Genomic DNA, 64,296 nt, shown 5'->3' on the forward strand with positions numbered 1-64,296 from the left:
AATAAATGATCATTTAAAGTATAATACATTTAAAAACAATTATTTTAAATTGTAATAATATATCACAATATTACATTTTTTTTCTGTATTTTTGATCAAATAAATGCAGGCTTGATGAGCAGAAGAAACTTCTTTCAAAAACATTAAAAATAGTAATGTTTCCAAACTATTGGTCTGTACTGTGTATATGTATATCATTTTGAATCCATTGCTAGTAAAGCTGCAGTCTGTAACTTTTTTTTGGGTAAAAAATGATCCGAAACCAATATTTGAGCAAGTATAATCAGCCAGTGTTCAAAACTATCGCCTTACTTTAGCCTGATTCACAGCGGTCAGTTTATAATAATTCATGTTTTCTAATTTGAGCGGTACTTGTAGCAATTCACAGGAAATTTGAACATGCAGCTGCGTTATTACGTCACATCTGTAAACAAAAAGAAGTTTTCCCGGCTAGTAGGGTATATGACTTGTGAGGATCCTGCAGGTGGCGGATAGTTTATAGCCTTTTCTCAAAGCAGCTGGAGTAATTAAATTCATCATTTTGATTTCAGATTCTAATCCAGAACGGCTTATGTGTTTATGAAACACGTGACTAAAAATACAATTATATTTGAGTTTTAAATGTGCATTTGATTACAGATAGCTAACATTATGCCTCATCATATCTGTATAAACATTATTAAACCTCATATTGATCGTCCTGTAGGTTACACGTGTCTCCCGAGCGAAAGTGACTTCAACACACTGGACATCACGAGCACCCCTCCACCAATGCCACCCAAAAAACACCCTCATGAGAGCGAGAGCATCTATAACTTCACCTCCGACGTAAGACACAGCAAACACAGTCTGCACTAAGAAAACAGTTCCAATAGTAGCAGTGCATTTACACTTTCCTTTGTACTTTCATCTGTATTTTGATCTAAACAAATATCTTTAGGAAGCTAAAATGTTTTTCCTCTTTTATTTAACTTGTAGTTTACGCCTCCTTTACCGATGAAAGTTGAAAACAAGCCTCCACCACCACCACCCAAAACACGCAAGTCCATGATTCCCACCTATGAGAACAATCCGCAATGAAGACTCTCCGGTTCCCCTGAATCCAGAAGCGGACGTCTGTGGTACCATGTATCAGATGTGAAATACACTTCTGAACGGTACTTGTTCCTCTTTTAAAAATTCAGAGTGGAGAGATTATTTGTCATGGTTATCTGGGATTTCTGATTGAACCTGTTTATAATTCATTTTTGGTAGCAAACAATATAATTTTTTTTTATTTGGAAATGGACCTCTAGTGTGTATTTATTCAGAACTGCTGGGCAGGAACGTGACCAAAGGTATGTTTGTTTGGTTTGTTGAATGTTAAAATCAGCCTCACATCCACTGGATTACAGCAGTTTATCTCAACCTGCATCTGTGCCTTATAAATAGCAATATTTAAAGCTAATGAAGTTCTGTGCACATATTCACTTTGCACAATTCTCATAATTGTCAAGTTGCACGTTCATGCAATTAAAACGTTTGTAGTTGAACTACACAGCACACTTTGCATTACTTTTCCCCTTAAGCAAGAAAAGACTCTTGATGCGGTTGTTTTGTTCCACTCTAGAGAGCTACATTCGTATAAAAAGTTCCAAACATTTAAAAAGCTTGTGAACCAAATTTAATTGGAGAGAGATGCAGTATAAAAATGCAAGCTTTATGAAATGATTTAAAATGCCTAGGATTATTTTTGTCATGATAGCAAAAAAACTGATCAGTTGTGCTTGAATTCTATAATGGTGCATATTGTGTCAACACTTAAAGGAATAGTTGGCTCCGTAATGAAAATTTGCTGAAAATATACTCTCATTCAGATTATCCACATTGTAGATGAGTTTGTTTCTTCATCAGAACAGATTTAGAGAAATGTAACCCTGCATCACTTGCTCACCAATGGATGCTCTGCAGTGAATGGGTGCCGTCAGAATGAGAGTCCAAACAGCTGATAAAAACATCACAGTATTCCATAAAAATAATCCACAGTACTCCAGTTCATCAATTAACTCATTACAAATAAAACAAATACATCAAGATATTTTTCCTCCAGTGAAAAAGTCCGTGCCCTGTTGACTTTTCACATCAAAATCCACCCACATATTTGTTTAAAACTATTATAGACTGTATCAACATCCTTGATCTGTGCATATTTCTCTCCTGACTTGGCTAGATTACTTTTTCACTGGAGAAAGCGATATTATGGACTATGGAGTTTTAGACGGAAGCTTTAAGTTAAAAATGTGTTTCTTACAAACACAAAGATTTTCACTTCACAGGATGTTAACTGATGGACTGAAGGGGTGTGGATTATTGTGATGTTTTTATCAGCTGTTTGGACTCTCATTCTGATGGCACCCATTCACTGCAGAGCATCCATTGGTGAGCAAGTGATGCAATGCTACATTTCTCCAAATCTGTTCCCATGAAGAAACAAACTCTTGGATTACCTGAAGGTTAGCACAGTTTTATCTTTTATTCCTTTAAATCTCACCTAGGTACAGTGTGGTACTTTATCGATTGGTAAATTTAGTTTAGTGAAAAATTCTAGGAAGGTTTTAGGGCTTGCTTGTTAATTTACCTCAAGTCAAAATATCACATTTTAGTAGTACATGCACTGTATTTGTATTTGTACACTGTATTTTTTTGCTCATGATGTTTTTTTTTTGTGATTCAAAATTCTTCTTCATTCATCATGATAGAATGCAACTGCAACTTTGGATGTTTTAATTTATTCATTGACATATTGTTGAATGACACTCCAGTTATTACACAAAGACATCAGAATAGTGGGATCAATCTTAAAAGTTCATTGGATGAAAACTACACTGGGTCTGTCATAAAGATTGCATAGTTTTGTACCTAAAAGATTTGTGTTTTGCAAATATGGTAATATTTAATTGATGTGCACGTGGGAAATTATTTTTCTGCATGAAATATTGTACGTTCTGTATTAAATCGCACAATTATCAGAACAAATGTGATAGAAATTTCACAGAAGTCCAGGGAAAACCAAAACAATGTTTTTTTTTTAAAGGGACTGTAAGTGTAAATATAAAATGTTTCTTTACATACATCAATATTTAAACTTGAAAATGTAATTTAAGATATGAATGAATTAAATCATTTTTTTCTGAACAAATTCTGAACAAAAACCAAGGGTATTCTGGCCCATGTGAATCATTTCAACATCCAAACACTTTTTTTATAGTAAATGCATGTTTTTAAAGTAATTATTTGTGTTTTTCAGTCAAAGTGGATTGTTTTTGCCACCTATAGGCAGAAACCCATGAAAACCAATAGAGAACAACGAATCCTAACTGTTATTTGAGATTTTTGCACTCCAGTTTGAATAAAAGTGCCAAAAGAAATCTTGCCGTTTCAGAGTTAAGTCAAATTACCTTTGTGTAGCCTAAATAAATCATTTCTTTTTAGACCTGACGTATTGAGATTGAGATTGAGATTTGATGCCACTTACTCTATTCAAATGTCATAAATTGCAGGTGGAATCAAATTAAATGAGAAGGACTTATTTCAAATAACCACACTGTATTTTTTCTTTCCCCCGCTATGAAAAAAAAAAGATTATTTCCTAGGGAAAACATATTTGTCTAAATCACTTGTACTTCTTGAGTTATACAAGAAAATCAGTTAATCAATGCAATAATCACCACTTCTGTGGCTAGTTTTGTTTGACCCTGTATTTGGATCAAGTTCATATCTAAAATCATTTAAAATTATCATTATTGCTTTATGCATGCACCTTTATGACCTCATATTGTTAATTTGTATATTCATTAGACACACCAATGAACTAGTAAAGGCTAAAAGATGATTAAATACGTGACAAACACGTCTTGGTCCGATGTGTTTGTGCTTAAATGAAGAGTAAGTTGTCACAGTGATCTCATTTAAATGATGTTCTTCTTGAGTCGTCTGGACCGCTGGTAATAACTGGTCATCTCTTGAGTTTACGAAGCCCTAGGATGACATTATGCTCTTGACATGTGTTCTCGGTCAGCGGGCAGAAATGGAGGAGGTGGGTGAGATCCACGCAGCAGCAGCAGCAGCAGCAGCAGATCAAAGCTCTTTGCCGTCCCTCAGGCTGGAGATTACAGACTGAATAATCTCGCCTCTGAAGGTGTTGCTTTTTTATTTAGTCATTTTTTTGAAATGGCACACTAAGTAAAGTATCCTCTAGCCCGGCATGCGTTGCTGGAAATGGTTTATGTGGCTTATAAATCCACATTTCCGTTTTCTTTACATTGGTTTTTTGGATGCTGACATAATATATACTGTTTGCGCTGTTCTCGTCTCCACAGATCTCCTTCTGGAAAGTGTTTAAACGTCACAGTCTCTGCACAGTAAAATTATTTCCTTTTTTAAATTTTTTTTATTGCCCTTCTCAACTATCAACAAAAAAATTGTAGTCAGTAAAACAGCATGTATTTGAATTATGATTAATATGACAATGTGTAAAAATGAAAAGCAAAAAAATAAAAAAAGACATCCAGAATGCATATATTTTACGTATCTGTCAAGCTGCCTTTACACTTTATATCTTCAACAAATGCCAAGTAAGATACCAGAATGTGTCTTTCTTTTCCTGTCAAAGAGGATTTTTATTGGGCATATATGGTTTGATTTCCAGGCTCTGTTTTCTGAGCTGCTTGAATTTCTTTTGATCTTTCGTCTCTGCATCAGGAAGTGTTTTGTCTGCTGGCTTCACATTGCTATATTTTTATATTTATTCCACACCGTTCAACATTCTGAGGTCAGTACGTTTCTTTTTTTAGATCTATCTATCTATCTATCTATCTATCTATCTATCTATCTATCTATCTATCTATCTATCTATCTATCTATCTATCTATCTATCTATCTATCTATCTATCTATAATAGAAATGTATTTATTTTGCATTAAACTGATAAATACTATTCTGTTGAGTATTTTAATCATAAACAAAAACCAGTAAAAAAAAATTAATCCCCAAAAAGAGAGAAGCACCATAACTGCTTTCAACAATGACAATAATAAGAAATGTTTCTTGAGCAGCAAGTCCGCAATGATTTCTGAAAGTTCATGTGACACATTGAAGACTGGAGCAATGATGCTGAAAATTCAGCTTAAATAAATTACGTCTTACAATATATTCAAATTGAAAACACTTATTTGTAAGTGGAATAATATTTATTAACATTCCTACTATATATTTTTGGTCAAACAAAGGAAAATTCTGATCAATAGAATGTATAAAGATTGGCTTTTGTTTGAAAGTGTTTAAACACTTGAGCCACACTTAAAATATCTGAATGCCAGTGCATTAGATGAAAAAAATAAATCAAAGTGACCTTTATATGAAAGAATAACACTTTTAAAGAAACAGAAATGTTTAGTTTAGTGTCTAGTTATTTTGTTAATGCAGTGACATTCAGACATTGAAATTGTTTAGTCTGTTTTATATATCTACTGTACATTTAACTGTGCAGTGAAGTTTTTGCATCCATTACTCATTAAAATGCTTGCTTTGGTTGTAATGAATGTAATAATTATGAACCCACTTAAAAAAATAATTTCTTTATGAATGAGGAAAGCGAAACTGACCTGAGCAGAAAACATTTAATGCTCAGTAGAAATGTGTAACTCTTTTACAACACAAAGCTCCCTCGGAGTACTAGTCTGGAGAAGAAAAGCTGATGAAAGTCTTTCATTAATGTTTCTATGCTTAATGAGCCTCATGATCGAGTCTGTCAAAATGCAGACATGTGCTAAAAGGTTTTGTACTGTATTACTTTAGAAAAAAATAAAAAAGTCATGTTTGATGAACTGCATGCATGTGCTTGCACAAAAGATGTTGCAGAAACTTTCAACACACAAAGGGGTTTCTTTACACAAAAGGCAAGGAACAAATGTTTTTATACTTTATTCATGTGAACCATTGAAAAGTTAGACTAACATGAACCTTTAAGGACTAGAAGAGCAGGATTGTGCAAACTTTCATAACACATTGTGCAATAACATCTCAAGCTTAGAGCAGAAAGAATATGAGTTATAAAATCGCATCTCGGATCAAAAGAAATGTAAAACTGGAATAAAAAGCAAGAAGCTATACTACTTTGTAATTTCTATGAAGTTGAATTATAAGTTGTACAATTTTTAATTATATAAATTAAATTGTTTAATGAATGCTTTTATATTTATGATCGATAGAATTTCTAAAGATTCTCTATGTCTAATGGCGTTATCCATGTAATCTAGCAGCCACTTGTTTAAGGATAATAAATGAGGGGGTTTCCATCTCCCTGCTATCAGCCTTTTAGCCGCAGTAATTTAGCAGGTAGGTTCAAACCCGAAGAGTCATTCAATAATAAGAGAGTAGGCGAGTAAGGAATCTCCTGAGACAATAATGTGGACAATACACTACAAACATTTTTTCAGAAAGCCAAACTCTTTTGCAAGCACAGAGTACAATTAGGAGAGGGCAAAGCCTTAAATCTGAACAAACTGCGGGGAATGTAATATGACCTGTATATAAAGTTGTAATGAATCATTCGGTGGTTTGGGTTTCTGGAAGAGAAAGACAGATTTTGCCAGATCAAGTGCCAGTCCAGATTATTATTATCAGATGGCAAATCCTGCTTCCAAACTCTATCCAGAGAGAATGGTTTGTCTGATGCCTGCAACAAGACAGCGTAAATAACAGAGACCAACCCCTTACCCCCGGTCAAAACCTTATGAAAAGGATGTAATCCTAGTGTGCCATTCCAAGGAACCCCATAAGTGTGCATTGCTGTACGTAAATGAAGATAAAAGAAAAAGGAGGAACCGGGGAAATTAAAGATTTTCTGAACGTCTAAGAATGAGAACGAGACCTTCAGCCCCAAATATGTCAGATAGTGTAAATACACCATTATTTGCCCAACTAGAAAAGTATATAGGGCGTCCTCCCAGCTGTAGACGAGAGCAGAAGACATCATTAACCTCATTTCGATCAGAACACAGTTTACCTGTGGAAGATTTCACAGACGTTATGTTGGCCAATTGTTCATTGGTTTTAAGTTTCAAAGCCAGTAAATGACTTGGTTGAGCACTGTACAAGTAATGAAGTTGCCTAGTCCTATGAATGGAAAAGTCAGATTTGTTCCTAAGTAGTTGATTAAGGTCTTTCATTTAAAAAAATAAAAATATTTATAAGTATTTCATTTTCACGTCTCAAGACTTCTCACTGGGTCCCTCTGGAAAAAATAGCAAGAACTATATAAATTAAATCAATCTGAGCTCTTTTTGATAATGAAATGAATGCATATATATGTAACTTTTATTTAAATAAATTTAAAACACTTATGCCACATTTAAAATGTCTGAATTTCATTGAATTCGATTAAAAAAATAAATAAAGCAAGTGGTCTTTGTTTTAAAGAAAACTAGCACATTAAAGTTTAATATTTCAGTAAAGTTTAGTTGCCACTTGCTTTTTTATTTTTATTTTTATTTTATGCAATTCAGACTCTTTCAGTTGTGTTGTGTCTGCCTTACATTTAAAATCTCTCTCTCTCTCTTTTTTTTTTTTTTTTTTTTGCATAATTTTAAGATCAAAGTTACGTTTTTAAAGACTCCTCATGGGTCTCCTGGGGAAAAATAGCAAAAAACTACAACTATATAATTTGTGTTAAACTAAACTCTATGTCTTTGATTAAATAAATGCAGATATTTATAAATACTTTATGACTGATAGAAAGTATTAAGATTACCCTTAAAAATAAAGGTTCTTTATTGACATCATTGGTTCCACAAAGAACCTTTACCATCCATGGAAACTTTTCATTCCACAAAAAGGTTCTTTACAATGGAAAAAGGTTCTTTATATTATTAAAATGTCCTTCACACTAAGAAAAAAATGGTTCTTTTAAGAACTGTTCAGTGAAAGGTTCTTTGAGGCACCAAAGCTGGTTCTTCTATGGCATCGCTGGGAAAACCCCCATCTGGAACCTTTATTTTTAAGAGTGTATGTAAATATCAATGCATTAGATGAAAAAATACCAAAGCAACGGACCTTTATTTTAAAGAAAAATTGTTGCCACTTGCTTTAATATTTACTTGTTTATTGCAATGCCATTCAGACATCACTTTTTCTGCAGACCATTTGAAGATCTGAATGTCCGGTGCTGTGCAGATTTGGAAGAGTTCTCACCAGGTCTCTCTCAGGAAAAATAGCAAGAAGCTCCACAACAATATCATTTCTATCAAGCTCAGTGCCCATGGCTGTGCTCATGTGGTTCTGTTTTGACCTCTTCCACCTTCATGCAGCTCAAACAAGGGTACTCATCTAAAAACAGGTTATAAGTTGCGATCAGTTCCTTCCAGTAGCTTTTTTTCCCGTAGACCAGAACGAACGCGCTGACCGTGGTGTAGATGCTGGCGAAGAGAACGGTCAGGGCCAGTGTGTTCTGCCTCATCAGCACCACCGTCATCTGGGTGAAGATGTCCACGATCAGGAAGATGACGAACACCACCACCATACTGAGAGTCATCTTGATGACCCGCATCTGCGTGCCGAGCTTGGGCCCGTGGGCGCCGTTGGCGCTGGCCTTCATGTCCAGCAGATGTTTGGCCAGGTGGTACGAGATGGAAATGCTGCATTTGACCATCACTATTCCCGGAACGATGTCGGAGATGATCACGTAGTAGAAGATGTAGGCGAGTCCGGTCGTGTCGGTGGGCATGATGGAGCCGCAGTCACTCAGCCCGCTGGTGGTGCCGTTATAGTAACTCAACACGCTCAGCAGTGGGACACAATTGGCAAAGCCACTCACCACGATCACCGCCAGGACTGTGTGGACGTGTTTGACGATGCCCTCCTGAATACGTGTGTAGCAGTGGACAGGCTCCACCACCAGTTTAGTGCCGTAGTAGAAGGTCAGGAACGCCGTGCTCCAGAAGATGATGAACTTGACACTGTAGATGAGCACCAGCAGGATGGCTCCCGCTAAGCTGATGTGGCACACAGTGTCGATCACATCCAGCGTCTGCCATAAGTATGTGAGAACCTGCAGGGAGATGCTGGCCAGGGAAATGGCCGTGATGATGAAGTCGGCCGGGTTCAGTCGGTGCTTTTTGCTCTTCCGGTAGTTCCTCTGGTTGATCAGAAGCAGGTACATGTTGAAAAAAATGGTGAGAATCGCCAAGAAGCCGGTCAGCACCCAGGCTGTGAGTTTGGTCACGGATGACAACATGATTGATCGCCGAGTGGACGAGTGCGGTGGTCTCAACCTACACATAGGAAATAAAAGAGATCTCTTTAATACAGTTCTGTATCTGCAGAGAAATTACATTTAGATCTTTAGATCCCCAGTGATCCAGAAACAGTGCTCATTTATAAAAATGTTTTAATAATGAAGTAAAATAAAAATATTTACCTTGTAAACTTTACAATAAAATAAAAGTTTAATAGAAATAAAAATAAATTTAAGCTAAAACATTTTTTTGAAAGAAAACAAAAACTGAAATGATAAATATAAAAGGTAAAAAAATATGTAAATGTATAAATCAATATGAACACATACATGCTATCTTTAAACCTGTGTTATTGTTAACTGACACTATTAAAACAAAGCTATGCTAAAAATAATAATGTCACATTTGAAAATCTGAAATGTTCTTGGCAACGAACTGAAAATAAGTTTATGGTGGTGAGGTACTAAAATTACTAAAACTGAAATAAAAATAAATTAAAGCTTTTATTTAAGAAAGGAAACAAAACTAAAATGACAAAAGCCGATAATATAAAATTATGTAAAAAAAAAAAAAAAAAAAAAAATATATATATATATATATAATTTAAAATAATGATGAAGTATTAAATCTGAAATAAAAATACAGCTGAAAAGAAATAAAAAAAAAACTAAAAACCATTTTTAAAAAGACAAAGGCACACTTACAACATTATTTAAAAATTAAAATGAATCAAAAAACATAAGCTATCTAAAAAAAAGGAATAAATAATAATACAATAATAATTTACCAAAATAAAACTGTAAATATGCGAAAGTCTGCAAAAGAGGTCAGAGAACTCAACTCGAACATTTGTCATCAAAAAAGACATTTCATTTCTTTTCCAGCTGTATGAAGACTAATGACTCAAATTTAATAGGAACATAACACATCATACACTAAATGAATATGAAAGCATACATTTTCCCTGTAAACATAGACACTAAAAAGATTTCTAATTCCTTCAAAAATATAATTTAAGTACCTTGTTTTGGAGGCCTTAAATATTTTCTCTCTTCTTCACTGTGCTCAAGCTCCTTGTGCATTTAGGAGATAAAAATACCAGAAAATGATGTTCTGTCATCATTGTGAAATGCATTTTTTTTTTTGAAATAGTAAATGATAGGGAGTAAATTGAAGCTGAATTGCTGTGTTTGGTGATGAAAGCTCTTGACAATAGCTGCCTGACTTTTATACGCCTGCTATGAAGCCAGATTTGAAGGATGATTTCATACACTGACCGTAACCATATTTAAAGCAGTGTGTTTTATGGCACAGAAGCATGACTAATCATTTTAACCACCATCCAGATATTGTGGTTCAACTCAAATGACAATCGAGGGTCGGTAGATATGTCCTTTTGTTTTGTTTTTTACACTCAGATGCACATCTAAACAGGTGCACATGCACAAAAACATGGTCAAATACGAGAAAAAGCGTGATCCAAACACTGGTGTGGTGATCATTCAGCCAGAGTCATTTACTTTCTGATAGTAAGCTTTATGTTGTCACAATTCCACATTCAATAACATGACAAAATCTGTTTACTTTGATGGTTAGAGCATTAATGCAAATTAATAAACTGGCTTTTACCCCTTTTTCCAATTATTTTTTTTATATTTTCTTAGACTGTGAAATAAATGGATAATATATTTTATATATGAAAGAATAGTAAAAAATAGTTTAGTATGGCTAAATTAAGAGGGAAATATAGGAAATCAGCCTTTTTCGCACCAAAAATAAACCATTGTGTGAAATATTTCAGGCGGAAAGGATGTAGATGAACATTTATTAAAGGTTGACCTTTTTAAACATATTTTAACAGGGCTATAGGCACATATCCAGTAAGGAAAGAAACTGAGATTATAATATGTATTAATCTTTGTTTCTATGCCATACGTTGAATGGCATCTGTTTAAACCCACTGTTCTCAATTATACTGTATAATTGTTCAGATGTGCCCAATGTAAATGGAAGCCAAATTTGGTGGCAGTCAGACTGCTTTGCCTGCACTCATCCTTCCTGTGCTAATGCACCCTGGATGTCCAGAGGTTTTATTTGACTAGCACACATTCCACCCAAACACATTACGAGGAGACGAGGGTCTGAGAAAGACTAGACAAATATAGCTCTCCTGACATTCACATGCACCATGCGTCTTAATTGGAACATGGCTATTTAACATGCAGCAGATAACGCAGCCAGCGTAAGCGTGCTGCTCTTGATGAACTTCGGTGCTCTCTGTTAATTTTACTGAAAATATTCGAACACCTCCAGCGGTCCTTGCCTTGAGCCAAATGTCTTCTCGTTTCCTTAGCAACCCAGCAGTCAGTTTCCTCTGATAGTGAGAATACTTACATGACCCTGACATTTTACCCACAGATCTGATAGATTAAAGCCTTGGTTAATCAGGAGAACCTACAGTATTCTCTTTGTGAATCCAAACATCTCATAAACCATGAGAGCTGTTATGGTTATTCAATAATAAATCACAATGCATTCATATACAGTAGATCAATACAAAAGTGATTTAATTGGACAAACACACAACTATAGTTCCTTTTGAAAGAAAATGATTGGTACATTTTTATGTCCTCATGCTAATATACTGGAGAAAATATTAAACTGACTATTTTTTAAAGATGGAGTCATGAGAATTAGTTTTCATCAACATTTCACTTTGAAGGGGTCATATGATGCAGCTAAAAAGAACATTATTTGGTGTAATGAATTGTGTTTATGCAGTTTAAGGTGAAAAAAACACATTATTTTCCACATACTGTACATTATTGTGTCTCCTCTATGCCCCGCCTTCTGAAATGCATCGATTTTAACAAAGCTCATCGGTCTGAAAAGCGATTTGTGCTCTGATTGGCCAGCTATCCAGTGCCTTGTGATTGACCGAATACCTCAAGTGTGTGATGGAAATTTTACGCCCCTTAACATACTGTGATGCCCTGTTTGGACAGAGCGACGAGACATATACATAAAACCCATTATAAATGTGATATAAACATGATTTCTAGTCGTGTGCTCTTTTAGAAGTTTAGCTTTCACAGTGAAACGCACAGCGTCATGGCGGTGGCGGCAACAACAATACTACAACGAGAATAAAAGGTACGCCTTCTTTCTTTGTGTTAACATCTCATCTGCGTTATGCAAATCTTCCCACATAGTGACGTAGAGATGTGGGGGCGTGTTAGAACGGGCCGTTTTAGGGGGGTGTGGACGAGTCTTAACTTTTATAAAGAATATCTTTTTAGATTTCAGACTTTAGTTTTTGCAACTTTATAGATCTTCTTTGTGCACCAAGAGCTTTTTACACTCCAAAGAGAAAGGAAAAATTGACATTGCATCGTTTGACCCCTTTGAACTAAGAACTGGTGGATTTTAAGTCATTTCATTTGTGTCGCTGTTCATTTATAACATGAAAAACATGCTATTCATTAGGAAATATTTCAGTTTGATCATTTTGTTTTTCTGCTCGAACATGTTTAATTCAGGGCTGTCCAAACTTGGTCCAGCAGAGTTTAGCTCCAGCTAGCCTCAACACACCTGCCTGGAAGTTTTTAGTCTGTCTGTTAAGAGCTAGATTAGCTGGTTCAGGATTGTTTGATTAGGGTTGGAGCTAAACTCTGCAGGACAACGACCATCCAGGACCAAGTTTGGACACCCCGGTTCAATTCTTTTATAGGTTTTCTTTGTAAAAATCCATTTCACTAAAAGGTGTCTTACTGACATCAACCTTCAGGTAGTTACATCATTTCAGAGGGACAAACTGCAACAGCACCAACCCACAAAATCAGTAGGTATTAATCAAATTCAACTATGAATTATGTGGATTTTGGATTTCAAAACAAATCAAGTAATAGAAAACATGATAATAGAATCAGAATAGCAATTTGATATCCTCTGTATCATTCTGTTAACTTTCCTGCCACTGTGTGAATAAGTCATAATAGCCTATTTCTTTAAAAACAACACAAGCATTTTTTTCCTTAAGCTATAGGGTTCAAATGCTACAGAAACAGGAATGAACCATAAAAGAATAGATGAACAGATAAAACCTGATCTCATAGTGTATAATAACAATATCATTTCTGTCAGGAAGCCATTAGTTTGGGCTTTTTGCACTTAGTGGATACAGTCACGGTTTACTGAATGCACTTAAGCGATTTTACTGGATTGAAATCAGATACAAACTCTAGAAATTGTCTCAGTGAATCATTGCACAGCCAAAACAAAGTTTAGTAACTCAACGTGCACCATTTATGAATAATGACCCAAACTGCCTGCTGTTATTTTTAAAGCAATCATGCACCATTTGTTTTTATTTATTTTTTACTGGTGGGAAAAATATAAGCAAAATCCATTAGATGTACACTGAAAAGACCTGAATATGAGGCTTGACGCTAGCAAGAACTTAGCAATGTGCCATTTAACTCAAAACTCCTTAGCAACTGCATAACAGTCTTGGCATCAACCAAGAATAGCCATGATTTTGCTCTGCCGTTTATTTCAGAAAATCAAACTGGTGTAAAAATTATGGTTTGCAAGGAAAATCATTGTGCTCTTCCCTGGTTTTCTTTGCATCGAAATATTGATTTTTCGTGTCTAATGAACCTTGGCAAAGAAACTCGTGTTCGCTTTTTGCAATTAAATGCGAATTAATCAGCAAAGACAAAAACACTGTGTACAGTATGTGTCCCTGAAACACGCCGTGAAAACGCGCTTAATTTCATTTCAAACGATTTCATGTCGTTCTCCCACATGCTTCTGATTATCCGTCTAGTCCAGACCTATTTACTCACAGGTTATTAGTCAAATAACTCTGTGAAAAAGTGGAAACGAAAGAAATTGATTGGAGTTGAACAGAGCAATAGGCGGGCTAGTGACACTACAGCCGGGGGGCGCTCGTGCACAACACTACTGCAGTGTATTGATTGACCTGCCTATTAGAGGAAGATGCAAATCAAACAGAGCAAACTATTTCCTTTCCATCATCTCCAAATCACACTGCTGATTGAACTGAATGCTTCTCAATGCAGGTGCTTCACAAGGGAAAAATGGTTAACCAAGAGAAAAAAAAAAAAACATTGGAAACGAAGGCCTTTTATATGAATGCAATCACAACCACGCAACACTAAAACCACAGTTATTTTGGTTATTTGAATCAAAATAAATGTTAGCTAAAATAAAATGTAAAGACAATTTTGATTTCAGCTGGCTGAAAGGCAGCACTTCTTAAAGTACTAAAATAACCAAAACTAAAACATTTAAGATAAATAAAAACAAATATAAATATCTAATTTTTTTAGACATACTTAAAAAAAAAAAAAAAAAAACTAATAAAAATAAAAGAACAAAAAATACTAAAAGTGACAAGAGAAAATAAAAAAATAAAGTATAGCCTAATTCAAAATGTAAAAAAAAAAAAGAAAAAAAAAAAGTTTCACCTGATTTCATTTTAGTCACTCATAAAACATTATGGCTGTCATTGCTTTTTTTTTTTTTTTTTTTTTTTTTTTTTAAATCTAATTCCATTTAGTTACATTTTTTTTTCTTTTTTAACAAATTCAAAACATTGCTGCAGCAGATTAAAGCAGAAAATATTGTATAAATATTATTTTATTTCAAATCATTCAACAGAAAATCCATCGCTGGCAAACAGTCCACAGAAACTCCTTTGGCAATCAAGTTTGATCTGTCTGAGGTAAACTTCAGTCTGGGACTTTAGGACAGATTTGCAGTCTGGACGAGTGGACACTAGTTGGCAAAAATCAGAGCCAGTTAGAGTTCGAGCAGTCAGGGTTGACAGATTTCACAAAAAAAATCACACTGTGTGTGTTGGGCACAAGCTCTGTACACACACAACTCATTTTGTTGTTTCAGTCTCTGATTTCATCCAGTCTGAGGACATGAAACACGTGTTGTTTTGTTTTGTCATGCGTCTCCTAGCAACATGAGTTTGGTTGGAGCCAGGGTTTTCACAACAAAACCGCCCAATAACTTCTCAAAACTATCTCAATCGCGTTTTGAGGGAGGTCCCCGATAAAAATTGTGTTCCGGGGGATAAAAAAAACTTTTTTTGGCAGGGTTCTCCTGGTAAAATTAGCATTTTAATATCACGTTATTGAGGTTGTTTCAGCCTGTGGACAGCGGGAAAACTGCAGACTTGGCAACACTGGTTGAAGCAACTTGAAAGTCTGTTAAATTGTGTATCAACTAAATATGGAAAACATTTTATGTGTTTTGGCTGTTTATTTACATGACAGTGACATTTGGGGGGCTTGAAAATGCAGACTTCTGTGTAGCCTAACCTGAAAAAAAAAAAAACGCAAATTTGTGTTAATACCAAATGTTGTGCAAATGCATATCGTGTTCAGCCATTACATGTTCAGTCTATATTCATCTGCGAGTATGTACTTACAGTAAACGTGTATGTGTGCAGGTGTGTAGCTAACATCGCCAACTAGTGGCCAGTGTTTTAAAGAGGTCATGATGCAATTAAAATTTTTCATTTCTCTTTGTAGTGTTACAAGCTCTTGGTGCATAAAGAAAATCTGTAAAGTTGCATAGACTAAAGTCTCAAATTCAAAGAGATATTCTTTATATTAGAATTAAGAGTCAACCATGCCTACCTAAAACAGCTCGTTCTAACACATCCCCGACTGTCTACATCACGATGTGGGAAGATTTGTATAGCCACCCAAATGTTCAAGCAAAGAAGTGGTAACGTTTATTCTCGCTGTTGCTGCCAGCGCCATGTTGTGCAGTTGCTGTGTGTTTCATTGTGAAAGGAAAACTACTTTGTTTGTTCTTCCAAATGAGGACACGACTAGAAATCAGTGGTTAAGTTGTATTTACAACACTGTTCCAGAACAATTCAACCCAAATATTCAGATGTGCGTAGTGCATTTTACGGAGGATGAGGACTGTTTCCTTTGAGAGTAGCCTACAACACTGGCGTCTGTTTCTATAAAGTAGAGCAGTTCCAACTTTGCAAGGACAGTCTGGCGCTTCTGACTCACAGTCTGTAAGTATGTTTACATACTGTACAGGGTATGTAAAGGATTTGCCACTGATTCAAACGTGAGTTTTGAGCAGTGTACAGTATAAGTCATTATAATCAGTAATTATGTTTTCACTGGATGTAACAAATGCCTCGTTTATAATGGGTTTTACTGGTTTTGTCTCATCGCGCCAGGACAGACGGCATCACATTATGGTGAGGGGCGTAACATTTGCATCACACGCTGCTTGAGGCATTCAGCCAATCACAACGCACTGGATAGCTGGCCAATCTGAGCACACCTCGCTTTTTCAGAAAGGTGGGGCATAGAGGAGCAACAATAATGTACATTATGTGGAAAATGTGTTTTTTTTTAACCTTAAATCGCATAAACATTTCATTACACCAAATAATGTTCTTTTTATCATATGACCCTTTTAATTTTTTTTTTTTTTTGGATCCGTGTGAACTGTTTTAGGATCAGTGTTGTCTGTATGCAATTTTCATTGTCATATAAACCTATCCAAAGTTGTTCCAGTTTCTCTGTAACCATTTACCAATTGAGACTGTGTCACGCAAAATCAATGCTTGCTCAAAAAAAGTTGATGGCTCCATATCCTCGAGCCCCAGGCAGCCAAACGAACATTACTTGACAGTTCAGCATGCTACTGCGAGAGCGGGAGCGAGCGAGTTTGAATGAGAGATGAAGTTTACATCTTTATTATTTCTGTTTTAACGTTTTTCCTACATTATTTATATTAAAATATGTTATGTAGGCAATAACTCAGTTTACTATTTGACTAATTTACTGAGGTGGCATCGTTTTTAACTTACAAAAATGATAATTTGGTGGATAATTTAAATTTTTCCGTTAATAACAGGTAGTGTATTCCGATGTAAAATTAACAGTCGCCTGTGGACGCTCAACAACCATCTTATCTGAGCTCAAAACGCTGCTTGAGCAAGTGTCAAGATACTAAAAGTAATAAATACATAATTATGAACGTTTATGTGTGTTTATTTTTGTTCTCAGTACGTTATTTTAATAGCAATTAATGATTTTGAACATAAAAGCATTACAATATATATATATATATATATATATATATATATATATATATATATATATATATATATATATATATATATATATTATTACCATATACTATCGATGAAACCACAAAGCTGACGCGGGAGGTATGTATAACTGCAATATAAAGTAATTTTGAGTAGTATTGCTATTAGTATTATTTTCTAAAATTAGGTAGATGTAATATAAAAGTACACATGGCAATGTTTTTGCAACAGCTCCAAGTCTCACGCGCAGTGTAGGTTATACGTCACTGTCCGAATCTGTTCACTTATTTATTTATTCACTCCTTCCTATAGTGAACTCAACTGCCATACACTATATAGGGATTAGTAAATGAGTGAATTCCCTTCCCTTGAGTTGTGATATCAGACTTTTTTTTTTTTTTACTTTTCCTGTGGTGTTGAGCAACTACAATTCATTTTAATCCTATAATTTTATATTATAATTTATTTAAAGTGAATAAATTGTAATGAAAAATTAATAAAATAGCTAAAGTAAATCGTAAGTGGAAGTGCATCTGTCAATTCTGTCATGAGCATACATCAGCAATTACACATGTTTAGGGGAATAGGGCATTATTAATATACCATGTAAGGTGGTATGTGCTAGAAATGGGTAAACCACTATCAGGGAGTCTGCCCATGGGGTGTCCCACATTGTCCCTCAGAAACGTACCCCTTGTCCCCCCTTGGGCTTATTAGCAGGTGGTCACCCTAAGACTGTGCTATTTTTATTTTGTTTAGTTACTTAAACTGATGTACAGACTTTGGCCTCTTGCAGCTTTTCAGTGTCTATACTATCCTATTTTAAGGATATATTTAAGGATGTTTTTAGGATGGTGGAAAACTTACAGGAAAGTTGAGGTTTCTCCCAGGGTTTTGCTTATTTTCCTCTTCTGACACCTTGTGAAGTTTTTCATTCCTTGCCTTTGGCTTACTTGCTTGGGTTTACAGAAGACATCATTTTCTTTTAATTAAACTTCCAAATGAGGACCTTCTGGAATTTGAGGCATTATTATTGTAATATTTTTCAGCAAAGATGCTTTGAAATGTTGTCCATTGTGAAGAGCGCTACATAAATAAATTTGACTTGAGGTGGGGAATAGCACCGGGACATGTCATATTGTTTCAAAATATTTATCTCTTTCTGAAAAGAATAGAAAAAACTTTTGCAATCAGGTCCTTTAAACAGCTCTGATGATAGAAACATCTCCTATTAAAAATTCACATATGGGTCAGTGGACATTAATAATTCATTTATTTATTTATTTAAATAATCAAATTTTGAACATTTGTAAAAAGAAATGTATTCAATTCATTATTTTTTTATAATGGTTTACATAATATAATCTGATGTTTACAAGGGTGATTATATAAAAACATAACCACTCCGATGACTCTTTAAATCTCTTACTTTCAATCTTAAAAGACTGAATTTATTGTTACAGTATATACAAGTTAAAAGGTTTGTTTGTTTAATATATTCAAATTATTACCATGACCAAATTTGACCTAAATGCTTATAAAACAATCATACAAAAATTCATCAACACAACTATACACATATATTAGAAGATATCTATTCTGAGCAATAGGAAAATGCACATGTGAGAATGTACTTGTGCGCAGTTTTAATGTCCTCCAATCTTGCCATGGTCTTGCACAGTATTGCATCTTTTGAGTGACTTTAATCTTTTCAGTGCTGTGTCCCCTGGCAGGACGTCAGTGGTTATACGGGGTATCCATATTTGCTGTCATAACTGAGCGGAGGCCTGTGATCAGATGCAAGCACGCTGGCATCTCTTTGGACTCTGCTGCGTTCTGTGTGGGTGCTGCTGCGGCCCGATCCGACCCGTGTGACATCTGCTTTGCCCACAGAGCTGTAATGGATCCCTGAATGGACACGATAATTTAGTATAGAACGGAAGCTGGAGTTACGGCTTCCTGGGCGACTCTCTGGAGCTGCAGCGTCCTCCCTAAAATATGGTAGTGGAAAGAAACATGTCAGTTGATGTTATCCAAATGTAATATTTACAGTACAGCCGAAGTAGAAAGAGGTCGCATACATGTATCTGTGACTCATCCAGTTGAGATAATCACTATTGGGTGTGGTTGTGATTGATGAATAACCAGTACTACTGATTAGTCAGAAGGCTTTTTACCCATGATTTGTTGTGAAACATTCTTCAACTATGATCTACTTTCACTGCTGAAGGGAAAGTTATGAGCATGTAGTCAGACAGAGCCCATTCAAACCACTCAGGTTTTTGAGACAAAAAGACTTTGAATGGAATTTACAACACCCCCCCACCACCTCTAATTATTCTAATTATTTGACAAATTAATTAAAAACATATTAATACAGTACCTTATTCTACTTGACCTTGTTCTATATCCCTAATCTTACCCAATACCCAAACCTAACAACTACCTTACTAACTATTAATAAACAGGAAATTAAGAATTTATTGAGAAATGTCGTAGTTAATAGTTAACAAGTGTTACCTATTCTAAAGTGTTACCAAAAATTAAAACTAGCGCCACAAAGTTGTTGCGCTTTATTGATTTTCAAAATTTTTAAGACAAAATTTGCATATTTAAAAATAAGATTTTAGAAACTTGTGATACAAAACAGTTGTCTTAATGCACTGCGATTAATCAATTGGTGAAGAATGGTGATATCTATTAGTTTACATTTGTCCCTATTCAACTGCGATGTCTTGCCTTGATATTCTGGACTTGAGACAGCAAATGCATTAATAATGCATGTTCACACTTTGCCTTATAATTAAGAACTATATATAACTAGAACTTCTTGTGGAAACGACATATGGGGACATAAGCCAGGCTTCTCCAATCACCCTCCCCTGCAAGCTCTCGTTCATCTGCCTCCATTTTTAAATGCAACGCCCACATTTCAACATTCAATCAACCACCAATGCATGCAGACAAAAAAAATATTCTGGACTACAATTCTTTTCCAAGAATTAAAAATTATTTTCATAATTTTATCAAGTATTTCCCTTGTTTTAGTTCAATCGTGCCCCCACAATATAAATTGCAGCCATAAACTGTAGCCATGATTTCACTGTTGGAATTCATTCTTAATTTGGGCCCATTACTTCAGTTTTATTGCAATTTAAAATAAACCAGCAATATCTCACCTGATCTCATTGGCAATCTCTTTTTCATAGCGTCGCTTGTTGCAACAGCAAATCAGGAGCCAGATTAGCAAAAGGAGGAGGAGCAGCAACAGGAGTGCACCAATCACAGCTCCAGCAATCACTCCCGCTTTATTAGTTGCTAGAGATAAAAGATTTAGATAAAAGACAGATTATGCAATGGCTCATGCTTAACCTGAGAAACAATTAATCTGAAGTATCACAAAATATTCAGTTTTACGAAATCATCTGGAGAATAAATAGGTTTATGAAAATAACATGTGGGCACAAAAAGCCTTCATATTTCATTCAAGGACACTGCATGATGGCCTCTATAAACAGATAAGCTACTGCAGTTACCCTGAATATGAAGTATTAACGCTGAACAGAAATCTGCTGAATACATAAGAGAATATCTGGATTTCTAGATTTAAGGTGATTGGCATCTGCTCCTGTCGCATCACATTTCTTTTTAGGTCTGTTTACAGTGTTGCACATTTCAACCAATCGCACGCGATTCTGTTGAGCTTATGAATGCAACAGCCAATCAAGGCATTCAGATGAGTCATCAGTGAAACACCTGAGTTTTGTACAGTGTGCACACTCGCTGACTGAATTCTACACTCTCGTGAATACTCATCAAACAAAATAAGCAAATGTAGGTACCATGTAAGTAAGAAATTAGTTTCAGAATGTATACAGCTTCATTGATTATAATGGGATTTTTAAACATTTTTTTTAAAGCAATAGACTGAAGTCAGTGATTGATAATGTAAATGTTCTTTGTTCGCTTTGTGTATAATTCATGCGCTGTTAGAATAACCATGCATGAAAGCTTTATAATAAGTAACTTACAATGCTTTGTATTAAATTGAGATCACATTAAATAAGGGTTGCAAAATGACTAGCTGGGATTAATCGCATTCAAAATAAAAGTTTGTTTACATACTATGTATATTTATTATGTACGTGTATATACACACACACACACACACACACGTACATATAAAGAAAAACATTTCGATTTCTATATAACATTTTTATATATAATTTATATTAATATAAATAATAATAATAATATATAAATTGTATTAAATACATAAACATACAAATATTTTTTACATACGAGTGTGTATTTGTATATACATAAAAATATACACAGTGCACACACATATAGCATGTAAACATTTACTTTGAATGTGATTAATTGTCATGCAGCCCTACATTAAACACAAATTCAATGACATGACACCAATATCTGAAACTTGAAGACTAAAAAGACAGGTTTATGGTGTAATTAACATTAGGCTACTTTAGCCCTACCCTGGAGTTGGTTCACAGGATTAATTCTTTCTTTTGTCTTTCTGTCAGAGACATGACACTTGATTTGACATGTTGTTGTTTGATGCACTCACTTTGACGTTAAGTGAAGCTTAGGTGTGATGATACATTCCGGACCCACCCATACTTACGGTTATATGCTTGAAGGGCGTATGTGCATCGTTCAGTGCCTACTTCATTGCTGACCTCACAAAGGTACCTCCCTGTGTAGCTTTCACTGTGGTTTCTGATCAGCAGCTCTCCGGTCTGGGGATCTTCAAACAAAAGAACCATTCACAATGTGCAGCCATTGCGAAAGGCCCTGCAGCGTCGTTTACAGCAGATTGCACACACAAAAACTTGTTTGGTTGCCATGAGGCTCAAAAATGTTTTAATCTACAGCAGCTGTATTTGGCTTGACAACGCACAGGCCTGAAGCTATTCAAGCAGTACCAAATATTAAACTTTCACTTGAAGTATTTACTGAGTAGTGTTGCACTAGACCTGCGTTCACCAGTGGGAACTCACTCTGTGTTGCGGTTGGTGGCAGGTTTCCGTTTTCTTTCGTCCATGCATATTTTAGAGGAGATGAACCCTGGGAAGATTTGCATCGGAGCGAAACGGTTCCATCCTTCTCCTCGCTACCTTCCACCCAGCATTTGGGGGGCGAAGGTCGTACTGAAAGAAACCATAAGAAAAACAATCAGACGTGATGGACCAAATAACATCACAGATGCATGGAGCAAACAGATTTGTTTTGAACCCATAACATGTACTGGGCCTGGACAGTATAAAACATATAATATTTTTTTTCATTTTAATTTGACATTTGACATATGTTTGAAACTCACAAAACACCTGACTGCATGCATTCTGATGCAACTCATCAGTTTAAAAAAATCTAAATTATTCCTCATAGATAAAATCCAGCCATACTCATTTGTTTCCCCCTCATATCAAGTTTCAAGTTTCACAAATGCGTCACATTTAAGGACGTACAGCAGGCTGCGAATGCACTTTCATGTTGACACTCATATTTGCGAGTCGCGAGACAAGGAAGGACTATGAATTTTGTGTCACGATGTATAGAAAACTGAATGGCCACATGGAAATATTATTATTATTTTTTTATTAAAAGCATTGCATGATTCACAATGCTACCTAATTTTGTTGCCAGCAAAACAGTCACAAATATACTGTGAAAATATTCAATATATTGTTTTTATAATTAACTAAAACTATAAAACCCATAAAAACTACAACTTAAATTATTATCTAGTTGAAAGATAAAGATTTCAAAGTTTATTTATATATTATATATTTTATTATGTTTGAGTTAGTTTATTTTATTTCAGTTAGCTGAGGGCAACAATTCTCATTTTAATTTAGTGTTCTTTGTGTTCTAAATGAACGGAAACTTAAGTAAAAATAAATGAAAACTAGACATAAAAAAAAGACAGATTAAAATCATTTTCATTTTGCTATTGTTATTATTATTAAAAACTAATATGGATCAAAAACGTAAAATATTTTACATGGCTGTACAACTATTCATTAACTGCTCATCAAGGCTGCATTTATTTGATCAAAAATACAGGAAAAATATAATATTGTGAAATATTATTATGATGTAAAATAATGTTTTTCTTTTTTAGTATACATTCAAATCTAATTAATTCCTGTGATCCAATTATATATGATATGTTATATGATATGATATATATAAAATGGAAACAAGCTAGTCTAAAAATGAAACTATACACTGGACTCTTAAAAGCTTCCAGCACTGAGCCGGTGGGTGGAAATCATTGAGTCTCTAGACAGAGGAGGTGGCAGGGTTGGGCCGAGATTAGCAGAGGAAAACAGACGTGAACAAAGAGCGTCCACCCCACCTACCATTTCAGTCATGTCATCATAAGCGACTGGATGAAAGGGGCAGGCTAGGGTGGAGAGAACCGGTAAAACAGAAACCTGGAGGCTTGACAAGAGTGTCAGAACCGGTCAGCAGAGTCACAGAATGAGCATTTCCTCACCCAGAACTACTAAAGTGACTTTCCTCGAATCGATGCCGGGTGTCTTCTTCACTTTGCACTGGTACGTGGCTGTGTCCAAGACCTTGACGCTGGAAAGGTTGACCGATGCATCGCTGCGGCTCGGGTCGCCAACAAACTTAAAACGACTCATCAGGTCTGGGCTTCCTAGCTGGAACTGTTTCCCTCCAGTGTAGGATAAGATCTGTGAGACAGAGAAACACAGCTCAGTGAGTCTTATCTAATAAAACAGGTCTAACCACCTGCCGGCATTAAGACACAGATTTCTCTGAATCTCCACACGCATCCCAGGAAAACCTGAGTTTAAGCGGTTCGGACAAGGTAGAAATGGGAGGAAATGACAAAAATCCATCAAGATGATACGACTGATGAGAAAACATTCCTACATTCTTATCTTATCAAAAACAACAGATGTTACGTAAAGAACAGCTTGCTTTCTTCACACCTTTCTTCCTTTATAGTTCATTGTCATGCAGTGTGACAAATATTCCAGTCTTTTTTTGTCCATTTTTGCTATTTCTCAAAGATGCTAGTAACAAGCTTGAGTATCAATACAGAATGTGCTTGAATGTGCTTAAATCTCTATTCTGTATTCTCAGCACTCGCTCACCAGCTCATCTTTCTGGGTCATGTCTTGACTGACGCGTGTCCACTCAATGTCCAGGTCTCCAGTATCCGCAGCATCCAAGGTGTATGTGCAGCCCAGAGTAACACTCTCCCCATGGGCTTTCTTGAGTGTCTGTGGTCCTGTCGATGTCACCTGTACGGCCAAAGCTAAAAGTTCACAGAGTGAGAGACATATAGAATAATGGATTAATGGTCATTCATTCTGAACTGAAATTTTCCCTCTACACAAGTCAGTGGTTCTCAAAGACATTGCTTAAAGCCAGTAAACATTTCTATAGTTCTGTCTTTACTACTCATGACTATATGCTCGGTTGCATTTTAGCATTTCCATTCAAAAACATTTTTCCTATCAGAACTGAACTGTTGTTGAGAACACCTGCTGTAAAGCATTTTTGGCACATTGATTTTAAAGAGCTCATATCCACTGCTTTGTTTGAAAGTCAAAGTTTCTTGAACCAAAAACAGATTCAATTTGTTTTTAAACAGGGTGCTTTTGCAACACGTTCTCACTTCCAACTCGTCACATATTAATGCTTGGTCAGGACCCCTTGGCGTCCCTTTTTCGACATGCAGGGTCCTCCATTGCTTTTAGTGCTGTCAAGCGATTAATCACACTCAAAATAAAAGTTTTTGTTTACACAATATATGTATGTGTACTGTGTTTATTTATCATCAGTGTTTGGAATAACGCCGTTTAAAAGAACGGCATTAGGTAACGATGTTATTTTTTCAGTAATGGGGGACGTTAAATGCTGTGCGTTACTATGCATTGATATAATAAACTATGTTATCCGAACTCACCCCTGGCTCACACAGTGAGTAAGGAGGTGGGTTAATAACGAGATAAGCGTCGTGTGTTTCATGGTAGCCAATCAGAGCCAGTGTTTTTACGCCAGCGGCACCAAACACACACACACACACACACACACGCACGCATGCACGCACGCAACAGCTAGCTGAACAGAGATTCGCAGGAGCAGCAGAGATGGCGAGTTAGGAGCAATCCGATGAAAAGTTGGCATTTTCAAGGTGGAAATATAAGCACTACTTCAAATTCATTGTGGTCAAAAGGCAAGAACGTGTATGTAATGTGTACATGTAATGTGTGACACACGCATCTACAAAGCTAGTGGCCAAAAACACTTTTCTTACAAAAATAACTCTTGCTGTCTGTTGACGTGCAATAAATATCGAAAGTTATGTACGAACACCTGTCTGTTCTACTCATTTTAACTGACTTGTGAAAACTGCTCTTTTCTTTGACATATAGCAACTTTTTTTTTTTTAACAGTAACGCAAATAGTTACTTTCCCTGGTAACGAGTTACTTTTATTATAGAGTAATTCAGTTACTAACTCAGTTACTTTTTGGAACAATTAGTGAGTAACTATAACTAATTACCTTTTTAAAGTAACGTTCCCAACAGTGTTTATCATGTATATATAAATTGGGAGTGAGAACGTGTTGGCTTTTGCAACTGGACATTTAATATCTTTTGTGACTGGCTAACCTCTTTGCACATCAATAGAACTTACAAGTTGTTTATTAGCCTTTTAATATATGAACGTTCTCATAGTTGTGATGCCATTTACTGTGATGTATTCTGAAGAAACCATTTTTTTGCATCTTAATTTCAATAATTGATGAATAAGTGGCATGACACCATTGCACTTTCAAAAACAGATCAAGAGGGGAATTTGGTATAATGAATCACGGCTGCTAATAGTGCCATTTATTTGCACATTCTGTTCTGTCTGTGATCTAAAAATCTGCTAAGTGCAATTTCCAATCTTGCGGGTTGGTTTTGAGTGCTAAATTGTGGAAGATGATGCTCACAGACCAAACTGTGACAGTATGGATGCATCACTCTACTGCCGCGATCCATACACCATCCATCGGCTCTTTAAATGCTGAAAGTGCACTTGATGACATGCTGAATCTGGATATATGGTGGCTTGTAACTCTCTTCTCCATTATTTGATCAATTATCTGAGCCATGATCACTAGATACTTTTTTCACAGACTAATAGCATAGCATTAGCCGCACCAAGCAGAATACTGTAAATACAAAACATTCTATATTAAGCCTAAGTTCCATAGCAAAGAGGCATGTTTTCTCTGAAAGCAAACTTGCTCATGTGTAATGCAAATTTTGTGTGTTGTTTGTGAAGACACATTTTTTTGCTTAACTGGTCTAATAAAAAATGTTCTAAGAAGAAGCATTTTTATGAATGTTTCCATTAGGTTATAAAATCATTATTTCTGAATGTTTTCTAAATGTTCTGAATATACTGTACTGTTGATGTGAATGAATGTCTAACTAAAACGTTTCTTAAACACACGCGCACACAAACTTACCATGAACAATGTATAAATAATGTTTTCGTGCTAACAGTTTGAGAATATTTAGAGCCAACAAAAATGTTTTACCCATGTTTTGCTAATGTTCCTGTTAAGTTATACACATTTAATTTTTTAATTCTATTTTTTCTCTGAACATTATGAAACAAGTAGCAACATAAAAAAAATGTCTATACCAAAACATTTCTGAAAAAAAAAAAAACATTTCATGAATGATTTGTTTTTTTTGCCCATATCTTGAGTACATTCCCAGTTTGTAAATGTTTGTAGAAAAAAAAAAAAAAAATCTCTCTCTCTCTCTCTCTCTCTCTCTCTCTCTCTCTCTCTCTCGTGGAATTATATATGGAATTATATACATAACAGAGAAGTGTGAAACAACTGAAAATATGTCATATTGTAGGTTCTTCAAAGTAGCCACCTTTTGCTTTGATCACTGCTTTGCACACTCTTGGCATTCTCTTGATGAGCTTCAAGAGGTAGTCACCTGAAATGGTCTTCCAACAGTCTTGAAGGAGTTCCCCGAGAGATGCTTAGCACTTGTTGGCCCTTTTGCCTTCTGTCTGCGGTCCAGCTCACCCCTAAACCATCTCGATTGGGTTCAGGTCCGGTGACTGTGGAGGCCAGGTCATCTGGCGCAGCACCCCATCACTCTCCTTCTTGGTCAAATAGCCCTTGATGCCTTCAGTGTGACTCTACAATTTTCATGGTCATGAAAATAAAGAACTCTTTGAATGAGAAGGTGTGTCCAAACTTTTGGTCTGTACTTTATATATTATACACACAAATTTTCTTGGTTATGTGATCGAGGGGAACATTCAATTTTATCATTTTTGGAACATCATAGGGAACTTTTGCATGTTCTCTGTACCTTCTGAAGTTAAATTAAAGTGTTAGGTGAATATCCAACTAAGACATTTCCAAAAAAAAAAAAAAAAACAATCCACAAAATATGCAAGTAAAAAAAAAATAAAAATATTATGAAAGTGAATATTAAGTTAACATTAGTGGAAGAACGTTCATCATTTTGAGAGAACCTTGCCAGTCTGTTGTCCAAAGTTCTGAGAATGTAAAATTTGACAAAAGGCCACTGCTGTCATGGTCACACAAATGTAATCAAACAACAACAGTTTACTGTCATCAGAAACTGACTGGATGAAGGAAAAGACATGATGATCTCTGCAACATGAACGGAAGAGCTCCACAGTCCTCAGATACTACTGTCAGTCTTTGTGTCTCAAAATCACCAAAAACTGCTTTGAGTACGGATGAGCAGTCTCTGCTAGGGGAGTCTGCTATTTTTTTTTTTTTTTGGGAGATATGCTACAGATTGTCACGTTCGTCTTGTTGTTAGGACTATCAAAACAACAGAACATGTCAGACGACTGTGTCATTTCTGTTAGTACTGCACATTCACACAAAACACAGGGAGTGTCTGTGTGATTTATGGATCGTCTCTCTCAGCTGGAATAAAGACAGTCCAAGCATGAATGTGTTGAGCAACATGCTGGGTTAAAACCCTGAGAGCATCAATGCAATGGAATACAATATAAAAAAATAAAAATCACACATTTTCATGCTCTTTCATTTCAGTACATTTAATACACTGCAAATCTCGCTCACAGATAATGAATGACCTTATTGTTTTATGCACACTACATCTGCTGCTTTTTAAAATCTGAAATGCATTATATATAAAAGATGGCGGTGCGTCCACAGGCAGCGGCTTCTCTCTCTCCCGTCAGAACAGTGTTTTTGTGTTTTTTGTCTTGTGTCGCAGTGATTTTATACGTCTTCATTGCGTACTGTTGTAAAAATACTGTGTATTTTTATGCTCTACTGTGTTATCTGTATGTACCAAGGGTCTGAGACTAATGCAATTTCAATTCTCTGTATGTATGTACTGTACATGTGGAAGAATTGACAATAAAGCAGACTTGACTTGACTGACTTGACATGTGAATTGAAGTGAATCTTAGATCAAGTAATATTCAGCGCTAGAAGCTTCATAAAGTAGAGTGGGAGGCCAGTGTAACTTCTTAATATGCAGGGTTAATTTATGCATACCATGGTCACACTTAGACTGCTGTAGAAACTCGATACAGCTCACACAAAGTGAAGAGAAAATTGACCTTTAACATAGAAAGCCCCCAAAGAGACTTTTAAATAAATTAATAAAAGTAATAATTTTACACACCTGCATGATTCAGACATACTGCAGTGATGTATAATGCAGCCAAAGGTAAGGGGGAGTTAAAGCAGAACTTGCTCATAGCCAAATGTCAGCTTCTCTCACAGAAAACCTGGGGGGAAATAAGCACAGACTGTCATTGTCCCTCGCTCACTGGACACCTCATTTGCAAGCGTGAATCATCTGACTCTGATAAGGTTCTCACATATGGCAAATTCAAATGTCATTTTAGCTGAAATGAGAAAGTCTTGAGTTTTGATTCAAAGGTGGAAAAAATAAATCATCTATCTATCTATCTATCTATCTATCTATCTATCTATCTATCTATCTATCTATCTATCTATCTATCTATCTATCTATCTATCTATCATATATTTTTCAATGGGAAATATATATATATATAATTTTATTGAAAAAAAGAAGAAGTTATAATTCACTACAAATACTTTGAAACAGGAAGTGTCCACTATCAATTGACAAGTGTGGTAGGATATTTTGACCAGATGGGCAAATCCAAACATCTCAAACACTGTCTGGCTGATGTTTCTGCCTAATACTATTTGCATGCAGTATAAAATGCAAATCACTCAAGAGAATGCCAGTTCATACAGTATACGGCTCAAACATTATAATGAGGTAGAGTTATCGGAAAGAAAGGACTCTCAAACCACAGAAACTGTGATTGTTATCTTTATGTTTATATAATTTTACATAAAGGAAGAAATCATGTGGCAATGTAGATGCCAATAAAACACACATTAATTAAACCTTGAGGAAGAGAGTCCCCTAAAAAACATGTACTGTACACACCCCCCCCCCCCCCCCACACACACACACACCTTTCACAATGAAATCAGACTGCTTTTAATTAAGTAAGCCTTATTTGAGCACTTGCTTGCTGACGGTCTACAGTAATCATTTCAGTCTCATAAGAAATTAAATAAGCCAGAAAAACGAATTAATGGAGGTCAGAGCAGGCAAGAATTTCATTTCTGTAAGCTTTTATAAAGGGCAAAGTCCAAGCTGCAGTCCTTCCTATCACAACAAGTTCTTTTGTTTACATACAGTTTACGTAACTTAAAAAAAGGATTTCTGAGAAACAAATAAAAATTACCTCTTAACGGAACAACCCAATGTAGCGTAATCCAACAAACTCAGCAGTGCTATGAGGTGTTTTCTTTGCTAGTTCCTCTATCCAACTCTCACTCTCACCTGAAGCAGGTAAACAGGTGTTTCCTCTAAGGCTCCGCCCCTCACAGCACTCCACCAATCACAGCTTGAGAGTCACAAACTCAGTGAAACTTGCTGCTGAACTGCCCATTTACACCTGACATGTTTGATTTGTGATTCATTGCTTCTGTGTAGGAATTTGAGCTTTCGTTTCAGTGAATGTTTCCTCTTGGATTATCTAATGTGAAATGTTTGCAAAGAATCACAGTAAGTAAATGGATCAAATCAGCCATTTTGGCTCAAACCATGTGATTGATTCAAACACAGTAAAGCAGTGCTTCTCATCTGGATTAAAAACAATGGTAATTTCAAATATACAACATAACTAGCTTTATAGTCATCCATAATTAGGATATCATAAACAAAGACATTTAAAAGAGTAGATTCACTTATTTTTCTTGCTGGTTTTGAAACTGAAGGCCCTGCATCCAATCATGCATGGTGTTTTGGTACAAATATACCTGCTATTTGATAAGATGACTAATACTGATTCAATATTAGTGCTTGTTCTGTGCGTTAGATCACGGTTTCTGGATTTACAAAACTGTGCTTATTCTTACTTGGTCTATGCCATGTGAGTCATTCTGAATTTGTTTGACCTATGCAATTCTGGGTAATTTTAATACAATTCATGTTATGTTTTTAAGGATAATTTTGCTTACTTCTGAGAAACAATTTAGGCATTTTTCTAATGAAAAACCCATCTTCACCATGTCACATGTGTTGCACATAGTTTTATCAAAATTTATTTTTATATTAGGCCCAGTAGGCCAATATGTGTCTGTTTATTTTGGAAATGAGCAGAAGCTGATGTAAAAATGTAAACACTGCAGTGTTATTTCAGGGGGGAATCAGATCTGCTCAGACACTAATTATCACTACAAAACATGTACAATACTTGATTCTCCTTGCAGACACTGTAGGCTATCGATGTGTGTACACAGACTCCGATGAAGTTTTCTGTCAGTCAAGAGCTCTTTTGATCATCGACGCCTCCTCAAACTCCCACAGCTACACACACACAGAGCCGTGGATATGCTGATATGATCACCCTGGCAACATCACGATTCACTGAGGACTAAATCAAAAGGTGAGTGTAAACGTGTGCAAAATTCAGAGTTTAGGAATCGGGTTTCATTCATGGGTGTGAATTTTTTATTTTTTTTCAAGGATTTGTCTGTGCACTACAAAAACAGCCCCCCTCCTTAGGGATCAGAATGAATTTAAATCTAATTTCAAATTCAAAGAACTACTATACAGAGAGAGTACCATTGTATATTGGGTACCATATGTCAAAATTTGATTGATTGACCCCTTATGAAAATATATCCATGTACAAATTCCACAGATTGCTAAAGATTTTGCAAACTGTGAGTCCATAAACAGTAAAACAAGTCAAGATGGGTACAAAGTATTTATGTATTGTTAATTTTAGAAGCCGTAAAATTTCTAAAACAGTGTATCAAACATCATACATTTTTATTTACAATTTTCAAGTTTTTGCTGGCACATGCATGTCTATGGTGCGGTTCAGGGATGCTGACTTGCCACAAATTGCCTCAATGGTGTAAATGACCAAAGTTCTGTTTTTGAAGTTCAGGCTGATTCTTTGCTAAAACCAAAGCAATGCTCTTCTCATCTTACTTTTGTGGCAAGCTAAGAGATTTTTTTTTTCTTTGCTTCAAGGCCGTCAGCTGCTACACAGCTAATCATTGAGATAGCGGCCGCTGATAATTGGTGCAGATTGGAAGATAAAGACCGTTCAATGTAGTCGTCCATGAAGACCTTGAGATATAAGCTTTAAGAATTCTTATCTCTCTTTTTCAAGTACATATAAAACATCTTGTTATGGTTTTCAATGAAGTGGTTCATCTGTGAACTCAGTCCATTACTAGTGAGAAAATATTGACAAGATAAAAGGACGTCAGGGGACATGATCATACTTTATGGTTTTGTGTATGGTGCAGTGCTTTGAAAACAATTCAAAATAATGTTTTGTTGTGTAGATGACAAATGAATTGTGGCGTATAATATCTGACCTTAAAGTACTACCACAGTTCAAGACAGTACAGCATTTTCAATAATCTGTGATTAAGTGTCATACAGACACAGCGGTAGCAGGAAATCTCAGAAACACTTCAGCTCATGAGTCAGCTGGAGATGTGTGACCCATTTTGACTCGTAAACATGATTTCATACACAACTTATGTAGTATTTCCAGAAACACTAACACTAAATATGTTTCTACTTAAGGCTTGAAATGCCATATATTAGCTTATAGATATTTTAAAACTATTAATAAATTAATGTTTACTTTATGGACCACTTTGTTTCCCAGAATGATCTAATTTATAAATTAGAGTATACTCTAATTATTTAATGTCAATATTTGTTTTTATTGAATTATCTGAAAACAGTTTGGTGGACCTTTTTAGTGCTGACTGGCAAAATTATAATTAAATAAGGAAGCTGCACTGAATAATTTGTTATTATTACACTAGTATTGGGATTTATAAAGGCTCCTAGTGTAATTTATTTTTAAGAAACCAGCCAATGGTGAGTGTATAGAGAACATATGCGGTGCAAAAATGTGACACTGGACCACAAAACCTGTCACAGTGGACATTTTTTTGAAATTAAGGTTTATGGATCATCTGAAAGCTGAATAAATGAGCCATTCCATTGATGTATGTTCTGTTAGGATAGGACAATATTTAGCTGAGATACAACTATTTGAAAATCTGGAATCTGAGGTTGCAAAAAAAAAAAATTATATATATATAATTCAAAATATTGAGAAAATCACCTTTAAAGTTGTCCAAATTAAGTTCTTAGCACTGCATATTACTAATCAATAATTAAATTGTGATATATTAACAGTAGGAAATGTACAAAATATCTTCATGGAACATGATCTTTACCTAATATCTTAATGATTTTTGGCATAAAAGATCAATTGACAATTTTGACACAAACAATGTATTGGCTATTTCTACAAATATAGGCTACCTGTGTAACTTATGACTGTTTTGTGTTCCAGGGTCACTAATAATTCTAACTGTCATGAGAAGAGTTTTTGTATCATTTCATATCATTATGTTTAGTAGAATATGTTTATCCTTATGACAATGGGATTCTTTTAGTTGTTTTTGCATGTGGCATAAAGCATAGGTTAATAGTTTTTGCTGCATGAGACAGTCTCTGTTTTTTGGTGAAACTGTGCCTTCCATGACTCATTGTGTTTTTGTTCTTCTTATTTCTGTTTAATGTGAGAAATACTCCACACATGTGCCTCCATATGGAGTTCTGGAGGAAAGAATTCATCCCAGAGTATATCCTAGATAATCTTATGATGGTGGAAAACACATGAGCCATGAGTTGTTTTCTCAAGTCCACTTTGATTTTGTCACGTTCAGTGAGGGTCAGGCAAGCATTTCAGTTTGATTTATAATGTAATATATTGCAGTTACCAGCTCAACCATTTTATTTACTCATCAAAGACAGGTGTTACTTACTAAGTGTTCAGTTTGGACCCTGCTGACACCTACTGGTGTGGATGCAGTGACATGCAAAAGTGTTTTTGGTTAACAATGCATTCACAGGCATATCTGACTCCTGAGATCTTAGTTGAACGTGTGTGTATTATGTATCCACTTTCCTGCAACACCTTGGCAAAAGCAGGGAATGTCCTCAGAACATTCTGGCAAGGTTCTCTGCAAGGTTTTCTCAATCTTCTTTTTTTTTCAGAATTCCGTTTTTTAAATGTTACTGCATTTTTAAGAACACTTAAAGAACATTCAAAAGCACCATTCCCATGATGTTTGCAAAATGACAAAAATATTATGTTCCCTAACTATGTTTGCATAAAAACGGTTTAAAATATTTTTAAATCTGGATGTTTTGAACATTCAGAGAACATAATGTAATGTTTTCCTAACTTAATGTGAACATCAGTGGAATGTTCTGGAACATACTTTATTTTTCTTAGCTGGGACACACAGGAAGCAAGTTCGTATTCTTTATATTGAGCCAAAAGGACAACTTGTGACATTTAGATTCCCCGGCTGGTCAAAGGTCCTTTTGCTATGTGTATTCGCAGGAACATAAAGTTTAATCGCACCTTAAAACGGCTGTTTCTAGGCAGCTGGTATGAGTCTTAATCATTTTAAACTGTGTTATCAGCAGCACCAAAACATGGATAAAATGACGTGGTACACCTTTAAATTGACCTCTGCCTCCCATCCGAGTGTGATTCAGTCTGCGTGAAAGTGTTTTAACTTGAGTTATTGGGGTCACATGAGGTAAAGCACACGGGGAAACGCTGCGCTTGTCGTCCCGCGACTGCTTTCACTCAAATGATAATGGGCTCTTTAGAAAGCGAGGCCGAGGTTATGTTCCTCATTGTGCTATTGAATGCAAATGCTGGATTGGACTGCTGCCACCTGTTGGCTCCCATGATTTATTTCACAGAGTGCTGCGCTTTTGTTTATTTGTACCTTTGGTACTGAAGCGGAGAAGGTTGCTCGTTGGTTTCCTTCTGAAATTCCCCAGCTGGTCAGAAAGCCACTCTTCTGAGTAATGAGATCTTGAATTGGACTTTTAAAATGAAAAATGTGAAACAAACTTTGGCAAAAGCGCAGTCACCTTAATAGACATGCATTGTCATTACAATCCACACGATTTGACGATTAGAATCGAAATTTATGGTTCATTTGATGTGCCTTTGCACACCAAGAGAAACCGTATTCAGTTGCAGCTGCTCTGTTTTGGTCTGTGGTGTGAATTTCTTAATGAGCAGAGTAATTTATCTTTGCCATCCGTAGATGGATGTAGTGACAGCTCGGCAGGATGCCTATTAGTAGGTTTGCTGTAAGGCTGCAGCACCAGCAGTGGACCTGATCAAACCTTGATGTTCTGCTGCAGAACAATGTGTGATGAGAGAGAGGCAGTCAGGAAGAGGGGACATCAGCCGACAGGGCTAATTCTGCAGAATGGGAGATGACACGTAATTATGCGGCATCGATCGGCAGGGAATATGCTTGATCATGCTGTGACTGTACATTGGTAATTTGGCCCGTGGGGTCTCTGAAATTCTGAGTCAGAATAGTCAAAAAACCTTAGGCATTCATTAAAACGAAAAAAGAAGTGATGCCTCACAAATCGCACCTGGATTTGTGTGAATGCAGCAGTGTGGAGAGATGCACAAGCGCTGTGATTATATGTGCTTTCTGGATGTAGAGATGCTCTTAACCCCATGATAATGCATGTGCATGGACGTGCATGCATCGTTTCCCCTCTACTATTCAAATCACTGAAGTAGTTGAAATGTGGTTCCAATTAACTGAAGCTCATTAATTGAATCTGGCTCAATTCACAAGACCTTGAATGTAAGCTGGAACTCCAATTAAGAGCTTAAAATCTTATCTTAATTTGGATTCATGGCTATTCTAGGCATTACTGTCCAGTTGTTCATTAGGGAGTCTCCTGCTGGCATATGTTGCGGATCTTGCAGTCTCGAACTAGTTAACTAATTAACTAGGGGTATTATCTAAGGTGTTTATACATGCTGAAGTTTGCTGATTAGTCAGTTTGAATGTCTCTTGTCAAACTTTCAAGGAAAGGATGAAAGAAGATTGTAAGCAAAGCTGTGGTTTCTTTTTTGCATTTCGTTGAAATGTGGCTTCAGTTAGCTTAAGCTAATTAATTGAATCTGGCTCAATTCACAAGACCTTGAATGTAAGCTGGGATTCCTGTTAAACACTAAACATTGTTTAAGATCTTATCTTCATTTCCATTAGGTATTACTTTCCAGCTGTTCGTCTCCTGCTTGTAGATGTCTGTTAACTATCTAGTATTTCATTTTCTGAGGTGTTTATGCATGCAGTAGTTTGCTGATCGATTGGTCAGTTTAAATGTCTTTGGTTTTAGTCAAATGGTCAAGGAAAGGATGAAAGAAGATTGTAACCAAAGCTGTAGTCTCCTTTCTCTCAGGGAATGTTTACAACAATAAAGTTTTTGCAAGCACGTACAACCAAAGCAAGTTTTTGAAAACAATAACATAGTTTTATCCATGTCATGCATATGTGTATAGAAATGTGCGCAGGTTAGTTACTTACAAAATGACATTGCCAACTACTGGCCTGGCATGAATAATAGTCATTTCCTTTGATCTGTGTGAACGGGGATTGTTTTGACAGTGTCTGTATGCCAAACTTTTCATAAGCAAGAGAAGGAAAAATTATTAAATTTTTAGCACAATCGATGTCCTGTAAACATATCCTGAGATGTTTTTCCCGGGTAACTGTGTTTAAGATTCAAACCCGTCTTTCCTGAGCCATGAGCTCTTTGTTCCTTAACCTATGCTTTCTCTCTTTATTCTCTATACTGCTCCAGTTTTATAATTATGATGTTAATGTTTCTGACATTATTTTGGCATTCAGCCTGAAACATGTAATACCTCCCTATAAACATGCAAAAAGCAAATATGCTTGGCAACGTACTAAAACAATATGCAAAATAATATGAAAACCAAAATATGCATTTTTGTGTGTGTGCATGAGCTCCTAACTGAACATACTGTACACTATCATTCCAAGGTAAGGGGTCGGTAAGGTTTTTCAAAATGCTTTTGACAAGTCTCTTATGCTCACCACAACTGCATTTATTTGATTAAAAAATACAGTAAAAACATTAATATTGTGAAATATTTTGTATAATTTAAAATAACAGTTTTCTTTTTGAATGTATTTTAAAATGTATTTTTTTTCCCTGTGATCAAAGCTAAATTTTCAGCATCATTACTCCAGTCTTCAGTTTCATATGATCCTTCAGAAATTATTGTAATATGCTGATATTGAGCTAATATGCTCAACAAACATTTCTTGTGGTCAATGATGAAAACAGTTCTGCTTAACACTTTTTTCCACCAGGGTTCATTGATGAATAGAAAATAAAAAACAACTTTTATGTGGAGTAAGAACCTTTGGTAACATGATTAATGTCTCTACTGCCACTTTCGATCAATTTAACGCATCCTTGTTGTGTGTCCATTTTAATATTTATATTTCAAAAGAAGTGATGACTGTTACATTCATAAAGTGAAAAATGTTTGTTTTTAACATTTTATTTGACTTCTGGTAATGAGAGGACACAAACCAGGTGCAGAAATCAATAATATAATGACTATGACTTTTGACCAGTGTTCTGTTCCTAAACCTATGAGCTTCCTCCACAGACAGCATTTAAAGACACCACAGACGCTCCTGCTGCGGAGCCTGTTCCAAAAGATAGCCAACTTAATTTTGCCCACCCCCCCTCCTCCTAAGATGCCTAATTTTTGACAAACTCTAACGGAGCCTTTTTTTTTATCGCTCCCTGAGTGTGCATTCCCAGAATGCATTGCAACAAGCACAACAAGATTGCTTGTATTAAAATCGCCAGACCAGTGTACTTCACCTAAAGAGAAAAAAAATGATTCACAGATTTGATGCCTGTGCACAGTATTCAAATTAGCCACAAGTTCCATTTCAGTTAGGATGCTGTCATGGCCGCAGCCAGGCTTTGAAAATTAGTGAGGTCCAGGGGGTTTCTACAATAACCCCCTTATTATAGAATTTCTCCCTTTTCAAATTTCAAATCACATCAGAAAAGCATTTATTTTCAATGAAAATTAAGAAAATAATCAAAAAGTTAAGGGTAGGGGTAATGAAGGCTTTATTGTCCCAATAAGGTGGCATCCATTAAATTAGACTCAATAAGTTATTATTGCATACTGTTTTATAATACAATACTTAGGTGCAGATAATTATTTGCAGTAAGTAGTATTAATAGCAGAAACTCCTGCTATTTTAACAGTATAAATAGAATCTATAGATATTTGCACTTAGTGTAAATAGCATATCACTAAAAAATGCTGCTATTTGCACTTAATTTAAATAGCCGCTGCCTTTTTTGATAACTGCCAGACTAATGCCGGCGATGCAATGTATCCAGATGTTGCTATTAAAATAAACAAAAACCTATAAATAAACCAAAATTATTTTAAATATTTTGGAAATTAGATAAGAAAAAGTTATCGGTGACCCTCTAAACCGCAACTTCCTACTTTATTTACTTTCTAAAGTGTTAAATTTAGTGGAAAAACAAGTAAAAAATGCTTATAATAGCTGGATCTGGCAACACGGAGGCTGCGTCTCACCTTTTTGCCCATTTTCAGTTGTCCGGGAGAGTCGCGCGGTGACGCGCTTCCAAGATGAAGACGGCCCCCTCTGCACACTTTGAGGTTCAAAAACGCTCTTCAGGAGTCTACGGGTGACGTCACAGACACTACGTCCATGTTTTTATGCAGTCTATGGCTCTCACTCACAACTCTATGAGGACTCGTTCACTTTGGAAGCATCTCGTAGCGATCATTTTCATACCACAGACGCTAAACATTCTGAACTATACATGCAGACATTCATACGAGTTGTCTATCAGCAAATTAGTCAATCAGAGAACAAATTTTATTTTCGACATGAAAAATGTACCATGGTCCGGACCTCGGTGACCTCATAGCTGGCTACGGCCATGGATGCTGTCTACTTAGGCAGCTCAGTATTTGAATCCTACAGTCGACCTGTAGTCTAAAACTTTAAAATGGGAGCTGTGTAGCACCTGAACAATTTTCAGTGTAACTGAACACTGATTAGAATCTGATGACATTTTTGTAGACTCTGATAAATGCAACTAAAATAGTTTTGATGATCGCGTTGAAATTTCATCATTTCAGCCTGAGGTGCTTGCCTTCATTTCAAAACTGAACTATCTAAGATGAATCAAAGATTTTAGGAAAATATTGTGCTTTGAACTGTCTTTTATCTCTTTGCACAGACACAAGAGACTTCTTTATGACTTCAATTAAACCTCCTCTGTTTACTCTACTGCTAGATCTGCTTGAAGAGGCTGGTCTCTGTGAAAGTCAGTGCTGGCGCCCTTCGTCATATGGTAATCGCCCTTGCTTGCAAAAAGGAGGGATGGCGGCCAAACAGGACTAGATTTGATCTGCGTCCAGGGCTCTATTGATAACCCCATCTATCTTACTTGATTTGGCAAAAAGGGCCTCACTAATGACACCAACGGGGTGGCAAACTCACTACCTTGACAGATGTCCAAATCACTGGTAAACAACAGAAAGCGGGTGAAAAGAAATAAATGACCGTTTCGAATCAGCAGGGAGGTTGGATATGTCTGAAGACACGCCAGGAAAGGAAGTTGAGCTTTGATTGGAGCTGGAAACGGGGAATACAGGTGCAAATTTTTCTTTTAAGAAAAGATGTCACCTCAATGAGCCAATGAAGATTAGCCGAACGCCCGAGGAGCGTTCAGTCTTTAAATGACTTTTATGTCACTGTGCACCTGTCAGATACTATTATACTATATATGTTCACCCATTGTACAGTACAATGAAAATTCAGATTGTGCCCACAATCTCTTAACTCTTATAATAATATAATATAATATAATATAATATAATATAATATAATATAATATAATATAATATAATATAATATAATATAATAATCTTAATATCAGCAGCTTGGACTTTTAGACTAGTTAAAAATGGAGAGAATAACTTGCACAATTTGAATGCTTTAAAGATGTTGACATTTTGCATAAGTGCAATTCAAAATAATTAGATTACACAATGTGCAAGTCATCTGGAATGGTGATGACATTATAATTTGTAGCTGCAAATGCCATTTTAATAGCACTAGAACATAAGCAGACATATTTTTAAAAGACTCTCTAGAAGTAATTCATTAGTCTTCTCCTGCATTTGAAGAGGGTTCATTGTCAAAACGGCCACTTGTGTTTGTCTCCTCTGTTTCTCCTGTGAACTGTTTCAATCCCCACAGTGCCGTTCGGTCAGCGTACACTTATCATATTTGTCCAGCACAGGTGCCAGTTTCAGAAAGCTGATTTACTGGCTCTGGACCGGCTCTAACTGTCTACAGCTGCTTTGGCCTCTGCTGGCCTTTTGATATTGATGATTATAATTGTGGATACATTCTTTGAAGGTAAACTGTTATAGTGCAGGGTGTCCAAATTCTTTGTGCGTGTGGTATTCATATAAGGTAGCCGAAGTGATTAAAGCATATGTGCACAGATCAGTTAAATGACAAAGTTTACCCTCTTTAACTTTATGCTGTTTTGTGTTCATCTGCTTCTTGTACATTGACTGTCACTCTATATAAATTAGTACAATCAAATGCAACAATTTCTCAAATGTTTATTACAATATATAGGCTACTGACAATTATATTCACTTCAATGGTATGAGATAACTGGATACTTTCAACTGATTTTCTAGATCGGAACTTTGGAGCACAGATTGTGAATCCTTTGATTCAGATCGGAACTTCTGTGTGGGTTCACAAATCATTTGATTCCGATCAGGACTTTGGAGTGCTTATCGCAAAATCTTTTTTTCTGATTTTATTATTATTTTTTTCATATGAAACACTACAAAACATCAAATCATTAAGGCAGTAAAGAGAAAAAAAGAATACACAAATGCAAATCCTTTGGGGTTGTCACGCTGTACATCCCAATAAGTTTTGTGATCAAAGCTCTACAGTTTCAAAACATTTAATGCAATGCAATACAATGATGACTGAGAGATGAACAAATAAACTTCAAAATCCTGATGACCATATTTGAAACTTGAAAAAAAAAAAAGAATGATGTATGGGTAATCACTAAACCTACTTATCCCGGTAAGTGTTCATCTTAAAATATTACTAAAAACTAAATTTATTCTTATATGTATTTGATGATAAAAATCTGTACATTTTTTCATAGCCAAAAGACACAAGAACCACAAGCCAAATCCATAATTACAATTTTCACACTAAAAGTCTAGGCATATATGCTAAAAAAAATAATTTGGTAAATCACTATGATGCAGTAAGCATTATAGGGTTATTCTTACAGCTTTATTGCAATGCAAAACTTGACATCTAGATATGAAAAATGCTCTTAAATTTATGCCAAAGGCTGTACGAAAGCTTCTCATGTAAACATTTTGCATTCTTTAGTGTTGCTTGCATCTATTAGACAAAGTCCAGAAAGCGCTGTTCTAATTTCTTCACAGATCAAAATTCATGAGCATCACTAATTTTTTTTTTCCCATCTCCCCTGTCTCTCCTTTTACAAATATCCCATTTCCTTTACAACAAGCGAACCCCCTACACCCTTCCTCTGTGACAAGCGTTTTCGTCTGTTGTGCTTTGCTGTCTAGATTGATGAGAATAGCTTTACTGTTTGACAGTCTGTTAGAAAACATTTCAAGGGAACGCTCTACTGACGGCCCAATATGGAAGCGCTGACAGCTCACTGGTGACCCGCCGCTGAGGTTTCTGAATACTGAGACGATACCTGCTTCTCATCTGCATGATCAGACCAACTGTGTTGACCGCACTTTTTGTCTTGGTGTTTTGATTCACAGTGACTATAATTCAGACAAATCGACTATTGGCATTCACATGCTGATGATCATGCTCTCTTGCTTTGTTTTGGGTCATGTTATGGCTGTAACCTGCCCCAGGTACTCATGAGAATCTACTGAATAGCATATGTACAGTAACTATGTTAAAGCAAAGGAATAAATTCATTTACTCATTTTGGTGGGATTGGGATCACTGTAGTTATTAGTTTTGTTTGTAGTGTGTAGATTTGTATACTGAAACCCATGCTGAATTCGTACATTTATAATAAATGGCGAATGGATTGAATCAATATGTAGCAAACTTTGATGTGAATCCAATACTAAAGCAAGAAGTTAATTATGTTGAAAATTGATATGACACTGTATATACGAGATGAGGAATTGATCACTCAGAACTCAATCATGCATATTTATTGAAAGGTAAAGAGAAACTGGTTTGTGATTTATGTAAGAATTTCTTGTGTAAAATATATTTGAATAGAATGTCCATTTTAAACCATTTTAGACAATGTTTTATTCAGAAATATATGGCTAATGGATATTTTATCATACAATAAATAAAAAATCTATATAACTGTTATTACTAATAAATATATATGTATTTTTATTTTTTTGGGTGTCTTTAAGATGAAATTATGTACTTGTTATTGTAAACAATATATTGACATGACATTGTAGTTATAGTACTGCATTTTTAAAATGTAAACATATATTATAAATGTTTGTATATTGTTTAAATGTTCTGTTCAAATCCCTCTGCTCACCAAGGATGCATTTATTTGATTAGAAATACAGTAAAACTGTAAAAATGTTAAATTAAAATTACTAAATAAAACAACAAAATTAAAAAGAACAGTTTGAAAATAAATAAATAAACAAACCTTAAAACATCTACTACTATCTCTTTTAATGAAATTGGTCCTTGCCGAATAAAAGTATTTCATTTCTTTCTTTAAAAAGTGACTGCAAATATTTAAAACATAGTTTTGCTGAATTTAGTCCTTGCTGAATAAAAGTATTTAATTTATTTCTTTTTGAAAAACAAAACAAATAAAATATAATTAAAAAACTGATCTCAAATGTTTCAAACTATCATAATATATAAAACCAACTTTGGATTTAATCCTTAATTGCTGAATAAAAGTATTTAATTACTTTTTTTTAAATAATAAAAAAGACTGCAAATGTTTAAAACATTCATAACATATAAAACACTTATATTATATATATATATATATATATATATATATATATATATATATATATATATATTTATATGCACATCATAAATGATTACACCCCTTCTGTAACATAAACTTCAGCAAATACTCTTTACTTTAAAAACATGTTAGGATTCTTCAAAGATATAACATTCCAGCAAGTCTGCTTAATAAGTAAACAAAGAATAATGTTAAAATTATTCAGGAAGATATCATTTTCTTATCAAAGTGATAAAATGCTGTGTTGCAGGATAAAACTAAATAAAAGTTTCTGGTGTAAGGTTAAGGCAATGTTTGATGCAGGAGAAACCGAGATAGTGTCTCAAAAATATGAAAAGAGAGACACTTTATCTCACAGAGTAAAATGCAAGCATGCTTCACTCTTAAGAATAAAGGTGCTTCTCGATGCCATAGAATAACCTTTTTTTTTGTCTAAATGGTTCCATAAAGAACTTTTAACATGTGAAGAACTTTCCTATCTGAGCAAGATTACGTTTCTGAAAGGTTTTGGCCAAGTTTGCAGGTAAAAAACATTCTTTTCCAGAGTCATGTAAGGATAAATACAGTTTTGTTTGATTCGGATGGTATTACAATCACAAAGTTTGTCTGTGAAACACACGTTTACCCAGCATTCCCGGTCTGAATAGGGCTATTGATTTAATTTAAAAGCTTCTGTTGGTGGCCAGACTGAATCATCTATTGATGAAGGCTGAACAGACTTGTGGTTTCACATCATTTAATACAGTGGCTGAAAGCACTACAGCTACAATTTTCTTTTCCTCATGACTGGTTTCCTTCTGAAAGCGATTATTTTAAGATTAGGTTTGCTTATCTAAGATGAGGTAGTGTCTCAGAAATGCAGTACAGCTGTTGTTTTGGGAAATCTTTTGGGCAATTCTTTGGTTTGAAAAACTGATTCGTGCTCCAAGTTGCTTGAACAGGCAAATAATCAAAGGCTCTTTCTCTAGAATGATTACTTCTTTCCAAAATATAATTCCAAGTTGCACAGCTATTGTTTCCTGGAGAACGTTTAAGGCAGATTGCTTTTCGACATACAGGAAAGAGTCGAGTGCACTTTCATGGAAACTCATGACGAGATTAACTCCTCAGATAACAAGCCAAATCACGTGGCTCATAGCAAATATTGAATATTGCTTTTGTGTTGTTTGAAGGCTACTAGTGAAAAGCCTCCTTAAGATGCTGTCTTGAGATTTCTACATTCTGTCTGAATGCATTTACAAATATAGCTTTTGCTAAGGTTGTGATTAGAGATTGGTATGACTTGACAAAAGGAGAACACTAATGCAAAGCTCTGTTGAGTCACATCTCTCAGCGACGACACTTTCTATTGACATTGTTCATCATAATGCCCGATTACCATTGCAGGCTTGTTGTAATAGTGTGTTTGTACTGATATTGACCCACTGGAAGTGTCAAACAATGCGACACAGTTGAGAAAAGTTGGACTGCAGATCATCAGTTGCTCGATGTGAATTGCTGTCATTGATGCTCATTTGATCTGCCTCCTTTGAGTTGAAAAAAAAAATATAAACCTGCATATGCTGGTTAGGTATGTTTGGATGCTGGTTTGAGCTGGTCCTTTGCTGCGGCAAGGCAAGTTTATTTATATAGCACATTTCGTACACAATGGTAATTCAAAGTGCTTTACATAAAAGAAAGTAAAATAATAATGGAGAAAAATAATAACAAGAATAAAACAAGCAATTTTAAATTTTTTTAAAATTATTAAAAAATTTACTTATTTAAAAAAATGAATTTAAAACAGTTAGAAAATGATTTTACATAAAATAAAATAAAAAAAACTGTGAAAATATAGTGCAATCAGTTCGGACATTGCACAGTGCTCATTCAATAAATGCACAGCTAAACAGATGAGTTTTAAGTCTAGATTTAAATATGACTAGTGTTTTACCACATCTGATCTCTTCTGGAAGCTGATTCCAACTGCGGGCGGCATAGTAACTAAAGGAGGACTCCCCTTGTTTTGTGTGAACCCTTGGTATTTCTAACTGACTCGATCCTAATGATCTGAGTGGTCTGTTAGGCTTATATTCAGTGAGCATATCTGAAATATATTTCGGTCCTAGGTCATTTAGTAGGGGTGTAACGATTCACCCGTTTTCTCGATGCATCGATTACAAACCCTGTCGATTCATATGCATCGATCTTGAAACATGATTTTTTAATCGTGAATCGCCCGTCTTGGACAGCAATCGATTCAAAATGCTAAGAATCGAATGAATCGCGATTTCTATAGCGATTCAATGCTTTCAAAATGTATACACATTAAATTACTACACGCACTAATTAATGGAGACCTTGAAGAGTGTTCGTGAATCGTGCCTCTTATCTGTCCTTCAAGCGCTCCACTGTTTACCGCCTGAGACTGTCACAGGATTGCGCTCGCGCTTCGTTCGTCTCTGACGCAGCTGACGTGTGATCTATAGGACTCGTGGCCGGTAATGCTAACGTGAAGTAGTTTTACTTTTCTGTAGTTTGTCAATGGCTCTCTGCATCTTACCGACGGAGTTACCGGAGCCGTCGACAGCTGTATTTATTCCAGAGACGGAGCAGAAATGTAAGTGTCTAAATCATACGCACAGATCCATTGAATGATAAATGTTTTTAAACAATGCGGATGAACCGAATATACGAAGGAAACTTTTAAAATTAACCACAGCATTAACAACGACCTTGAAATAAGAGCGCGAGATTTATCTGATAATATGCATGAAAGTAGCGTTTGTTTCATTAGCAAACAGACATCTGGCGCGTTTTCTCTCAGAATCATTCGCTGATGGAGAGGAAAAGTTAAATAGAGATGAAGACGTTTTCACACTGAAAGAGAAGCGATCTCGCTCTCATAGACGTGCCAGGCTATATCTGCAGCTAAACTGAATAAAAGCAGAATGAACTGATGAAACTAAAAAAAACCCACAAACAATTTATGAATGATGCAGTGCTAATTGACATTTATTACAGTACAGAAACTATAAAGTATATTTTCTACCTTATTCTGTACAGAAAATTTAAATAATTGCTAATTAAATGTAGCCTAGTATATAAAACAATCATAAAATTGCCATTAGGAAAGAAATATATATTACAAATGATTGATTATTGTCCAGCAGTGTATTTGATTTATTACAGCTAATTAAAAGTAATTAAAAAAGAAGCTAATTCCTTGTAAAAAAAATAAATAATAATTATTATAATTATTATTATTATTATATAGGCTACATACATAAAATGATTGTATTTGACATTTCTGTCACTTCTGAAATTATTGCTACGCCCCTGGTGTGACAAAATGTTAGCTTATACATAATACTCTTTAAGCTCTTTTTTTTTTTTTTTTTAACTTGGCTTACATACATTTTTACGTATGCCATGTCGCATCATTAAACTAGCATTTAACAATGGACAAAAGTTTTTATTTTTTTTTCTGACCTATGGTTCTCTAACCATAAATGCTACTGTAATTTGCCCCCTGACTAAGCATTTAAATAATTTAGTAGAAGCATTTAAATAATCCCGTGAATGCACTTAAAGAATGCAGAATCGAATCGTTATAATCGAATCGAATCGAATTTAATTGTGAATCGAATCGAATTGAATCATTCTAAATTTGCAAAAATCGTTATTGAATCGAATCGAAAACCTATGAATCGTAATCTAATCGAATCGCTGCCTTGCCAAAGATTCACAGCCTTATCATTTAGTGACTTATATACGAGTAAAAGTACTTTAAAATCAATCCTAAATGTAACTGGAAGCCAGTGTAAGGACCTGAGCACTGGTATGATATGCTCAGATTTTCTGGTTCTAGTCAGAATCCTGGCAGCAGCGTTCTGGATGAGCTGCAGATGTCTAATGGTCTTTTTGGGAAGGCCGGTGAGGAGCCCATTACAGTAGTCCAGCCTGCTGGTGACAAAGGCATGAACAACTTTCTCCAAGTCTTGGCTGGAAACAAAACATCTAATTCTTGCAATATTTTTTAAATGGTAGTAAGCTGATTTAGTTAATGCTTTGACATGACTACTGAAACTAAGGTCTGTCCCCAGAATCACACCAAGATTCCTGACTTGATTTTTAGTTGTTTGACCCCTAGAGTCAAGGTATGCATTCACCTTGAACACTTCATCTTTGTTTCCAAATGCAATAACTTCAGTTTTTTCCTTGTTTAACTGAAGAAAGTTCTGGCACATCCAACTATTAATTTCATCAATGCATTGGCAGAGGGAGTCAATTGGGCTGTAGTCATTTGGATATAAGGCTAGGTAAATCTGGGTATCATCAGCATAGCTGTGATAGGCAATTTGGTTCTTTCTCATTATTTGACTTAGTGGGAACATATACAGGCTAAACAAGAGCGGTGCAAGAATTGACCCTTGTGGAACTCCGCATGTCATGGACGTCCACTTAGACTTATGCTCTCCTATACTCGCATAATAGCCTCTCCCTTCTAAGTATGATCTGAACCATTTGAGTACCATCCTAGAAAGCCCGACCCAGTTTTCCAGTCTCTCTAGTAGTATGTTATGATCGACAGTGTCAAACGCAGCACTACGATCTAGCAATACAAGGACCGATATTTTGCCAGATTCACAATTTAAGCGAATATCATTTATTATCTTAATGATGAGTGCTGTCTCTGTGCTGTGATGTGGTCGAAAAACCAGAGTGAAAATTGTCCAGGTATCCATTTGAGTTTAAGTATTTGTTCAGCTGATTAAAAACGACCTTTTCTATAATTTTGTCTATAAAAGGAAGATTAGATATTGGTATAAAATTGCTCAAAATGGTGTTATCAAGATTGCTCTTTTTCAGGAGGGGCTTAACAACTGCAGTTTTTAAGGAGTTTGGAAATTTCTCAGAAAGAAGTGAGGCGTTCACCACTTCTAAAAGATCTGCTTCTAAGCAGTTAAGCAAACTTTTGAAAAAAAGATGTGGTAAGTGTGTCAAGATAGCAGGTTGACGGTTTTAGGTGCTGCACTATGTCTTCCAGAATTTTCTATCAATTGCTTCAAAAATAGACATAGTATCTTTTTGATATTGTGGCCTAATCTGTCTGACCTCTGCATTACTTGAGGATGTGCTAATCGCCTTCCTGATATTGATGATCTTCTCAGAAAAGAAGGATGCAAACTCATTGCATTTGCTGTCTGAGAGCATTTCACTGGGAATCTGACTTGGGGTGTTTGTCAGTCTCTTAACAGTGGCAAAAAGAGTATGAGTGTTTTTTAAGTTACTGTTTATAAGGTTTGAGAAGAAATTCTGTCTAGCTGTGGCTAGATTCACATTAAAAGCATGAAGGCTGTCTTTATAGATGCTATAGTGAATTTCAAGTTTTGTCTTCCGCCACATCTGCTCTGCTTTTCTGCATTATCTTTTCATAGTCTGAACTGCTGTTGATCTTCTCCAAACTGATTTCTGTCTGTTTGTTTTCTTACTGACTATTATTGGAGCAATATCATCAATAACTTATGTTCTCGTTAATGCATCTCCTTCTGACAGAGACCGATCTAGATTCAGTTGTAGCAGAGATCAAAATATCAAAGAAAAAATACAGAAATACAGACCCCTACTGATGATTAAGTCTAGAGTGTGTCCACCTTTGTGTGTGGGTCCATGCACATGCTGAGTCAAGTCAAAAGTGTTTAGAACCGTTATCATTTCTTTTGTAGTTTTGTTTTCTGCATTATCTATGTGAATATTAAAATCCCCTGCAATAGCAAAACAGTCAAACTCTGAGGAAATCATTGATAACATTTCTGTGGCCTCTTCAACAAAGGCTGGATAGTATTTTGGAGGCCTGTAAATAATAATAAACAGAATGCGTGGAGCACCTTTCAGCACAATCCCTAGATATTCAAAAGACAAGTACTGACCAAATGACACTTGCTTGCATTGAAAGACATCTTTAAATAGAGCAGCTACACCCCCACCTCTCCTAACAGTCCTGCAGACACTCATGTAAGTGAAGTTAGGAGGGGCTGCTTCATTGAGGATTGTTGCATTGCAGCTGTCTTCAAGCCACGTTTCGTTTAGAAACATAAAATCCAGATTGTTTGTGGTTGTAAAGTCATTGATTAGAAATGATTTATTTTTTATTTTTAGCGAATGTTTAAAGATGCTAACTTGATGGCTGTGCTTTGTGTCTTTACATCAATTTTAGTTTGATGCATAATAGGCCTTCGGCTTGAGATGGCCTTAGACTTTCTATCACGTGATAAAACTGAAATAGAGAAAGCTACAGGCACACTGGGTTCCCGCTTGTTCTGTAGGCATTTGTGAATTTTGCTGTTATTATAGCGGGGACCCGACACATATCACTGAGAGCTGCTATCAGTTGTTTTTGGTTCGCCTTCAGCAGATAGAGGGTTTGGGCCCTGGCGTTGTGGCAGTGGTCTAAGAGCTCTCACAGGAGCAGGGACCACAGGCTTTGGTGGTTTTGGGGCCTGCCGTTTTTTTGTTGATATCTGCGGGCTTGCAGCAAATGAGTGAGAGAGTTTAGTCCCAGCATATACCAATTCCTCCATTTTCTGTGAAAAGCACAGAAGTGGAGATGCTGGAGAAAGGGATAATGTGTCTGGTGAGATGGGCTGTGTCTCTGGTGTTTCCGGTGGCTGTGATATGTTGTACTGGCTTCCCTGGCTGTTTTCCAGAAAGTCGTCCTTGAGTGCTGAATCTTGTAGCTGTTTTGATACATCACAGTCAGTCTATGAGGAGCTCTGTGGGCAGGGCTCAACCGGGATAGTGTCTATCAGCAGTGATTGTTTTGTCTGCATGGTGTTATCAGTGTCCTTGTGGGATATGTCAACCACATGATGACTCGGACCCGGTGTGTGTGTGTGTGCTGAATGGATTGACACACTCTGCTAAAGGATGACAGAGGGAAAAGTAGATATTGTCCTTAAACACTCTTGCACCAAGTTTGTTTGGGTGGAGGCCATCCGGTTTAAACAATTGTCTATGGCCCCAGAAAAGATTGAAGTTGTCAATGAAATTCACTCCTTTTATATTACAAGATCTTTGTAGCCATGTGTTCAGCCCAAGCATCCGTGAAAACATATTTGTTCCCCTTGCTGGGAGTGGTCCACTGATGAATGACTGAACTTTGAATCTTCGAAGTGTTTCAAAGAGTTCACAGAAGTCCTTCTTAAGGAGTTCTGACTGCTCTTTCCGAATATCATTCTTCCCCACATGGATGATGATTCGATTTGCAGTCTTGTGCTTCATCAGAATGTTCTAAAGTTCCAGAGACCATTGCTTGAGGAAGGCAGCATGTTGTTGTAGTCCTGCTACGGATGTTTCTGATAACAGAGTCACCCACTATCAGAGTCCTTGGCTCGGCTGTGCTCTGAGTTGAATTCCGCTGTCTGCTCGTCCTTGAGCGCCTGTTAGTAGCGATGTTAGCTGCTGGCTGATCAGATCCATGTTTAAATACATTTGGGGATTCCTCACCCACATTCATTAATGCTTCAAATCTGTTCTCAAGATGTATAGGGGGTGGTTGAATGCCAGTACTCACAAGCCTTGTCATAGTCGAATCTGGGGTAGAGGAAGCTACGGCAGCAATACGAGAAACTCTTGACAATCTGATATCTCGTGTTCCTTTGGGTCTCGCTCCCTGTTTGTGCCATCGATTAGTGTGGCGATCAGTTTCGGCTTGTTCCTCTACACTTGGTATAAACTGTTGATATTCAGAAGATTCATGGGACTCACCGGCTGTATGCTGAGAGGGTCCATGACGACGGTCTGCTAAGTGTTCCGTCTGTTTTGGAAGTCCAGCAAGTAACATTGTTTCAAGAATCACAATCCTTTGTAGAAGTTTGCAGCAGTTCATGCAACAAGTAGATTCTATTTGAATGTAGGCAGTTGTTTTCCCGTCTCTGGAATGTAAGCTGCTGGCAGTGGGAGGCAAAGCTTTCTTTTTGTAGTATTATTCCAGTCCCAAAGAGTTTTTAGTTTTAGCGTTTGTGCCAAAAATCTTTTTTTTGAGCACTGTGCTGATCTGCTGATGTAGAAATCTTAGAAAAATCAGAGAAAAGTACAGAAATAAGAAGCAAAGCGCAGAGCAGTAAGCTAGAATGTCCGAACGGTAGCAAAGCCGGAAGCCGGAAGATGCAAAACACCAGCAAAGTTTATTTTACTGTTTGTATTTAACTGTTCAATATTAGCCTATTTGTCTCAACATACAGTATGCAGTGATAAAACATTAGGGCATCCAGTAATTACTATCAGTAAACAGTGATTGAAGTCAGTGTTAGTGTGAATACAGCTTTAGACTTGTGCACCTTGATAAATTAGTTCAAAAATATTATAAGTGGATATAATACCTACGAATTAATAAATTGAACTGAATTATTTTTTTTATATTCATTTTTTAAATAAAAATTTCTGTTCAATAACGTGTTTGTTTTTTGTAACTTGCTAATCATGTTAACTATATGCTAGTAACTTGCTAATCATGCTAATGAGATGCTAATCATGCTAGAAAAATGCTAATCTTGCTAAAAACATGCTAAAACATGCTAGTGACATGCTAGTAACTTGCCAATCATGTTAACGACATGCTAGTAACATCTTAATCATGCCAATCACATGGTAGTAACTTAGCTAGTCATGCTAATAACATGCTTGCCACTTGCTATTTATGCTAACAAAAATGCTAGTTCCTTGTTAATCAGGCTAGTAACATGCTAATCATGCCAGCAAAATGCATGTAACTCTATCTGTCAGTGGATCACCAGCTTTCTGACAGATAGGCAACAGTTAGTGAGACTGGGGAAATTCATGTCAAACAGCTGCTCCACCAACACTGGTGCCCCTCAGGGATGTGTTCTCTCCCCTCTGCTCTTCTCCCTGTACACCAACGACTGCACCTCTAAAGACCCCTCTGTCAAGCTCCTGAAGTTTGCAGACGACACTACAGTCATCGGCCTCATCCAGGACGGTGACGAGTCTGCTTACAGACAGGAGGTTGAGCAGCTGGCTGTCTGGTGCAGTCTTAACAACCTGGAGCTGAACACGCTCAAAACAGTGGAGATGACTGTGGACTTTAGGAGAAACCCCCCTGCACTTTCCCCACTCACCATCATGAACAGCACTGTGGCTGCAGTGGAGTCATTCAGATTCCTGGGAACCACCATCTCTCAGGACCTGAAGTGGGACAATCACATTGGCTCCATTGTGAAAAAAGCCCAACAAAAGTTGTACTTCCTTCGCCAGCTGAGGAAGTTTAACCTGCCACAGGAGCTGCTGAAACAGTTCTACTCAGCCGTCATTGAGTCAGTCCTGTGTACTTCAATTACTGTCTGGTTTGGTTCAGCTACAAAATCAGATATCAGAAGACTACAGAGAACTGTTCGGACTGCTGAAAGGATTATTGGTGCTCCCCTGCCCACCCTCCAAGAACTGTACACATCCAGAGTGAGGAAAAGGACTCAGAAAATCACTCTGGATCCCTCACATCCAAGTCACCCCATCTTTGAACTTTTGCCATCTGGCCGGCGCCTCAGAGCCGCAAATACAAGAACAGCAAGGCACAAGAATAGTTTCTTCCCCCAGGCAATCTACCTCATGAACAGTTAAATGTTTCCCACTTAAACTTATGCTTATGCAAAAATGTGCAATATCCTTATATTTATTTGTTACCCCTCCATCCTAGAACATTCCTGCATCTCACTCGATCCTATTCCATTATCATTTATAGCACAATTGTTTATACACTTATTTATTTGCCAATTTGTAATTCTCCCGTAATTTTTTTTTTTTTTTTTTTTTTTCTTCTGTGTGTTGTTGTGTGTCTGTTTACTGGAAGCTTATGTCACTAAAACAAATTCCTTGTATGCGCAAGCATACTTGGCAATAAAGCTCTTTCTGATTCTGATTCTGATTCTAACAGGTTTATCATGTTAAAAACATGCTAACCATGCTAGTAACATAGTAATCATACCAGTGACATGCTAGTCATGCTAATAACATGCTTGTCACTTGTTACTCATGCTAACAACATGCTAGTTCCTTGTTAATCATACTAGGAACATGCTAATCATGCCAGCAGTATGCTAGTAACAGGTTAATCATGCTAAAATGCTAACCATGGTAAAAGCATGTTATCGCATTTATCTCATCTATCCAAATATTCAAACTTCAGGCTTTTACAACTGCTTTACACTTTCAGGCTAGGCTTTCTCAATCCAATCAAAGTTTTTTCTTGACAAACTTTTTTTTGTCTAGTTTATTATTACCGTTCATTTTTATCCTGTATTTATGTCAGTTTGCCTTTGTGCCACATCCTTCTGTTATTAAAGAAGACATTCAGAGTAACTGCTGAGCCTGTATTGGGTAAGTTGAAGCGTACGGTGGATGAAATGGGCTGTGTAATAAGTCTAATTCAAGCTGTGCAGTGGCACGAGCAGAACGCCAGTGAAATGGTTTTCCTCGCGAGATCTTCAGAACGTTTGGACATGGCAGTCTTTTCTATCTAATCAGCAGAGATTACAGAAAGCTTAGCCCAGAAGAATGTGTGTCAGTCTTAATCCTATTTTTAAGTAAGCCTAATGAAAACGTAATTTATAAGGTCGACAAGGGCAACTCCCTTAGATGTGCTGGTTTGGACAATTTGTTGGTAAGGCAATTTAAAGAGTTGTGCCACAACACAAGCTTTTCCTCCAAATGGATTACTTTTCACTTCAATGGCCTGGTTTAGTTTCAGGCCAAAAGACAAGTAATATTAAAATCTGACAAGCCTCAGTGTAGGGGATTTATGATGATTATTTTCCTGCATATTTATGGCCCTTGCCGCTCTGCTGATTTGGTCCAAGTGTTTGTGTGAATCACTTACTAAGATAGATGTGATGAAAAGTACTGGTGAGTGTTAGAAAAAGATACGTTTGCACCAAGCTAAAGAAGTGTTCAACACTGACAGCGAGTTCACTGGAGGTCTTCGGGTCTCTGTACAGCTGGTCGTAGTGGGCGTCCTGATGCTGGAGGCCTGAAGTTAATGGTGGGCTGTATGATTGGCCAGATGCGATTTTATTGCAGTAAAATAATATATCTAAAAATTGGACAAGGAATCAACATCTTTCTGCTTACAGTGAACATTCTGGAGAATAAAGTGTTTCATATATACAAATAAATTATATATATATATATATATATATATATATATATATATATATATATATATATATATATATATATATATATATATGAATTATAAAATTATATATTTTATATTTATGTTAAAGGCAGGGTAGGTAAAAAAATGTATAAAAAACTTTTTTTCCAAATTTGTTTAAACTTTCTCTTTCTAAAACCTCTCACGACTGTTTTACAGACAGCTCATTATTTCCATTCACTCCACCCCCTCCCTTCTGGGCTCCTTCCAAAGCCTCTACTACGGCTCGCTAAGTAATGTTATGTTAGCTATATTACGCAGCTACGTGTGCTAATGACACATGCTTCATGAAAAAAATATGTATGATCAAAATACAAAAAGAAAGATTTACCTGTCCAGCAGAAATAAAGCCATCAAGGAGTCACTTTTCAGCCCCTTGAGTTCCCTCAGTTCTCGCCATCGCGCCATCGCTGGAAAGCCATGCCGATATTAACTCGCGTTTTATTTCTTTGTTTATCCAAAGACTTTTTGTTCATTGCCTTTTCTTGTACTGTTACTGTCTTCCTTTTTTTGCCTGGTTTGCCTTCACTAACTGCATAGGCTGGTACTGTGAATTTTGCTTGCTGTTTCTCTGCCATTGTTTTGGTATTCCTAGGATCCGTGCCTGTTGAATCAAACGTGCTGTTTCCTCAAATCAAACGTGCACGCGCAAGTGGGCAGGTCATGTGTGGCAAAAGGGTGGTTGCCATGGTTGCGAGAGAGTGACAGTCGCCTAAGCCAATCCTATGTTTCGTCCCGAAATGGAAATAATGAGCTGTGTTTAATACAGATTAAACGGTCTAGAGTCACTCGATTTTTATACTCTTTTTATCGAGTACTTACATTTTAATTATGCATTGATATATATAGAAAGTTTAAACAAATTTGGAAGAAAGTTGTTTATACATGTATTACCTACCCTGCCTTTAGTAAACACACACAGTAAATATCATTTAAATGTTATTTAATTTGAATAATGCAGTGGTGCATAATGCATACATCTACAAGATGAATATTATAAATATAAATGATTTTTTTTCTTTTTAAATATATAATATTGCTTTTTACGTATTTCAATGCTTTATTATAATGTTAATCTGAATTATAATTCTAATTATGTTATTTTTATATTTATATTTCTGATATTTTAATTATTGGCATTTTAATTGTTTTACATCTTATTTAATATATTTATATATTTTAGAAAATATAACCACATTAAATCTCTCTCTCTTTATAAATACACAGTATATATCTTTAAGTTATATTTAATTAAAAAAATGCAGTAGTGCATAATGTATTATATTATGAACCTGATATATATATAATATATGTGTTTGTATATATATATGTATATGTATATATATATATATATATATATATATATATATATATATATATATATATATATATATATATATATATATACGTATATATATGTGTGTGTGTGTGTGTGTGTGTATATATATATATATATATATAATTAGTGTTTTCAAATGATTAATTGCACTTAAATCCAAAATAAAAGTTTTTGTTTACATGTGTAATGTGTATATTTATTATGCATATATAAAGTATATATTGGAAATATTTACATGCTTGTACATTTATCGATATAGATTCTTAGATTTGATATATATTTAATACATAATCATAACATTATTTTTTACATATGTGTATTTAATTAATTTGTATATGAATTTGTATTTTGTATATAACCTATAATATAAATGTAAAAATGGATACTTATCATTACTTAGATTGTAACATCATTTTTTTTCTCTTACAGTAAGATGCATTTGTCCTGCATGTTTTCACAGAAGATAGATCATGTCACGTTAGTGTTTCATATTTGTGTTCAGTTTCTCTGTACACAGCTACATCACACAGCAACGCTTGCCATCACTCATATTACTCACTGAACACCACTGACATACAGTTGCTTTGTTGCTGTAAACATGGCTTTTTATATCTTTGTGAAAGACAGTTATTTTAAATTTTTTTGTCCTTGAAGAGTGCATCATTTACAGCCGTGTTTTCCAGTGTAAATCAGAAGTACTGTATGTGTGGTTGAATGTGATTTCTAACAAGGTCTCACACTGTTCAGATAACAATTCTCTCTGTGTGCGGACCTTGTTAAGACTGCCATCTGTAAAATAAATAAATAAACTGCAGCTTCGATTAGTCCGAAACCCAGAAAACAGTTTATGAGCTCCTAGTTTAGACTAAAACAGGGTTTCATTCTGACAAACATCTTCAAAGGTGTGCGGTTACTCTCAGCTGTGACCCACGAAGAACACAGCCCGCCTGTGAAATGAGCCTGTCAGTAAACAGTGTGGAAATAAGGGGATACTTTACACTTGCTCACTTCATTCGTTTTTTACTGATCGAGTAGCTATCAAATCATGAAAAGTCGGAGTGAAAATGCCCTCCAAGACACATTTCAAGACGTATAGCGACTTCCAATCACTCAGGAGACACATACTTTTACACAAAGCATTTGATTTTCTTTATTATCTTGCAGTGTAAGAATTGTTGATGAGATTTATATCAGTTTTGTAAAGACCAGTTTTATGTGGCTAAGTATAAATGCAATATCGATCAAGACATATGAATTGTGTTCTAGAATATTGCTGCTTGATTTACACTACCATTAAAACACATTTTGATGCTTTTGAAAGAAGTCTATTTGACTAAAAAAAGTGTGAAATATTATTGCAATTTAATATAATGGTTTTCTATTTGAGTATTTTAAATATGGAATTAATTTCTGTGATGCAAAGCTGATTTTTCAGGAATCTACTCTTATTTGTTATTATTGCCATAGCCTTTAATTAATTGTTATAATTTTGCTATTGTAAACATTATATTTTCTGTCCACAATATTTACAGAATTTATCTGAAATCTAAATCTTTTGTGACATTATACATGTCTTTACTCTGTCTTTTTTAATTTAATCCATCTTTTCTGGATAAAATATTTGAAAATAGTTGAGTAGTTCATGACATGCCTTGCAGAGTCGTATGATTGTAGACAGTAAAATGACTTTCTTGACGTGACTGCTGTAAGTCCACTTCACTAACAGGGTCCTCAGTGAAAGCGTTTAGTTGCTCACAGTCCTCCTCCAGCACCAGCAGAGCCCTTCAATGCCATTTGGATTCATCTGATGTCTATTAAAATATAATAGAATTCAAATTTAATAGAAAGTGAATAAATTATATGCACTGCACTAGTCTTCTGTCCCTCGGTGGCTATATTTCTCTCATAATCAGATCAGGCACCATGAGTCTGCATTGTGTGGAAGAAGTGCATCAAGAGACTCCGAACAATGGCTAAAGTATCTCAGGAAAGTTCTTGATATGCTCTCGGCCCACATCTCTTCTCATATCCATCTATTGCTTCACTCTTTTTCTCTTTAACAGCCACCAGCTCCTCACTTTCCAGCAACCCCCTTCAGAAGACTTTCCGCTTTTTTTCTTGTTCTATTGATATTCACTTAGACAAACAGAAACTGACTGTACTGATTTTTCCCATTTAGTAATGAGATTAAAACCTTATGTACATTCTCTTGTTTTCCATCATTTTCTGCATATTTTAACCATTTTGTATGATTTATGAGATCCATATTAATAAAATATAACTTATTTAGGACGGTATTAAACAATAACATGCAATTTTTATGATCCGTCTTTTGTTAAAATTATTAACATTTTAAATGTTCTGCAAGAGGCATGTAAATTTATGAGCAAAACTGTGTGTGTATGTATATATATATATATATATATATATATATATATATATATATATATATATATATATATATATATGCATACTCAAGCATTATTATGATGATGATTAATTATATTATCAGTAAAAATGTTTTAGCTGGTTAATGTTTTTGTAGAAACTGATTTTTTTTTTCTAGGATTATACAATTTTTAAATACAAACAAACAATTTTTTGTTTCATATATATATATATACAGTACAGACCATAAGTTTGGAGGAATTTTTGAAAGAAGTTTCTTCTGCTCATCAAGCCTGCATTAATTTGATCAAAAATACAGAAAATCAGTAATATTTGAATATACTTAAAAAAAAAATTATTCCTGTGATGCAAAGCTGAATTTTCAGCATCATTCCTCCAGCCTTCAGTGTCACATGTAACATCCAGTCTATCACATGATCATTTAGAAATCATTCTAATATTCTGATTTATTATGAGTATTGGAAACAGTTCTGCTGTCTAATATATTTGATGAATAAAAGGTTAAAAAGAACTGCATTTATTAAAAAAAAAAAAAAATCTAATAATATATTTTCTTTACCATCACTTTTTATCAATTTAACACATCCTTGCTGAATAAAAGTATTGATTTTATTTAAAAAGAAGAAAAAAAATTTACTGACCCCAAATTACTGACCAGTAGTGTATATTGTTACTACAAAATATTTATATTTTAAAAACATAGCTTTTTTTTTTTTTTTTTTTTTACTTTTTATTCATCAAAGTATCCTAAACAAGTATCACATGTTCTGAAAAAATATTAAGCAGCAGAACTGTTTCCAACTTTGATAATGAATCATCATATTAGAATGATTTCTAAAGGATCATGTGATAATGATCCTAAAGATTCAGCTTTGCATCACAGAAATAAATGATCATTTAAAGTAAAATAAATTTAAAAATAGTTATTTTAAATTGTAATAATATATCACAATATTACATTCTTTTCAGTTTTTTTGATCAAATAAATGCAGGCTTGATGAGCAGAAGAAACTTCTTTCAAAAACATAAAAATAGTAATGTTTCCAAACTTTTGGTCTGTACTGTATATATATATATATATATATATATATATATATACAGTACAGACCAAAAGTTTGGACACACCTTCTCATTCAAAGAGTTTTCTTTATTTTCATGACTATGAAAATTGTAGAGTCACACTGAAGGCATCAAGGGCTATTTGACCAAGAAGGAGAGTGATGGGGTGCTGCACCAGATGACCTGGCCTCCACAGTCACCGGACCTGAACCCAATCCAGATGGTTTAGGGGTGAGCTGGACCGCACACAGAAGGCAAAAGGGCCAACAAGTGCTAAGCATCTCTCGGGGAACTCCTTCAAGACTGTTGGAAGACCATTTCAGGTGACTACCTCTTGAAGCTCATCCAGAGAATGCCAAGAGTGTGCAAAGCAGTAATCAAAGCAAAAGGTGGCTACTTTGAAGAACCTACAATATGACATATTTTCAGTTGTTTCACACTTTTTTGTTATGTATATAATTCCATATATAATTCCACATGTGTTAATTCATAGTTTTGATGCCTTCAGTGTGAATCTACAATTTTCATAGTCATGAAAATAAAGAAAACTCTTTGAATAAGAAGGTGTGTCCAAACTTTTGGTCTTTTCCTGTATGTGTATATATATAATTTTACAGAATACTATATTGTTTTTTATTGATATCTTATTATTATATTATATTGATAGTTATAACAGTAACATTTAGTTTTTATAATTTTTTATATAAGTTCTTTACATGATGTTAAGATTAACAGCAGGAGAAATGTACTTAAAAAATCTTATTCATGCACAATAATTAAATGCCTATTGATGTAATCTATCAATTATGATATACTGTAACATCAACATCAGAAGTTTTATCATGAGGCATATTGCTCGTCTTCCGTCAGTGGTCCAAGTGCGATGGAAGAAAGTCTGACCTCATTTCTCTCACGTTGTTTTTGCTGTTTATACACACGCAACCAGATCCAGTCTGTGCCTGATGTCTGTGAAAAAGTCTGAAGCGCCGGCTGACAGCATGGCTTTTGAGGTTTAGATTGCAGGGAGCGAGATCAGGGAACAATTGCTTTAAAATTGCAGTCATATCTCCTGACTGTCCCACAAATTTGGCAAAAAGGCTTGTATCCAGAGACCCAGACAATGCAAGTGAGTCATCAAGTCTGCATTTGAGTATTCGCTGCCAGATGAAAAGCTGAAGGGATCCTACATCGCTCACTGTAATATTATTGTAATCCATACTGTCCACTTATGAAATGTACAGTGTTTCTGGAAGAGCGGCAGCCCTGGAGAGCCTGAAGAAAGTGCAATAAGTTGCAAGCCTGCAAATGAGACAAAAACATTAGATTTCTGCTAATGAGCTGTAACTAGAGAGCAGAATATCAGTCTTGAGATAAACTAGAAAGAAACTGTACCTGAATAACAACTCCATAACAACATACTCAATTATATTTAATAAATGCATTTAATGAATATATTTAGAAAAACTCAGGAAACATGCCAGCATAGTGCTGGTGAATTGTGCAGCACTCAATGCGTCATCGTTTTTAGTTTTTTAGTTTTTTCAGTCTGGCTTGAAGTTACAAGTGGCATAGAAATTACACGCTTCATCTTTAGGTTTCGAGATTGGATGCATGAAAATTGAATAGTATGAGAAATGGAGAGAGAGTGAAGGGAAGCTGAAAAGTATTGTCAAAATATGAATGAAATAAAGCATTTGCATCCAGTCCAGGAAACCTGTAATTCACAACACTACAATTACAATCATCTTTCATGCCTCACGCCTGTGAGGAAAGCAAAGTTAATCCATAAATATTCTTTCAATATGCTCATTTACACAATGTCTTTAATTAAACATTTTAATCAGGCTGCAATCAGAAAATCATTTACAAAAGGAACCATTTCCTTTTTCTAGGAAACATTAATTATGTGTTTATGGAATGGAAGATGTATTAAAGTACACTATACCATACATTTTTTAAATGTTTTTGAGAGAAGTATTTTATTCTCACCAAAACTGTATTCATTTGTTCATAAATGGTAAAAACATTGGGAAATATTATTTTTAATTTCATCTAACGATTTTCCATTTGAATAGATTTTAAAATGTAATTTATTCCTGTGCTCAAAGCTGAATTTCCAGCATCATTCCTCCAGTCTTCAGCGTCACATGATCTTTCAGAAATCATTCTTATATGCTGATTTGCTGCTCAAGAAACATTTCTGATCATTATCAATGTAGAAAATATTTGTTCTGCTTCACATATTTTTATGGAAACCATGGTACATTTTTTTTTCAGGATTCTTTGATTAATAGAAAGTTCAAAAGAGCAGAATTTATTTGAAATATTTGGTTATAATGTAGAAGTCGCTTCTGATAAAATTAATGTGTCCTTGCTTAACAAATTCATTTTTTTTTTTTTAAATCTTACCTTCCCTAAAACTTTAATTTATAATGTTTTAACATATCCGCTATGATCGTATTAATTCTGTGTTATTAATGCCAATTTGTGTTCATGTTAAAGGAACAGATTGTCATTGTTACTCATGTTGTGCCATTCAACCCACGTGTGCTCACACGACGTTCACCTTGACAAATGGATGTTTTTTTTTGTTCGAGCGCTTCATCAGATTATATCACGACTGCAGTGCTGGAGGTTTAACAATACAAAGTGATTCACATGTGAAAACTCTGCCAGCCGAGGCGAATTGTAACGCAAAGAAAAATCCCATGTTCCCTTGTCACCTTTTTCCTCTAAAGCTGAATCCACAAGTCGTGCACACCTTCACAGATTGACAGGTTTTGGCTGCATATCGAAGGAACACTATTTGTCCGTAACTGACACAAAGTGCTCTTTTGCTTGTCACCAGGGAGCTCATTGGCTGGGCAGCCCTCAAACCTGTCTGCTTAGCCAGAAAAAAAGGTCAAATTCAGCTAATTCTAGAGTCAGGCTAATTTGAGAGGTTTTTTTCCCCCTGTTCTGCTGTAAGCCTTCTGTGGGCAGATTGTCGTCAGCACAGTCTCCCACAGAGAGATTTCCTCAGGGTCGCATTGTGATTGTCACAAACTGTAAAGATAGCAAGGGAAACGCTGCAGCACTATTGTGAGCATCGAACGCCTGTGTTTCTCACTTTACTTACACAACACGGTTTGGCATGCTACTGGCCATTTAGCATAACAATATTTTGGGGTTTTAGGGAAAGGTTTGGAGACAATGAAATGCTGTGTGGATCAAACATCCTTTCATCAGGAGATGCAGATGTGGTTGTGGGAAGTCTGTGGGAACTGTATTTGTTGTTGTTTTTTAATGATTTGAGGATCATTTTTTAAGCAAATGTTAGATGTGTACGTTAAATGTTTTACTTTGGAAAAAAATATTAATTTTAATCAAAGACACAAAGGTGACAATACAGACAGTTATGTTACAAAAGATTTCTATTTCAAATAAATGCTGTTTTTTGAATTTTTATTTTTTATTTTTTATTTTTAGATTCATCAAAGAATCCTGAAAACGAAAGCACCGCGGTTTCCACCAAAATGCTCAACTGAAACATTCAACACTGATAATGATCAGAAATTTTTAACACAAATCAGCATATTTAAATGATTTCTGAAAAATCAGCTTTGCAATCACATGAATATATATATTTTTTTATGTACTAAAATAGAAAACGATCACTTCATTGTAATAAATAATGTAAAAATAACTGCATGAAATTGTTATCCATTATTATCAAATATGTTGTTATTATATTGTTGTTTCCACCTAATCAATAAGTATTGATTTAAAGTCATAACAACAGATTATGGCCTATTCTAAACTTTTTTGGCAAGTATGCAGTATGCAAACCTAACTTCTCTAGATTTTTTTTCCCATTCATTTTTAATTGCAGATTTTGAAGTAATACTTATCTATCTCTCATAAGGGTATTTTGTGTTGTTTTGTTTAGTTCTTTCAGTTTTTGTCGTAAAGCAAACACGCTGGATCTTGTAGATTTGTAGTTGGTCTCTTTCTTAAAAATAACAATTTACTGTATAAAGCTCAGGACAGATCTCATAGGACACGTACTGGTGATAAGCCAACAAAACTGAATCAAATGTCACGGCTGAGGTTGTCAGTTGTAATGCCAAGTAAACGGTGCTGTCGCAGCACAATCTTTGACACGTAAAAAGCTTTTGGAAAAGGGCATCACGGGTGACGCCACCAGTGACAGGAGCAACAGAAAAACAGCAGTGAGGATGTTATGGATGTGCACCTGCAAGCTGAGCTTTACTGTGTGTGCAAAGTACTTTGAATAGAGTTTTAATCTACTAACCAGTGGGAGAGAGCTGTAAGAGACCGTGATTAGTGTTGTAGACAAACCAAAAGGACTCTACTGCATCACCAAATGGTTTTAAACCCCTGCCTAATGAGTAAACATGGTTGTATGAGAACACTCGACGTGAGCTAAATTCATAATAGATTGATAGTTTCTCATATTGTTGCTGCGAAGAGGAGAAAAATCCACGAGAGGACCTGCTAAACGTCACTTTAAAAGCTTTGCTGCAATTACACGAGTTTCCCTTCAGGAAAAGGCAAGCGAAGATTTCACTGCACGTCAATTAAAGGAGGGAGAGCTGTCAGACGAGAGGCGGATAATTACTTTGTGATTTGGATTCAGCAAGTTCTGGCCTCTATTAAACCTGATATCAGATAACGCTATGATAAACGATCGCTGATTTGATTTAGTCGCAGTGCGTTCCGGCAGAAATGCTAAATTTGATTTTGCCAGTGAAATATTGTACAGCCATGCCTTTAAGTCATATAAGACTGTACTTCATAAACACAATGCATTTGATGAGCGCAACTGGATACTGCATGCTGATACAGTTAATGCTATTTATCCTCAAAAGAGATCGGTGATGTCCAAATCTCATATTGTTTCTGCATGTATGTATTATGTTTCTAAAATGTGCCAAACAAAAGCATGCTGTATCCCACAATGCATTGCACAAATGCATTTCCAGTGTGATAAATGAACAGACAATCATTTCAGACACAAATTTCTTATTCTTGTCCTAACTGCTAAACTTTAGTTAAAAAGTTTTGTTTTAACCCAGTGTCGGGAAGGTTTACTAGGATTTCAATTAGTTTATTAGTAAGCAAGGTAACTGATTACGTTTTCAACTTAATCATTTTGAAAGCAGGCAGGGTTATCCTTACAGTAGGACTCAACTGATTACTGTCAGACTTCTCCAAATACT

The 64,296-nt window shown here is 35.5% G+C and overlaps 3 protein-coding genes and 1 long non-coding RNA gene across 5 annotated transcripts in view; 2 read left to right on the forward strand and 2 right to left on the reverse strand.

Moving 5' to 3' along the window:
- LOC132098082 (dedicator of cytokinesis protein 5-like) overlaps positions 1–2,870 on the forward strand; it is a 61,466-nt gene extending 58,596 nt beyond the window's left edge. The window contains exons 50-51 of the mRNA XM_059504204.1: positions 707–828; positions 979–2,870. Of these exons, the coding sequence (XP_059360187.1) occupies positions 707–828; positions 979–1,080 (224 nt within the window). The 3' untranslated portion in view covers positions 1,081–2,870. The remainder of the gene's footprint in view (positions 1–706; positions 829–978) is intronic.
- Positions 2,871–8,223: 5,353 nt separating this feature from the next.
- On the reverse strand, positions 8,224–9,302 carry LOC132098083 (uncharacterized). The gene has a single exon (XM_059504205.1). The coding sequence runs from the start codon at positions 9,269–9,271 to the stop codon at positions 8,288–8,290; it is 984 nt and encodes a 327-aa protein (XP_059360188.1). The 5' UTR covers positions 9,272–9,302; the 3' UTR covers positions 8,224–8,287.
- Positions 9,303–18,812: 9,510 nt separating this feature from the next.
- On the reverse strand, positions 18,813–30,379 carry LOC132098086 (coxsackievirus and adenovirus receptor homolog). Its single transcript, XM_059504212.1, has 8 exons — positions 30,235–30,379; positions 29,127–29,232; positions 24,555–24,718; positions 23,927–24,128; positions 22,422–22,571; positions 22,046–22,168; positions 20,577–20,715; positions 18,813–19,388 (listed from the first exon to the last, which is right to left on the reverse strand). The coding sequence occupies exons 2-8, from the start codon at positions 29,200–29,202 to the stop codon at positions 19,142–19,144; spliced, it is 1,101 nt and encodes a 366-aa protein (XP_059360195.1). The 5' UTR covers positions 29,203–29,232; positions 30,235–30,379; the 3' UTR covers positions 18,813–19,141.
- A 43-nt stretch (positions 30,380–30,422) lies between these two features.
- Positions 30,423–39,937, forward strand: LOC132098087 (uncharacterized). 2 transcript variants are annotated; one of them, XR_009422831.1, is made up of 3 exons: positions 30,423–30,557; positions 31,265–31,440; positions 39,222–39,937. It is a non-coding gene; the product is annotated as an uncharacterized LOC132098087 (long non-coding RNA). The 2 variants fall into 2 exon arrangements; XR_009422832.1 differs by having other exon boundaries at positions 39,279–39,937.
- The last annotated feature ends 24,359 nt before the right edge of the window (positions 39,938–64,296 follow it).

The sequence above is a fragment of the Carassius carassius genome, chromosome 21 (genome assembly GCF_963082965.1).
Source record: "Carassius carassius chromosome 21, fCarCar2.1, whole genome shotgun sequence".
NCBI lineage: Eukaryota > Metazoa > Chordata > Actinopteri > Cypriniformes > Cyprinidae > Carassius > Carassius carassius.

Coding starts and splice junctions, on each gene's coding strand:
- LOC132098083 (XM_059504205.1), bottom strand. CDS start 9,271: ATGTTGTCATCCGTGACCAAACTCACAGCCTGGGTGCTGACCGGCTTC.
- LOC132098086 (XM_059504212.1), bottom strand. CDS start 29,202: ATGAGCAAGTTCTGCTTTAACTCCCCCTTACCTTTGGCTGCATTATAC. Junction 22,572..23,926: donor AGTCACTTTAGTAGTTCTGG/GTGAGGAAATGC, acceptor GGTTTCTTTCAG/TACGACCTTCGCCCCCCAAA. Junction 19,389..20,576: donor GAGATTGCCAATGAGATCAG/GTGAGATATTGC, acceptor ACCATATTTTAG/GGAGGACGCTGCAGCTCCAG.